The following is a 72,089-nucleotide window of genomic DNA, read 5'->3' as shown; positions in this document are numbered from 1 at the left end:
TTTGATCAGAGAATGAGAAACAATGATAGACACGCAAATTATTCTTCTATGTGGTTTTCTTCTCTCAAGGATCATAAGGACAAACCTGCCTCTGATAATATGTTGCTTAGATATGGCACTTTTCATTAGAGAACGTCAAAGTGTTTTGCAAACATTCATTAAGACTTGCACCTTCCCTGTGAAGTGAATATGATTGTTTTCCTGGTACATAGAGCAGTACACTGAGACAGAGAACCCTTTAGAAGCGACCCAAGATTACCCTGCTGAACAGTGCTGTGAAGAACTGGAGGGACTGTTTATAAGTTGCTTGCTCTAATCTGCAACACAGTAACAATATGGCTACTTGGTGGAGGTCAAGAGATTAAGAAACTTTTGAAAGAAGGCCAGTCAGCCTTAGTGCCACTGGCTAAAGGTCTCAGACACATGGGAACGCTTGTCTTCTATGTAGAAATGAAGGCAACCCCATCTAAGTGAGGGAGGGAAAGTTACCATGAGACTGACTGTCTCCATCTTCTATTCTGGAGTTGCAGGCTTCGTTCCCACCTGCGATGTTGGGTAGGTTCTACGGTGTTAGGTGGAGTTTGTAAAAGCAGGGTTTCTGAGGAATGGGGATACTCCCCAAGGTATTACTGTGGGTTCCACTGGGGGTTTCAGAATCTAAGCGGAGCAGGCTATGGGTTAGATAAATGGTCCCTCTGCGTCCTAATTTCACCTTTCACAACAGCACAAAAAATCTGAATCACCCCAGAGACTGCTGGAGTAATCTCTGAATGCCTTAATAGGATTATTAAACCCTATTTTTATAGGTTCTTAACATGGGAAGATTTTCTCTCATGAGTGTTCACTTGGTGGCCATGTGGAGAAGTGTCTGACAGACAAAAAAAGAGTAGTTATGGTGGATTTTACTTTTTCCTTCCTCTTCTCTCATTACCTCACTCCTGGACTGATGAGTTCTGTCATGTTTAGTTGTCCCTTCTGCAGTCTCACCTGTGCCCCACTGCTAGATGAGTTTAAAGCACTGCTTTCACGGTACATCTCTTCTTAGAAATCTCCCATGGCTCTTCATTGCGCAACATCAACAATAATAGCAACAAATATAAGCCAAGTCATTAATTATGAGTAAACATTGTGCTAAGGGCTTTACATTCTTTATTTTTATTTAATTCCAAGTATTTCTGTATAATTTTGAAGACCCCTCCAAAACTGAATCCTACCCTCCTTTTCCAATTGTATTTTTTCCTATTTTAACATGAACTCTCTGCCCTGGTGAGACCGTGTCTCCTTTCTGTCTCCACCCTACTGCTGCCTGGAATGCCATTCTCATCACCCTTGGTTCCTTCTGTTTCCCACTCACTGAATGGGCCCACTTTCCTCTGCCCATTCAACTCATCTTTCAAGGAGCAGCTTGAGTCTCACTTCAGGGCTTCTATCAACAGTTCTATTTTCCTTCTATATACTGTCCACTGTTGTTGCATTATATAATTATCATTCAATTACTGGCCAATCTATTTTCTTTTTTTTTTAATTGATGTCATGATAGTTTATAACATTGTGAAATTTTAGTTGTACATTACTGTTTGTCAATCACCATATGAATGTGTCCCTTCACCCCTTGTGCCCACCTTCCAACGCTCTTGCCCCTGGTAACCACCAGACAGTTCTATCTGTCCGTGGGTTAGTTTATCTTCCACTTATGAGTGAAATCATGCGGTGTTTGTCCTTCTCTCTCTGGCTTGTTTCGCTTAACATAATACACTCCAGGTCCATCCATGTTACTGAAAATGGGACGATTCTGTCTTTTTTTAATGGCTGAGTATTATTCCATTGTACATATATGTGTACCACATCTTCTTTATCCAATTGTCAGTCAAGGGACACGGGGGTTTTTTCTGCTTCTTGGCTATGGTGAATAATGCTGCAATGAACATAGGGGTGCATAAGCCTCTTTGGATTGTTGATTTCAGGTTCATTGGATAGGTACCCAGTAGTGGGATAGCTGGATCATAAGTTATTTCTATTTTTAATTTTTTGAAGATTCTCCATACTGTTTTCCATAGAGGCTGCACCAGTTTGTGTTCCCACCAGTGGCGAATTAGGGTTCCGTTTTCTCCACAACCTCTCCAACATTTCTTGTTTTTTGTCTTGGTGATTATAGCCATTCTAACGGGTGTAAGGTGATATCTTAGTATAGTTTTGATTTGCATTCCCTGATGATTAGTGATGTTGAGCATCTTTTCATGTGTCTATTGGCCATCTGTATATCTTCCTCGGAAAAATGTCCATATCATCTGCCCATTTTTTGATTGGGTTGTTTGTTTTTTTGTTGTTCAGTTGTGTGAGTTCTATATATACTATGGAGATTAACCCCTTGTAGGATATATGCTTTGCAAATACATTCTCCCAGCTGGTGGATTGTCTTTTCATTTTGATCCTGGTTTCAATTGCCTTGTAGAAGCTCTTTAGTCAGATGAAGTCCCACTTGTTTATTTTTGTTTGTTTGTTTCCCTTGTCCGAGTAGACATGGAATTCGAAAAGATCCCTTTATGGGGCCGGCCCGGTGGCGCAAGCGGTTAAGTGCGCGCGCTCCGCTACGGCGGCCCGGGGTTCGCTGGTTTGGATCCCGGGTGCGCACCGACGCACTGCTTGGTAAGCCATGCTGTGGCGGCGTCCCATATAAAGAGGAGGAAGATAGGCACAGATGTTAGCCCAGGGCCGTCTTCCTCAGCAAAAAAAGAGGAGGATTGGCGGATGTTAGCTCAGGGCTGATCTCCTCACACACACACAAAAAAAGATCCCTTATGACTGATGTCAAATAGGGTACTGCCTATATTTTCTTCCAGGAGTTTTATAGTTTCAGGTCTCACCTTCAGTTCTTTGATCCATTTTGAGTTAATTTTTGTGTACGGCGAAAGAAACTGGTCTACTTTCAGTCTTTGCATGTGGCTGTCCAGTTTTCCCAGCACCATTTATTGTATGTTCTTAGCTCCTTTGATGAAGATTAGCTGTCCGTAGATGTGTGGTTTTATTTCTGTACTTTCAATTCTGTTCCATTTATCTGTGTCTGTTTTTGTCCCAGTACCATGCTATTTTGATTACTATAGCTTTGTAGTATATTTTGAAGTCAGGGATTGTGATGCCTCCAGCTTTGTTCTTTTTCCTCAGGATTGCTTTAGCTATTCGGGGTCTTTTTTTGCCCCATATGAATCTTAGGATTCTTTGTTCTATTTCCGTGAAGAACGTCATTGGGATTCCAATTGGGATTGCATTGAATCTGTAGATTGCTTTAGGTAGTATGAACATTTTAACTATGTTTATCCTTCCAATCCATGTGCATGTGATATTTTTCCATTTCTTTATGTCATCATCAATTTCTTTCAATAATATCTTATTATTGTATGATATTATTATTGTATATCTTATTCATTGTATAGGTCTTTCACCCCCTTAGTTAAATTTATTCCTAGATATTTTATTCTTTTTGTTGTGATTGTAAATGGGATTGTCTTTTTGAGTTCTCTTTCTGTTAGTTCATTATTAGCATAAAGAAATGCAACTGATTTTTGTAAGTTGATTTTGTGCCCTGCAACTTTGCTGTAGTTGTTGATTATTTGTAATAGTTTTCCAATGGATTCTATAGGGTTTCCTGTATATAAAGTCATGTCATCTGTGGGGCCAGCCTGGTGGCATAGTGGTTAAGTTCACGCGCTCCGCTTTGGCAGCCCGGGGTTCGAGGGTTCAGATCCCATGCGTGGACCTACACATCGCTCATCATGCCATGCTGTGATGGCGTCCCATATACAAAATAGAGGATGATTGGCACGGATGTTAGCTCAGGGCCAATCTTCCTCACCAAAAACAAAACAAAACAAAACAAAACAAAACATGTCGTCTGCAAACAGTGAGAATTTCACTTCTTTGTTGACTATTTGGATTCTTTTTATTCCATTTTCTTGCCTAATTGCTCTGGCCAAAACCTCCAGTACCATGTTTAACAAGAGCAGTGAGAATGGGAACCCTTGTCTTATTCCTGTTCTCAGAGGAATGGCTTGCAGTTTTTCCCCTTTGAGTATGATGTTGGCTGTGGGTTTGTCATATATGGTCTCTATTATATTGAAGTACTTTCGTTCCATACTCATTTTGTTGAGAGTTTTTAGCATAAATGGATGTTGCATCTTGTCAAATGCCTTCTCTGCATCTAATGAGACGATCATGTGGTTTTTAGTCTTCGTTTTGTTAATGTGGTATATCACATTGATTCATTTGTGGATGTTGAACCATCCCTGTGTCCCTAGTATAAATCTCACTTGAGCATGGTGTATGATCTTTTTAATGTATTGCTGTATTTGGTTTGCTGGTATTTTGTTGAGGATTTTTGCATCTATGTTCATCAGCAATATTGGCCTGTAGTTTTCCTTCTTTGTATTGTCCTTGTCTGGCTTTGGTATCAGAGTGATGTTGGCCTCGTAGAATGTGTTAGGAAGTGTTCCATCTTCCTCTATTTTTTGGAATAGTTTGAGAAGGATAGGTATTAAATCTTCTTTGAATGTTTGGCAAATTCTCCAGAGAAGCCATCTGGTCCTGGACTTTAATTTTTTGGGGACGTTTTTGATTACTGTTTCTATCTCTTTACTTGTGATTGGTCTGTTCAGATTCTCTATTTCTTCTTGGTTCAGTTTTGGGAGGTTGTATGAGTCTAAGAATTTATACATTTCTTCTAGATTGTCCAATTTGTTGGCATATAGTTTTTCATAGTATTCTCTTATAATCCTTTGTATTTCTGTGATATCCATTGTAATTTCTCTTCTTTCATTTCTAATTTTATTGATTTGAGCCTTCTCTCTTTTTTTCTCGGTGAGTCTGGCTAAGGGTTTTTCAATTTTGTTTATCTTCTCAAAGAACCAGCTCTTTGTTTCATTGATCCTTTCTACTGTTTTTTTGGTTTCAACTTCATTTATTTCTGCTCTAATTTTTATTATTTCCCTCCTTCTGCTGACTTTGGGCTTTGTTTGTTCTTCTTTTCCTAATTCTGTTAGGTGTATTTTAAGGTTGCTTATTTGGGATTTTTCATGTTTGTTAAGGTGGGCTTGTATTGTTATGAGTTTCCCTCTCAGGACAGCTTTTGCTGCATCCCATATGAGTTGGCATGGTGTATTTTCATTTTCATTTGTCTCCAGATATTTTTTGATTTCTCCTTTAATTTCATCAATGATTAATTGGTTGTTCACTATCATGTTGTTTAGTCTCCACATCTTTGTCACTTTCCCAGGTTTTTTCATGTAGTTGTTTCTAGTTTCATAGCATTATGGTCAGAAAAGATGCATGTTATGATTTCAGTCTTCTTAAATTTATGGAAGCTTGCCTTGTTTCCAACATATCATCTATCCTTGAGAATGTTCCATGCATGCTTGAGAAGAATGTGTAATCTGCTGTGTTTGGGTGGAGTGCTCTATATATATCTATTAAGTTCATCTTGTCTGGTTTTTTGTTTACATCCACTATTTCCTTATTGACTTTCTGTCTGGATGATCTATCTGGTGGCGTAAGTGGGGTATTAAGATCCCCTACTATTATTTTGTTGTTGTTAATATCTCCTTTTAGGTTTGTTAATAGTTGCTTTATATACTTTGGTGCTCCTGTGTTGGGTGCATATATATTTATAAGTGATATGTCTTCTTGGTGGAGTGTCCCTTTTATCATTACATATTGCCCTTCTTTGTCTCTCATTACCTGTTTTATCTTGAAATCTACTTTGTCTGATATAAGTATGGCAGCACCTGCTTTCTTTTGTTTGCCATTAGCTTGGAGTATTGTCTTCCATCCTTTCACTCTGAGCCTGTGTTTGTCTTTAGAGCTGAGATGTGTTTACTGGAGGCAGCATATTGTTGGGTCTTGTTTTTTAATCCATCCTGCCACTCTGTATCTTTTGGTTGGAGAAATCAGTCAATTTACATTTAGGGTGATTATTGATATATAAGGGCTTAATGTTGCTATTTTATCACTCCGGTTTTTTGCATTTCCTTTGTTTCTTGTCCCGTGTGTTTTGGACTACCAATTCAGTTTGGTAGTTCTATATGGTGATTCTCTTAGTTTTCTCTTCATTTATTGTGTGTGACTCTGTTCTGATTATTTTTTTAGTGGTTACTGTGAGGTTCGTATAAAAAAATCTCATGCATGAGATAGTCCATTTTCTGATGGCCTCATATTTCCTTAGACTAAGTCAATTCGATCCCTTTCCTCTTCTCCTTCTAAGTTATTATTGTCACAACTTATCCCATCTTGTGTTGTGAGTTTGCATTTAAAGTGATGAGGTTATATTTATTTTTTATGTTTTCCTACCCTTAATGTTTGATTTTATAATTAAGTGTTTGCTAACCCAGTCTGATAGAGAGCTGCAAGTTTTCTGGTTTTGTTTACATATTTTTCTCCTTGCTCAAAGCTTTGTATCCCCTTTCTCTCTTTTTTTTTTTTTCGGGCATGAGGGCCTTCTTGAGCATTTCTTATAGTGGAGGTCTTGTGGCAATGAACTCCCTTGCTTTTGTTTATTTGGGAAAGTTATTATTTCTCCATCATATCTGAAGGATATTTTTGCTGGATAGAATATTCTTGGCTGAAAGCTTTTGTCTTTCAGAATTTTGAATATATCATTCCACTCTCTCCTAGCCTGTAAAGTTCTCTGTTGAGAAATCAGCTGAGAACTTGATAGGAATTCCCTTGTACGTTATTTTTTTTTTGTCTAGCTGCCCTTAATGTTTTTTCTTTGTCATTGACTTTTGCCAGCTTTACTACTATATGCCTTGGAGAGGGTCTTTTCATGTTGACATATTTAGGAGATCTATTGATTTCATTCACTGGTATTTCTAGCTCCTTCTCCAAGTTTGGGAATTTCTTAGCTATTATTTCTTTGAACAAGCTCTCTGCTCCTTTTTCCCTCTCTTCCCCCTCTGGGATACCTATAATCCTTATGTTGCATTTCCTAATTGAGTTGGATATTTCTTGGAAAATTTCTTCATTTCTTTTTAGTCTTAGTTCTCTTTCCTCCTCCATCTGGAGCATTTCTGCATTCCTATCCTCAATATTGCTAATTCTTTCCTCCATATGGTCAACTCTGTTCTTTAAGGATTCCAGATTTTTCTTTATCTCCTCCATTGTGTTTTTCATCTCCAATATTTCTGATTGGTTTTTCTTTATAGTTTCAATCTCTTTTGTGAAGAAATTCCTGATTTCATTGAATTTTCTATCTGTATTTTCTTGTAATTTGTTGAGCTTTTTTATGATAGCTATTTTTTTTTATTTTTTATTTTCTTTTGTGAGGAAGATCATCCCTGAGCTAACATCTGTCGCCAATCTTCCTCTTCTTGCTGAGGAAGACTGGCCCTGGGCTAACATCCATGCCCATCTTCCCCCACTTTATATGGGACACTGCCACGGCATGGCTTGATAAGCGGTGCATCGATGCATGCCTGGTTTCCGAACCCCAGGCCACCACAGTGGAGCGTGTGCACTTAACCACTACACCACTGGGCCGGCCCCTATGATAGCTATTTTGAATTCTCTGTCATTTAGGTTACAGATTTCTGTGCCTTCATGATTGATTTCTGAGTGCTTGTCATCTTCCTTCTGGTCTGGAAATTTAATAAATTTTTGCATAATGCCTGACAGCATTGGCTTATTTTTCCTCATACTGAAAATATCTGGTCACGGTTTCCACCTGCCACCACTGGGTAGGGGTCAAGAGCTATGTATTCCGAGCCTGCTGCAATCCGTGCGTGTTCTGGCTGACTGGCTGAGCTGAAGTGCGGCTGAGCTGAAGTGTGGCTGGGCTGAAGCACAGGAAAATGGATCTTTGGCCCAGCAACTAGCCCCTCCTGAAGCACTTGGAGGAGGCCCTCTGCTCTCTCCCTTACTAGCTTGAAGGTCAGGGAAGGTTAACCTTACTGTTGGCTCTCTCCTGGCTTTGGAGGTCAAGAAGACCAGCATACTCACATATAGGGTCAAGATTGGCTATCTCCAGGAGCCACAATTTACTGAATGCCAATCTCTTCCCAGTATCCACTGCCTCTGGTCCTCACCCTTGAGTCTGTTTCACAGGGAAGGAAGCCCCATACTCCACTGGAAGCCTGCATGGTTATGACCTCATCTGTACCCAGCTGCCTGAAGGTCCCATCAGCCCTATGACTCAGGAAAGGCAGAGAACTTGTGGGAATGAACAGGAAGGAGCTGCCTTTAGGAGGTCCTCTTCTGGGATCCAGATAGCGAATTGTCTCCCTAATTACCTCCTTATTGATCTCTTTCATTTAGCCAATCTTCTCAAAAAATAAACTATACCTGTTTTCTCCCTTTCCTATCTCACACTTGCTTTCGAATCCACTGCAATGAAACATGAGTCCCACCACTTCCCTGAAACTGCTCTGGCAAAGACAACCATTGACCCCCTAATTGCCACATCCATTGGAATCATCATGCTTCTCAGGTCTTTCCTGGCCTCTCAGCTGCATTTACTCTTGATGACCACTCCCACTAACCTTTTGAGTCTTTCTTTGGCTTCCATGACTCTCTTATAGTTCTTCCCTTATTTCTCTGGTTCTTCTCAGTCTCCTCTTCTAGCTTTTCCATCTCCCCTATGCTCTTACTTTGGTATCACCATAGTTCTGTTCTCTTCTTTTCTCACTCTACTTGCTGTCCCCTAGATAATCTCATCTAAGCTTTTAACTTCTATATTTAGCCGCCTGTATGTGAATGATTCCCAAATTCAGGTCTCTAGCCCAGATCTCTCTTCCAAACTCCAGATCCACTTATGCAACTGCCAATAGGACATTTCTGCTTGGACATTCCGTTGGCATTCCGAACACAGCATTCCCCAACAGAAAGCCATCTTCCTCAGAAGTAGTACTATAGAGCTCAGGGGTTGGCACACTAAGGACCATGGGCCAAATCTGGGCTGCTGCCTGTTTTGTGCATGGCCTGAGAACTAAGAATGGTTTTTACTTTTTTAAATGTTGGAAAAAAATCAGAAAAATATTTCATAACACATGAAAATTATATGAAATTCAAATTTCAGTGTTTATAAGGAAAGTTTTATTGTAACAAAGTCCCACCCATTTGTTTACGTTATTGTTATGTTTATAGCTTTCCACCACAATGGCAGAGATGAGTAGTCACAACAGAGATCATATAGTCCACAAGGCCTAAAATATTTACTGCTTGGCCCTTTACAAAGACCTTTGCTGACCCCTGGTGTAGCTAAGTGGACCTGGCTTTGAATCCCAGCTTTACCACTTATTCTCCATGTAACCTGGGCAAATTCTCTCTCAGTCTTAGTTCCCTCATCTGAAAATGAAAACAATCATACTACTGCTCAAGGTCTTTTGTAGATTAAATGAGATAAAGCATGTAAGACACTTGGCACAGTGCTTGACATATATTACCCTGTAAATGTTAACTATTGTTATTTCTTCGCAAACTCACTCTTCCTCTTGTTTTTTCTATCTTTGTGACAGCTGCATGGTCTACCAGTCACCCAGGCCCGAAACTTGGGAGTCATTCTAGGCCTTACCTCTTGTTTGTTGATTTTACATCCACAAAATCTAAGATGTCCACCCTTTTTACTTCACATTCACTGCTACTGCCTTAGTTCACACTCTTATCTTCTCTTGCCTGGACTGTGTCTTAACTTGTCTCCCTGAGTCAGATCTTGTCCCCATTTCTCTGTTTTCTGTACTACAACTTGAGCGAGTATTTTAAAATAAAAATCTTATGTTACTCTCCATCTTAAAACCACGCAAGGACTCTCCATTGTCTGCACAATAAAGGCAAAGATCCTTTCACTATCCTCTGTGAACAGTTCTCCACTCAGACTTAATTCTCACCGTGCCTACCTTGGACACCATGCACCAGCCTTTTTATGGCTTGAAATTTCCAAGGGAGTCTGTAATGTCCTTTCCCACTCTGTCTGTCAATACAGATAGCTTCTACTTCATTTGCAACATTCCACACAAGCATCACTGCCACTATGAAGTAAATCTTTTCATTACTTCTAACCTCTCCCTATTCTCCTGCAGAGCTGAGCACTTCCTTCTTTGGGTTCTCGTGGACTCTTCTGTTCTTTAGGCACAGCATGTAATTTTGATTCTAGGTTATAAGCTCCTTGAGAGCAGGATACATATTCAAATCCCAGAGTCTGCTACAGCGTTTGACACATTGTGGAACCTTATGAATGTTTACCAAAAGCAAGAATGAACAAATTCCTACAAATATATAATATAGACACATACGTAGATACTCAGATGACCAATTATCTACCTGTCTTTTCCCTCTGTGGTTTTTCAAAAAAAATTCTCAAAGTTTTGATTCTCAAAATGTGGTCTCTGTGGACCAGCATCACCTGGGAATTTGCTGGAAATGCAGATTCTTAGGCCCCAGCCCATGCTTCCTGAATCAGAAACCCTGGAGGTGGGGCCCAGCAAACTGTTTCAATAAGCCCTTCAGGTAATTTTGATGCATACTAAAGTTTGAGAATCACTGCTCCAAACTAGTTTTCCTCAAATTGTGACTGTGGACCACCTGTATGAGAATCACCTAGGTGGATTGTTGAAGCTAAAGATGCCAGGCCCCAGGCCAGAGTCTCCAGGTGCATGAAATTGCTGTGGTTTCAACCCTGACTGCACATTAGAAGTACCTGGGCAAGACTGAAAAAACTAACCAGTGCTCTGACTCTATTCCCAGAAACTCTGATTCTGTGGGACCCAGTACAGGTTTTTTTTGAAGCTCCCCAGTTGATACAAGTGCACAGCCAGGGTAGGGAATGCTGCCCTATGCTCCATAAGCAGAGGCTCTGGGCCAGATGACTCACCTTCTAGTCCTAGCAGTGTGACTTTGGGCAAGTTAATTCTCTTTTGGTTTCTTGTCTGTCATGAGGATTAAGTGAGTTAATACGTATACAGTGCTTAACACAGGGTCTAGCCCACAGCAAGCTCTTAATAGATGTTAATTATATTTTCATTAATGAATATAAGCCCCTATGGGTCTTTCTGCACACTAACACTTAGGAACCATGGAGCTAGAGAATATCCTAATTCCCTGAAACCATTGAGTGCTGGTGGAATTACTTCGCTCTTCAAATGGTTTGATCAGGAACCACGTAAATACGTCAACTTTCAGGTGTGCTATTTCATCCAGACAATCAGTCCTGTCTAATACTGATGGTGGCGACAAAGTGCAGGCGTCCCTGCAGACACACACAATGAAGTACTTAAAAAATGTCTATAGCATGACCTCTTGTTCACAAATGTTTCACTGCGTATCTTTCTTTCCCAATTAGGTTCCGATTCTTGTGGGCAGGGGTTGAATCTTATATTTTATCTTCATATCACAGTGCCTAGCAGAGTGCTAGATATATAAGAGACCCTAAACTTAACTAAAATGCAAGCTCCACACATGCCAATCTCAGTCCCGCCTAGTGTGATCCTGATTAAGTTTTCTGAATTTCTTGCATCTTGATTTCCTTATCTGGGAAAGGGAGGGAGTTATTTCAATTTACTTCCCTGGGCTGCTATGAAAAAAAAAATGTCCACATAGCACCTCAGTATTTCTAGCATGCCTTTAATTTGCAAAAATGCAAAGAAAACAGACACACAGTTTCCCCACAGCTGGTGTTGGAGCTCTGGGTATTTACTTCAGGTTGACATTGCTGGTCTCACCAAGTATCTTGGTGCAGTCTTCCTTCACTGTGGTATCTCATTGTGAATGATCATTTTAATATGAATTGTAGAAATACCCAATTACAAAAAGAATTACATTTTCAGAGACAGCTGCTTTTTTTTTTTTTTTTTTTTGGTGAGGAAGATCAGCCCTGAGCTAACAACTATGCCAACTCTCCTCTTTTTGCTGAGGAAGACTGGCCCTGGGCTAACATCTGTGCCCATCTTCCTCCACTTTATATGGGATGCCGCCACAGCGTGGCCTGTCAAGCGGTGTCCCGGTGCGCGCCCGGGATCCGGGCCCGGGCCGCCAGCAGTGGAGCATGTGCACTTACCCACTGCACCATGGAGCCGACCCCTGGAGACAGTTGCTTTTTAAGCCTCATTGCTGTCCTTTTATTTTCCTCCTCCTGAAATTCCAAAAGGCCTCTGTTCTCTAAGACATAAATCTCATATACTCTGTGGACTAAGAGTATGTTAAACAGACGAAGATTCTGATTCCCATCCATGATGACATACATAAATCTTGTTTCTAGGACATTGGTGTATTTTCAGCAATCAGGGTTTTGTAATGATGCCATCTATATGATTTTTATCATCGACTGCCATTAGGAATGATTGTCACCTTTGAAGGTTTTTTGTCAGAAATCAGTATATCAGAGAATATTCCCTTTGAACTGTTGTTAAAGCAGAACTTTGAGAGTCAGAAGCGGGCTGGAGTTATCTTCAAACTCACGTCTTCTCACTGCAATTATGTTCTGTACCTTTCTCTGTCCTTACTGAAATCACAGAGCGTTGTTCTTGCATTTTTATATATAGATACTATAGTGTTTTTGGCAGCTGGTTTTTATTTTAGTTAGAATTAGTCACACTGTTCTCTGGCCTTGGAATTTGTAAGGGTTTTGGATGGGGAGACTGTTCTTGGAAGCTGAGGCCTGTGTAATTTTGTTAGTTTTTTTGGCCTCCTGAATTCACTGCTGTGGTTCTCAACAGATGAAGGGTGTGTGTGAATTGGCTGTAGTTTCTTTGTTGAGGAAGGCAACACTTTCTCCTGGGTGACTTTTAATAAATCAGTTTTATTTACTTTCTGACTGCTACAGAATTACATAGGACCCCCAGAAAGAAGGAGGGGAGTTACGAGTGCTCTTGGATTGTTTGTCACTGTAAGATACCCCAAAATACCTCTCACTGTGTGCAGATATAACATATGAGATGTAATTTAGGTTTATGAGCATTTGTAGGATGATTCTGGTATATGTGTTTGAGTGTTAAGGCTTGGATTACCTATTTAAGAAATTCTCATCTATATCATAATTTATTTTTCAGATAAATCAAGTAGGAATCGATTTTCCACCACTGAAATTTCCAGTCACGTCAATGTACCTTTGTATTTCAAAGTTGGTTTAATTTCTTATATTGGATCAAATTCTAATGGTAAGTTTTGCAATTCAACCTGTAGAGCTAATTGGCGGAAAATATTTAGTATTGATTTTATGGCTGATTTGTTTTCCCATCTAAAAATTCCAGTGAGTCTGTTCATTTGTCAGACCTTTGTTGAGTCTCTGCCACATGCCAACCCCTGTGCTAAAGGCTGGGATGCCCTGAGAATGCAGAGATGGACAACAGTCTCTTCTCTCAGGAGCTTACACGTCAGGTGAGTAAACAAATAGTCCAATTCAATGTGCTAAGAGCCGTGCTGGAGACTGTGCTCACAGCAAATTCCCTGGAACGGCTGTTTCCTTCTTGCCAGAAGAAGTCAGGGATGGTCTTTCTGGTATTTCTCCACCTGTAGCCTCTCCTGGAAACTAGTGAAGACTCCATGATCCAGAGCACATAGGGATGTAGGCTTCCAGTTGGTTCTTGAAACAAAAAGATTTTGCTCACGAGGTGGTGCTGCTGCTCTGTAGCAAGAACTGGCCATCACTCTTTGATGCTCTGGGAGTCTCCTGTCATCTTTTGGCTTGTGCTGAAAAGCTGAGTTCTTAGACTCTACCCTCTTCGGCCTTGTAGAGCTTTTAATTCCGAAGTGCATTTACTTTCTGAATGAAAAGACCTACTACATCTCTGAAGTGCTAGTCATCTCCCATCTTATGAGGGAATGCTTTTGCTTTCACTAAAAGTTATCAAGGCTTTCCTGGGAGTGTTCTTGAGAAATATGGTATTTACTACCCAAATGTGCTGGGTTTTTGTTTTGTTTTGTGATTTTGGTTGGCCTGACAAACTTTTGGAATGGCCTTAGCTGTTGAACTTTTCTGGAACGGTGGAATGGAGGAGGAGAGGGAGGCCCCAAAGCACTGAATTGCATTAGAGTCTTTTACAATTGCTGCAGTATTTCTGGTAAGAAAAGTTATTAGGTGTTTATGGGTGTTTCAAAAGACCAAGGGAAAAAAAGCAGATTCCATGGTAAAATACCCACTTGGGGACCCTTAACACTCAGAACAGAACCTAAGTTGGGAATGCTAAGCGGTGTGATCAGTGTAAAGCAGCAGTTGTTTCTAACATGGGGGCATTAGCTGGATGTCGTCCAAGAGAAAGGGGTTGCCAGAGCATTCCCAGGGGAGGATGGGTTGGCTTGGCCAGGTGGATCAGGAATACAGGGTTTTGTCCCACTGAGTCACACCCAACTTTTTCCCATCAGGCAAAACCCAGCTCAGTCAATGGAGGCTCTCTCCTTGTCTGCCTCCTCCAGGAAGTGTGGTGGGAAGCAGGCTTATGGGAAGAGGTGAAAAGTCAGAGTTCCACAAGGGGCACAAGGAGGATGTATTCTAGGCTAATAATTTTGGGTTGCCATTTTAGAGTAAAATGATTTTTCCCCCATTGGAGGTCTCTTTGAATTGGTTTTTGCAGGGCAGGTGAGGGAGTGGCCTTAATGCCGTCTACTCTCTTATCCGATCCACTTTGGATCCACAGGCCACATTTGCTATTCAGAATCTAGCACTTGGCCATGGGGTCCTTTAGTATTCAAGTTCTGGAATATTCTGGGGGGAAATGCTATAAGATATGTTCAAAAGGTAATGAAAATTTTATCAGATATTCTTTTCAAAATATTGTTTTGAATAAGTGGTATGAACAAGGGGACCCAATGTCCATATCCTTCTAATCTCTTCAGTGGTAAAAACAGAGTGTACTGTCACATAACATCTCATGATCCTGTCTGTTCCTAAATTGATATATATAATTTTAAGTATATATACATTATAGTATATTATATAATGTACATGTAATATATACATATTATATGAGACAATTATATAATACGTTGTGCATGCGTGATGCATGCAACATTAATATAGATATATAACGCATACTTTAATTATACATTAATGTATGCAACTGCTTTTTATTGTATATTGTGGGACACAGCAGGCAATAAAAAGACTACCACTTCGTAAGACTATGGGCTATGTAAATCAGTAATTATATATTCTAAAGTTCAAATCAAATTAAATATTAATTTGGCAACTACTCTCTGTAAAACTCTTTCCTAGTCACTATTTGAGAGACCCATAGGTTCAGGACAAAATTATGAAAAATTAAATGAATCAGCCAATACGCAACTTATAAATGGATTGTGTTCCAAAAGTTTCTTTTAAATCTTTGTTTGTAAATCAGAACACGTTCCTATTAAAAGGATCATGTATAGTGATTAGTTTCTTTGGGTACCCAACAAAAGCTCAGTTAAACCATAATAACTTTTTATAATAATAACTCCAACCTGATTTCTGGGGCTTGGAGGGAAAGAGCCATGTGGTATAGAGATGAGAAGGAAGTAGAGTTTTTTTTGCTTTTACGAGGCAGAGCCAACCCTAGGCAAAATATTTTAAAACAAGAAAAATTTATATTCGGCCAGTGTCAACTTCCCTTTCTGCACCTTTCTCCCAAGGATCTAGGACCCCCACGCTATCCAAATGCTTCCCACCTTATGCCTCCCCACTCAAGTCCAATACACTCCTAATATGCTCCATGTTCTAGAATTACCCACCCCACCCACTATATCTGTGATTTGGGAAATTTGGTCTTTGCGCCACCTGCATCAGAATCACCTGGTGTGCTTGTTAAAATCATTTCTGGATCCTACTCCAGACCTACTATGAATCAGAATATCCAAGGTTGGGGCCTGGAAATCTATCTGGATTTATAACAACCTCCTTAATCAGATTTAGATTGGGCACCTGTGAAATGAAATCTCTTATTTCATCACAAGAGCCAATAGTGTACAATATCATTCAGCCTTAAAAAAGGAGATTCTGCCATTTGCAACAATATGGATGAATCTGGGGCAGGGAGGTGGGGGAAATGGGGGGGGGTGTTGGTCAGAGGGTACAAAGTTGCAGCTATGTCAGATGAATAAGTCTAGAGATTGAACGCACAGCATGATGACTGTAGTTAATAACACTGCATTGAAACTGGAAATTGGCTAAGACAGTAGATTTCAGGTACTCTCACCACACACACAGAAAAATGGAAACCATATGAGGAGATGAATATGTTAATTAACTTGACTGTAGTAATCATTTTACTATGTATATCAAAACATCATGTTGTACACCTTAAATATATCCAATTTTTCTTATAAATAAATAAATAAATAAATAAATAAATATCATGAGGAAAAAAAGAGCCAATAGTGTAAAGCCGTGTTTCTCAAGCTTTGACATGCATCAGAATCCCCTGGTGGGCTCGTTAAAACACAGATCACTGGGCCCTCACCCCCAGAGTTTCGGATTCAGTAGGTCTGGGGTGGGCCCTAGAATTTTCATTTCTAGCAAGTCCCCAGGTGACCTTCATGCTGCTGGTTTGAGGATCACACTTTGAGAACCATTGACTTCTTATGTAGACTCTGTGGAATCCAGAAATATTTGCATTTTAAAAAGGGGGTGCTTACTAACCCAATGGATCTCAAGCAGTGAAGCATTGCAAAATGAAGATGGAAAGGAGTAGAGAGTTAGGACTGTCAGGTAGAGGCAGAGATGTGTGCGTGTGCACGTGCATGTGCGTGTGTGTGTGTGTGTGTGTGTGTGTGTGTGCATGTGTTGGGGGTGAGTGGGCATCTTGAGATCTAACTAGGAATCTGGCTGGATTTTTTTCCCTAAATTAGTCCCTGTTTTTCACCGCTTCTTCTCTCTAACTTCTCTCTAATCTAATCCCAGATCTTCCCCTGGTAGTTCCAACAGCAGTGATAATAAGAGGATAAGCTGAGTTATGACAGGTACGGCATGGAAGCTTTGCCTCTTCTAGAAATGTTCATTTCTGGGAACTTCCATTGAGCTCCATTTATTTAAATTTGCCAAATTTCCAATTTTACTTTGGCCACCAGAGGGCTCTCCTAACATTCTATAAACAGATACTCCTGTAGTGAAAGATAGAAATGGACTGAATTGTTTGACAAAATTTGCAGTTAGGGAGTTTCTATACTATTTTGATTATTGGGTTTTCCTTGAAATTACAATAATATTTAAAAATTACTAATTGGTAAACAGAAGAGAACAATAATTGATAAGAACAATAAGTAAATGGTGGCTTGGAAGTTTGAGTCTTGACTATGGATGTTGGCTAACAAAATTTGTAGTGTGGTAATTGCCAGATGTGTGAGGCAGGGCTGTGAGAATTAGTGAGTTTTTAAAAGAGACTAACTATTCCAGACTCAGGGTTGTTTTGTTTTGTTTTGCTTTCTAGACCAAGAAGCCCTCGTTCAGAATTAATATTTCATAGGTAAGATGTTTTTTCTATTGTGGATAGGGATATGAAGTGCAAGTCCCAAAGGTCTCTACACTTTGGTTCTGTAGTTCAGGCTTTTATTAATCTTGACAAAGTGAGGGAGCTTTCAAGGCAAATCAGGTTGTTTAGACAATAATATTGTTTGAGATTAGTTATTTGTGGGATCTTAGAGACACAATGAACACCACATTGAGAAAAGATGACATTTTCTAACTATTCCAAAGAGGCTTATTCCTAAAAAATAAAGTAAAATAGTTTGGTTTAGTAAAGGGTGGACTCAAGGCTGGTTTCATAGGTGGTGTGTGACCAGTACAGTCACACAGAGCCCTGCACTTAGAAGGACCCCACAGTTGGTTTAGTGCTCTTCTGTTGTCATCGTGAAATCTTAATAACTTTTGAACAAAGGGCCCCACATTTTCATTTTGCATTGGACCCTGAAAATTATGTAGCTGATCCTGAATGGAATAGATGATTGTCTTCCATCCTCTTGTTTGGCTTTTTTTTTTTTTTTTTTAGAAAGGTAGTTCTTGTCCTTGGTTGCACTTTAGAGTCACGTGGGGAGTTTTTGAAAGTCCCAGTGCCCAGGCTGTTCCCTGATGGGTTGCATCACAGTCTTCACAGGTGGGTTCCAGGCACTGGTATTTAAATAAATTCCTCAGGTGATTGCAATGTGCAGCCCAGGTTGAGAACCACTCTAAGTTTGGAGCCTAATTTCCAGAACCTTCCTTCCCTACCAATCTCCCCTTCTTGGATTGCTCTTGCATTTAATGGACTTGTAAAATTTTAGGTTCTGCACACAGGCTTTATGTGTTAGAAGAACAAAAGTGTATGAAATTTCAGTTCTTTATATGATATGTTTTATTTTTATTATTCTTACTTTAAAGATTGTGGAGTTAGAAAGAGAACTATCCTTTTAAAATATAGGTCTAATCACCCTTGTATTCCCTTTAAAGTAGCAAATTAACGTCCTCTGGAAAGAAAAACCTCAGATATTTAGTGAGATTAAAACTGAAGAGGGAAATACATAGACTTTCCTCTCCTTTGCTAAGGGCTGAATATGCCCTGAGCACCTTGCCCCGGCTGGGCCTGCATCAGGTTTCATTAGATGCCTCTTTTCTATCTGAAGGGTTTTTGGGGACACTAATTGTTTTTTCCTTATGAGTCACCTGTGGGCTTTGGCAATAATCTAGAAGCGTCTGGTCCCAATCCTTCTGGATTACAGGAATTGCAGGTCCCAATTAGAGACCTGGGGTCCTGCAAGGGCAAATCCTTTTAACCTTAATTCACTGGGGGCCTCGTCTGAACAGAGCTGTTTTGCTGCTTTCCACCTCCTTGTCCCTTACAAAACAGCACATAAGGAATTGCTTTCTCCTTAGCCTGTCTTCTTAAAGTTCTGTCTACATACAGGTAGTTACGGATTAATTCCAACCCTAGATATTTTACTTTAATTTTCTATTAAATCTTTCCACTTGTTTAGCTTTGAATTGAGCATTGAACAGAGAAAGCGTCACTTAATGGCAAAGTAATTAAATGTTTGATGAAAATATGAGTAAGCCAAAACCCAAAGGGAGACAAGAAACAGAATAATCCTTTGACTCTCGGAGCTCAGAGATGCAGACCCACAGGGAGGCAGCGTTTTACTGCTATGGTTTACGGTCAAATTAGAAATAAGAAATGACGATGAAGCTCAAGTTTGGAGTAAAATATTTTGGTATTAAACAGTTTCTCCTTAGAAAATAGTCATTGGTAAGAATAATCCAAATAGGGCCGGCCCCGTGGCTTCGTGGTTGGGTGTGCGCGCTCCGCTGCTGGCGGCCCGGGGTTCGGATCCCAGGCGTGCACCGGACCCACCGCTTCTCTGGCCACGCTGAGGCCGCGTCCCACATACAGCAACTAGAGGATGTGCAACTATGACCTACAGCTATCTACTGGGGCTTTGAGGGGAAAAATAAATAAATAAAATCTTTAAAAAAAAAAAAAAGAATAATCCAAATAATTTAAATATATAACTTCAAATTCTGAAAAGTGAATTTTTTCTTCACATACATCATTCTCTGAATTGAAATGTGTATTTTTTTAGGTTTATAAAAATATCATTTAATGAGCACCCACTCAATATCAGATACGATGCCAGGTGCTCTACATACGATGCCAGGTGCTCTACACACATTATCTCTAAACCTCAGAACAACCATACAAGGGAGGGATTATTGTCACATTTTAGAGATGAGGAAACTGAGACTTGGAGAGGCTAAATGACTTTCCCTAGGTCACACAGCTGTAAATGTCAGAACTAGAACCCTCAACTACCTTTTATCTCCAAACTCTGCCTCTTTCTGAGATACTACTCACTCTCTAGAAGTTGTAGATATAGATTTTTTTTTTTCTGTGAGGAAGATCAGCCCTGTGCTAACATCTGCCAATCCTCCTCTTTTTTTGTTGAGAAAGACTGGCCCTGGGCTAACATCCATGCCCATCTTCCTCCACTTTATATGGGACGCTGCCACAGCATGGCTTGCCAAGCGGTTTGTCGGTGCGCACCCGGATCCCAACCGGTGAACCCCGGGGCCGCCGCAGCGGAGCGCTGGCACTGAATCACTTGCGCCACTGGGCTGGCCCCGGTATAGATTTTTTTTAAAAAATTGCGGTAAAATACACACAACATGAAATTTACCATTTAAACCATTTTATTTTATTTATTTATTTTTTTAAACAGTTATTTTAATTTTATTTGTTTATTTTTCCCCCAAAGCCCCAGTAGATAGTTGTATGTCATAGATGCACATCCTTCTAGTTGCTATATGTGGGACACGGCCTCAGCATGGCCGGAGAAGCGGTGCGTCTGTGTGCGCCGGGTATCCGAACCCGGGCCGCCAGCAGCGGAGTGCACGCACTTAACCGCTAAGCCACGGGGTTGGCCCCCATTTAAACCATTTTAAATGGTATGATTCAGTGGCATTAACTACACTCACATTGTTGTGCAATCCTTGCCACTGTCCATCTCAAGAATTTTTTGTTTATCCCAGACTGAAATTCTGTACCTGTTAAACAGTAACTCTCCATTTTCCCCTCCCCTCAGCTCCTGGTCATCACTATTATACTTTCTGTCTCCATGAACTTGACTACTCTAGGTGCTTCATATAAGTAAAATCATACAACATTTATAATTTGAGTCTGGCTTTTTTACTTAGCATAATGTTTTCAAGATTCATCCATGTTGTGGCATGTATCAGAATTTTATCTCTTTTTAAGGCTGAATAATATTCCATTATAAGTATATACCATATCTTATCCATTTCATTGTTTGTTCATCCATTGATGGACACTTGGGTTGTTTCCACCTTTTGGCTATTGTGAATAATACTGCTTTGAACATTGATGTTCAAATATCTGTTCAAGATCCTGCTTTCAATTCTTTTGTATATACACCTAGAAGTGGAATTTCTGGATCATGTAGTAATTCTATGCTTAATTTTTTTTTTTGAGGAACCACCATACTGTCTTGAAGGCAGAGAATTTTACATCAGGGCATTTGATTAAAAAAACAAATCCTCTATATCAAACGCTGAGGTGAAATTCAACTACTGATGGACCAACAGGACCAGGTCCTTGGTTTGTGGGCTCTGATCCAGGCATAGAGTTAAGGGAGCAAGAAAAGTTGTTGAAGGAGGATGTGATGGGAAGAGATCTTCCTCCCCTCGCTGTGGGTCCTTTACCAGCAAGTGGCCATCCACAGCTGTCTGGCTCTTGCCCTGGGTATTCCAGCAAGAAGGAAGTTCTTTTGAAAGTATGCGCTTGTACGGTAGGGTTATCTTTCTCAATAAAACTAAACCCAAGCATCTCTTTTTCTGGACTCTGGAGGGAGCAAAGTCTAATCTCTGATCATTTTATTGTTCAAATTACAGACACACAGAACCACCTGGCAACCACAGATATTGAATAACCCCGTTTATAAACCAGTTGTCATGTTTTCATAGCATAGTAATGCTAATAGACACAGCTGCTGCCAGGCTTCTTTTTCTGTGGGGCCAGGTCAAGTAAGAACATGGAGAAAAAATAAAAAAATAAAACCCTGCATTTGGCAGGGTGGATGTTGGTCAACTAATAATGACTTATTAACAGATTTCGGCTGTGCCTCCAATGCCTTCTGCATTAATGGACATTTAATGGCATCCTATGAATTTGCCTTGGCAATAATTATTGTGTGCCCATGTTCAATTCCACAAACATTTATCACATGTCTGCTCCGTCCTAGTATTAGGCGTAGAGGAACAAAGAACTAAAGGGCACACATATGATTACCCATATACTCCATCCCAGACTTTCTTCCCCATTTATACAACTATAATGCTGGAAGAGGATCATAGAATTTATCCAGCCCACTCCCTCTCTCTCTCCCTCTCTATTCCACTTCCTCAATGTGTTATAGATGAAGAAACTGAGGCACACAAAGATGGAGTTGTTATGAACACAGTTAGACATCTGGGTTTGAACCCCTACCTATGTGTGTGTATCTTTGGGTAACTTACTTAAGCTTTCTTAATCTCAGTTTCTTCATCTGTGAAGATGAGCTTCAGACACACCTTTTGTTCTGAAATATTCTCTCCACTTGGCTTGTGTGATACCATACCTTTCAGATTTTATTTCTTTTTCTCTGGCTATTTCTTCTCTCCTTTCCTAGTCCCTCCTCCTCTACTTGTCTCTTAAATATTGGAACTCTTGGAACTCTGCCTTGGGCCCTCTTCTCTTCTTACTCTATACTCTTTTCTTGAGCAATCTCGTCCATCCCCATCTATGGCTCCTGCATACAGATATTTATAGCAGCTTTATTTGTAATTACCAAAACTTGGAAGCATCCAAGATGTCTTTCAATAGGCGCAGGGATAAACAAACTATGATACATCGATACTATAGAATATTATTCAGTGATAAAAAGAAATGAGCTATCAAACCACGAAAAGACATAGAAGAAACTTAAATACATATTACTAAGTGAAAGAAGCCAGTCTGACTGGCTTCTGACTCCAACTATATGACATTCTGGAGAAGGTAAAACTATGGAGACACTAAAAAGGTCAGGGGTTGCCAGGAGTTTGGGGGCAAGGAGAGATGAATAGGTAGAGCACAGAGATTTTTTACGGCAGTGAAACTATTCTGAATGATATTGTAATGGCGGATATATATCATACACTTGTTAAAGCTCATAGAATATACAACACAGCCTAATGTAAACTATGGACTTCAGTTAATAATAATGTGTCAATATAGGTTCATCAGTTACAACAAATGTACCACACCAACGCAAGATGTTAACGAGAGGAAGCTGAAACTGGAAGTGGGAGTGGGGCAGAGAGATTATGTGGGAATCCTTTGTATTTCTGTTCAACTTTTATGTTGACATAAAATGGCTCTAGGAAATAAAATCTATTAATTTTTTTTACATCACTTAAAAAAAAGCACATGCAAGATCCAGCACGGGGAAATGGAAAGGCCAACATACTTGGGAGCTTTTATTTAAGCTCTTTCCACCCGGAGGTCCTGAGGTTGATCATGATGACCTGGAAGATATTAAAGAGGAAGCGGGTATCAAGGGACACCACTTGCCCACTTTGTGAACATAGATAACAATTTTGTATCCAAAATATCTGGGAGAAGTGTTTCAAACCAAAAGCTGCCAACGTCTGGGGGATTCCTTTAGAGGGGAGGAACAGGTAGGTGTCTGAAGTCAGGTGATTGAGAATCAAATCTGTGGACCTAAGCCAGCATCCCTTGAGGTATATGAAGATATAATGATAAAGGAATGAGAAAGTCCCCAAGACTCCAACTATATCTGATAAAAAAATGATGGGATGATAAGAGATTATCAAATCCGTGGAGGCCATTCTGCCACTTCCCAGTGACTGATATTCATTTTCAGAGCCAGAGGATTCTGCAAAGGAACAGGAGGTTTGTGGCAACTAAAATCCGCTCTTCTCCTCTTAGAATTGGTTCTCATTTCAAAATACTTTTAAAATACATGTTGATTTAATAACTGATTTTTTAAGTTTGCACATATATATTATCCTGTATGTAGCACCTAGAGAAAAATTAACTGGTTTTATGCTTTATTAATAGTAACTGATTAAATCTTCAACTCTCAATAAAACCCCACCCACCTGTGATTATAAAGATACACATCAAGCACTTTAGAATGATTACCTATTGTCAGAGAGGGGAATGAGAGTGAGGGATGGGAATAAAAGGTCTAAATAAATAAACCCAGAGATGACCTTGCACAGACCAATGATAATGGTGTGTCCTGAACAGAGGATGATTCCCTTAACCCCTTACAATGGTTTTAAAAGATTATTAGTAATTCTCATTTGGGGTGGAGAGTGGCATATCAGAATCTCTCAGGTATGTTAGAGTGGATCAAAGGCTGAGGAAGAATGAATTAGATGGTCTTTCCGACTACACGCTTGTTGAAAGTAGTGTGAAGTAGTGAAAAGAATGTTGGATTGAGAATCAGAAGGAGTTCTGCTTAGGCTACTGCAACAGCACAGGCAAGAGATGAAAGCCTGGAACAGGCAAGTGACAGCAGGGGTGGGTGCAAGAGAAGCTTTGGAGGTAGAATCATTAAAGTAGGAGGTATTATTGAGTGTGAGGGGTGAAGAAGAGGAAGAAATCAGGGATGACTGCATAATCTCTGTTTTGGATGAGAAGCAAAGTCGGGAATACAGGCAGAGAGGGAGGCTTGGGAGCACGGTAAGATGAATTCAGTTTGGGTGTGTTGAGACTGATGTGTGTGGAGGTCAGGAAAATGCACCTTGCAGAAGCTGCTGACTAGGGGTAGCATGCCTGACAAGGGCTCCAGGTACCGCTACGCTCTGACATCCATTAGGTCAATCCATTACGTCAATCGGGCCCAGGTCACGCCTCGGGGTGGGGGGGTGGTCCTAGCCAACGACTGGGCGCGGCAGGAATACTGAACAGGCCCTCCGGTAGATTTAGCCTTTAATCAGCGACGTTGGCTTGAGGACTCTGCATGAGCCTTGCCGAAATTTCTTAAAGCTGCATAGCAGTCCAAGGCTCTTCCACTCAACCTGCCCCTCTTCCTTCTCCCCTCACAAAGGCATGGACTAGTCTGACGGCTTCCTCCCGATTTTCCCTCACCAGTATTTCCCACAGTTCATCTCTTGCACGTCTAATCCCGTTTTGGCATCTGCTTCTCAGACAACTCAAACTAACACAAGCTGTTATTGGGACATCCATTTGGAGACACCTAGCTGACAGTTACAAATATAGGTTGAGAGCTTTCTAGAGGTTATATCAATTAGAATGCAAGTAATAGAAAAACCGGCTCAAATTGGCTTAAACAATAAGAAAATTCATACTCTCACTCAACAGGGAGTCCATACGTAGAATAGTTTCTAGGCATGGTGTGGTCAGGGCTCTGGCTCCATTTCTCTGAGACTCTTTTAATTCTTCCCAACTGTGTGTGTGGACTTGATCTTCAGGCAATTCTGTCAATCAAAAGTCTGCTCTTCTTCCATCCTCAGCTCAACTGTCTCAAACTCTGTGGAGGCTTACTCAGTCAACCCAGGTAGAAGCCATTTCTCTTTCTTTCAAACTTGACTGTCTTAGTTCAGGTTTTTATTACAAAAATACTGTAGACTAGGTGGTTTCAGCAACAAACATTTATTTCTCACAGTTCTGAAGTCTGGAAAGCCCAAGATCAAGGCGCTGGAAGATCCAGCATCTGGCAAGAGCCTGCTTCCTGGCTTATAGACAGCTGCTTTCTTGCTGTGTCCTCACTTGGCCTAGAGAGAGACCAACTCTCTCATGTCTCTTCTTATAAGGGCACTAATCCCTTTCATGAGGGCTCCATTCTAATGACCTAATTATCTCCCAAAGGCCCCAGATACCATCACACCTCCAAATATTTTCACATTGGGGATTAGAACTTCAACATATGAATTTAGGGGGACACAAATATTCAGTTCAACACTTGAATCTATTTGGTACTATTTTATTCTGCTTGTCAAGGTTAACGGCTTACATGTCTGCCTCCTCTAGATTGGAAGGGAAAGTAGAGACCATATTATATTAACTTTTATCCTTATTTAATGCTTTGTATATAGTTGGCATTTTTTGTGTGTGTGTGAGGAAAATTAGCCATGAGCTAACATTCACTGCCAATCCTCCTCTTTTTTGCTGAGGAAGATTTGCCCTGGGCTAACATCCGTGCCCATCTTCCTCTACTTTATATGGGACACTGCCACAGCATGGCTTGACAAGTGGTGCATCGGTCTGTGCCCAGGATCCGAGCCCAAGAACCCCAGGCAGCCAAAGTGGAGTGTGTGAACTTAACCACTGCGCCACCAGGCTGGCCCGCCTATAGTTGGCATTTAACAAGTACTTATCTAATTAAATTTACTGTCATTTCTATGGATAGAGAAATGGAAACGGAATCTGTGCTCGAATTCATTTAACATTTCAAAATAATTTAGAAAAGCAGGTACAAAGAAAAAATTTGAAGTTAATACGTGGCATTTAGTGTCATTACATAATACAACACCACACTGATGTTGATAAACTGCAGGAAGATATAATGAGGATGCAGGCAGATGGGTCAAGTATAAGACTTGAAATTTGGGAATGATGCACATGGCTAACGAGTTCCAAGCTATGACTTCCAACATAGGGACAGGATTTAGGAGTCCATCTGGATTATTTCCTGAAGGTTTTGACCTAATATCTTGCCTCAGCCAAGAAAAACAAACAAAAGTAAAAAGAAATAAAATCATAAATACAGAGGTGAAAAATAGTAACACATCCTCATACTCAAAATGAGAAATAAAACAGAAAACATTATCCTACCTGTGTACAAACACCTATCCATTTGAATCTCAAAAGGTGAATCTCAAATAATTACTAGAAAAGATTGTAAAGGCTGTAAGATGATTAAGAGAATAATAGAATTGCTGAGCGAAGATAGATCGACAACACAGATCTTGGTCGTAGAAATACAATCTGAGAGAAAATATAATAAAAAAAGAGGCACTATATAAGATGAAAACAGAGCATTTCTATCAAATTCAAAAATTTGGGGGCACATTTCAGTATTTGACAAAGCAATTTTAAAACAAGTAAGAAGAAACAACTTTTTCCAATAGGCAGTTATTAAGCTCAGTAATCCAAGAGGTGACATGGACAAAGAGTTGTCTTCAATTCAGAGCTGTCCACTTCATGCCAAGGTATAAAACTTGGGCTGGTTTAGAAATAGACAGAAACATTCTGAGGGTGATGCCAGGGGGAACCATCATGCCCTTCTGCCAAATAACTTTTATGCCATGGATGGACCTGTTAGCCAAGATAAGTATTTTTCAGTGATCTGTAGCCACATGCTTCTCTTGGTGAACTGTGAATGGATCCAAAATTACAAGTCCATTGGCTTTCGGTTTTATACCTGAGTAAGGGACAATTTACACATAACCCACTATTATGGACTAAATTGTGTCCCCACCCCCAAACTCGTATGTTAAAACCCTAATCCCCAATGTGACTGAATTCCGAGATAGGGCCTTTACGGAGGTAATTAAGGTTAGATGAGGTTAAAGATAGGGCCCTAATCTGATAGGACTGGTGTCCTTATAAGAAAAGGAAGAGACCCCAGACTGCCATGTGACTACACATTGAAAAGGCGCTGTCTGTGGGCCGGCCCTGTGGCTTAGCAGTTAAGTGCGTGCACTCTGCTACTGGTGGCCCAGGTTCGGATCCCCAGCACGCACCGATGCACCACTTCTCTGGCCATGCTGAGGCCGGGTCCCACATATAGCTACTAGAAGGATGTGCAACTATGACATACAGCTATCTACTGGGGCTTTGGGGGAAACAAAAAGAGGAGGATTGGCAATAGATGTTAGCTCAGAGCTGGTCTTCCTCAGCAAAAAAAAAGAGGAAGATTAGCACGGATGTTAGCTCAGGGCTGATCTTCCTCACAATAAAAAAAAAAAAAAAAGGCACTGTTTGTAAGCTGAAGACAGAGACCTCACCAGAAACCAACCCTGCTGGTACCTTGATCTTGGACTTCTACCCTCCAGAACTGTGAGAAATAAATTTCTGTTGTTTAAGCCACCCAATTGTGTTATGTTGTGATGGTAGCCTGAGCTAATACACCCACAATGTGGGTCACTAAAATTAGGTGAAATAATAAAATTTGGAGTCTGTAAAAAAAAGTAGTGTATTACCAGGGAGATTTATATATATATACATACATATATTAACTCCATTTACGGATGATGAAACTGAGACCCCCCCCCAAAATGAATAATTTGCCTAACATCACAGAACTGGGTTTCAAAATGACTCCAGACTGTGCTCCTAATCACTGGACATAGTATAAAACAGTGCTGTTCAATAGAAATACGATGTGAACCATGTATGTAATTTAAATTTTCCTAGGAGCCACATTTTAAAAAGTAATGAGAAACAGGTAAAATTAATTTTAGTAATATCTTTCATTTAACACAATATACCCAAAATATTATCATTTCAATGTGTATTTAATATAAACAATTACTGAGATATTTTAATTCTTTCTTTAGTACTGAGTCTTCAAAATCCAGTGTGTATTTTAAACTTACAGCACATCTCAAGCAAATTTGTATTATATTTCCAGTGCTCAATAGCCACATGTAGCTGTGCCTACTGTACGGGACAGCACAGGTATATAAGGCGGTATAGCTTAGTGAGAAGCCCAGGCAAGCTACTGCAAAGCTCCTACTTTTTATGTGCACACGTAGTTGGAATTCTTCCAGTTTTTCAGAAGGATGTTTTACTATCACAGTACATCACTAGTGTTATCTTGAGTTGGTTGTGGTTTTAAATTGCTCCTATTGGTATATTAATGAAAATATTTATGGAATTGCTGTTATTTTTGCTTGTGAATTTATGTGTGTTTGACATTTTGTTATTATCAAGTCCTTTTTTTCCCTAGACAGTGGGAACATGTAGAGTAGGAGGACTTTCTGCTTTTTCCCCATCTAAATAGGTTATATAGTGAGAAAAAAAGGGAAAGAAAACCACTGGGGTAGATAGATCATTGGCCTGAACTAGACGAGCACTGTTTGTTGTGTTTTTTTTGTTTTGTAACAAGTAGGGTACAATTGTGAAACAAGCTAAGGGAGCTTCTGTGACCACAAAATAGAGTGATGCTAGCCAGTTTACATAAGTCCATTATGTTGAATGCAGTGGAACTGTTGGTCCTCTCATGACCTTACTATATTGGTTTGGTTTGGAAGTGTTTCTGAAGGGGTCTCTTCTCTAACATAAGCCTAACTCCACTGCTATAGAGAAGTGGTTATTTTAAACCAAGTCAAAAAGAACTTCATTATGTTATAATGGCTACATTCCTTCAAGATTTAAAAAAAAAAAAAGATTGTAGATAATCTCCGTCTGTTTCACTATATATATATTTATTGTCTCTATTAAGTGGATAAATGTGATGGTTCACATTTGCCCTATTACTAGTTAGAATTGGTTCTTTAAGGCAAATATTTCTACTCCTTTGCTTTAGCTTTACCAAATGATCTGAGCTGAAGCAATCTTTTCAAATGGCTGTGATGCACTCAGTGTTTTTGAAAGCAAAGCATCATGACTGTTTAGATCCTTCATCATTATTACAAGCATCCAGTGGCTCTTCTTGTAGAATTAATGCATGGAGCTTCCATTAAGTGTTCTCTGAATCCACTCATAAATAGGCCAATCTCTTGTCCTCTCTACTAAGTATTCATATATAAGACTTGAAAAATATTCAGAAACATCACCAATCAGGGAGGGAAAAAAACACCCACGTCAGCTTTGATAAGAAAGAGGGGCTCTCTAGAGCTTCAGAGGGGTTCCCAAGGGAGGTAGAATAAACAGACCAGCAGGAAAAACAGCTAGGAGTTTGGAGATCCGATAGTAGCCCTCCAAAATTCCCAAATGGTTGTCTGTTTAGAAAAATCTATGGGAAAAAAGATTAAGAAAAATAAGCTGACTAGACTAATGAAAAAGAAGAAGAAGAAATAACATTGCAACCTTCAAATATATGAACTGTATTAGTCAAGAAGCCTAGGTGCAAGTGAAAGAAGTCTAATTCAAAGTAGTTTAAGCTCCAAAGGAAGAGAGAAAACTCTCCCTTCACCTCCACTTTGGAAAATTTCATGAATATTGATTGCTTTGGGTTGGATTACTTGCCAAACTGGCCACTCGGACCAGTCACTGTTTCCAGGGGAATGTAGGCCTGTGTCAGCTCAGCCTGGCTCACAGGCCTGCCCCCAAGTGGTGGTGATGGGGAGGGGAGGTAGGACACTGTGATTAACAGCTCCACCAGCTCCATACAGAATGGGAGTGAGGTGGTGCCTCAAGTTGGAATGATGCAAACATGAAAATAGTTACATGTTTTCCAAAGCTGTTGAAGACACAAGTAGTTAAGGATTCTAAGAGTTCTAGAAGAGTGCTTTTCAAATTTGGAGAATTTGTTAAAGTAGTTTCCAGTTCAGTAGGTTTGGGGTGGGGGCCTGAGATTCTGTATTCTAGCAAGCCTCACGGATCACCCTTGAGTAACAATATTCTAGAAGACATTTGTAGATTGGGTATATTTTTATAGTGTCTGGTCAGCAGAAAACTGAAGAAGGTTACCTATGTGAGATTGAGTTTCAAAAGTTTTAGATTTAATTATTTGAATTATTCTTCATCTGGAGAACTCTCATACAAATTTTGATGTTCTTTTGAGTCATACTGTTTTATGATCTGTTAAGTGCTCTTGACTAGAAGGAGAGCAATGATTAGCATACTTCCCTGGAACATAGTTTTGAGAAATACTAAAGTAGGATACATCTGGAGTATGTTGTTCTTAAGACATGATATAATATGAGAAAGAAAAGGGTCTGGGACTGTGGTCTGCAGTGGGATGACACACTCAGACGGCAAGGCTGGGGCTGAAGAGGACACCTTGCTGTGGGCAGTGGGAAGAAGTTCAGGTAGGCAGAGCATGTCTTCTAGGTGCTCAGGCGGCCAGTAAGAGGGCTCCACATCGAGGACTGGGGTTTAGGGACAGTATTCACGTGACGCGTGTGGGGATGGGGGATGAGAATAGAGACTGGCATGAGCAAGGTAAAGACCAAGGTAAAGTTCAGAAACTGGGAGAGGGGAAGATTATCAAGACAAATGTTTAAGGTATTAGAACTAGGAAAAAAGCAAGGGTTTAGTTTTAGAAGCACAGTTGAACTCCAGGTACCAAATCTGAGGTCTGAGCTGGAAGACAGGCTGGTTTGATGTCCATTCCGTTAGTGCTGAACTAAAGCCCTTCACATCCCATATGGGGGGGAGCAGAAGTCTTGGAGTTTGAGAGAGTGGGAGGAGTAAGGCCACAGGTCTCGATTAAAAGGGGCCAGGTACGAAGGAGGGATGTATGGGTAGGAAATCAGGCAAGTTTACAGTTGGAGAAAGTTCCATGGCTTTATGGGTAACTCTTTATTGCAATTTTACAATTACTGACTCTAGTCATTGTTGATTAATTCACCAGTTGAGAAAGAAATGTGGTCTCTCCTCCAGAGTGGTAGTGATAGTAAGCAGAAACAGGTTTGTAACCCAAAGTCTGTATAATTGCCCAGAGATTCTGCAAATAGGAGTCAGTCTAATCAGTCTATTGATTCTGAGATACTTACTTTAAACTATAGTATTTCCTCTTGGCCTTTGGTAGGTGCAAAGGAATCTACCTAAGACACAAATTGAAAGCCTTACTAGTTTTTACTTCTTTGGATTTATTTCTTAAAATAGATGTGGGATCAAAAGGAGAAATCTGATTGCTTATCTACCCAGAGTGTAATACAAGTAACCAGAAATGTAATGCATTTGTCTTCAAAATTCAAGAATTTCTACACCACAAATTTACAGAGCAAGGAAATTCTTTATCAATATGTAGGAAAGCATGAGGACTTTAGACTCCAAAGGGACCCTTGTTTTCTTCTCTAATTCCACCTTCAAAATATCTGCCATTGCTTTCACTCTACACCTGTTCACCCCTCTCTCTAGTTTGTACTGACTGTGGCAGTGAGCTCCCTTTGGAACTTGCTCTGAGATTCAGGACTTCCCTCAAATTCTGACTCTACCTAATGAGGGGAGAAAAGGATCAGGAATAGTCTTTATTGACACATCTTACTCGAGATATAAAATAGCCATGGATCTTTGATTTCCTTGGGATTACTACTAACCCCTTTTGTAGAAGGGGGAGAGCAAAAGAATCTATGCAAAAGACAATAGCAGTCATTTAAGGTTAAGAAGAAATTCAGAGGCAACAACATGTGTTTTGTGGCAGTGATTCAAGAGTAAGAAACTACATTTTAAAGGATTCTAAAAAATATTGATTAGGGAATGCCACATTAACGAGTAAATACAAATTAAAGAACAATATGCCCGTGGTGATTGATGGTGACTCAGCTAAGGTAATTTGATAATCTTAACACAGAATGTTCTTTGATGTTCCCCTCAGTTTTTTTGTGGTTTTTTTTTTGTTTTTGCTTTTTTTTTTTTTTTTGATGAGGGGAGGAAGAGGGAGAGAGGAAATCAATTTAATGTTTTTCATTTAGGTGAATTAAAATTATGCAAAATGACTTTCCTTGGTTTTTGCAGTTTGATTTAACAATGAATAAGCACATGTCTATTTGACACTCCACCACTCGCACCTGGAAGCACAAACATGCGGGAGCCTTCCTATCACAAAGAATGTATTGACTCCAAAACAGGTGATGACGTGTTTTTCACTTTTTATTTTGTAATAATTTTAGACACAGAAAATTTGCAAAAATAGTACAAAGATTTCATAAATATGCTTCACTCAGCTTCCTCTAATGTTAACTATATACATAACCATTGTACAATGGAAAAACCAGGAAATTAACATTAGTACATTACTGTTATCTAAATTACGAATCTTGTTGAAAGTTCACCAGTTTTTCCCAATGTCTTTCTTTTCTCTTTTAGGATCCCACGTTGCATTTAGTTGTGTGTCTCTTTAGTCTCTGCTGATCTGTGACATTCTTTAGTCTTTCCTTGTCTTTCATAATCTTGACACTTGAAGAATACTAGTTAGTTTGCAGAATGTCCCTCAACTTGGGTTTGTCTGGTGTATCCCCATGAGGGGGTTATACATTTTTGGCAAGAATACCATACCAGTCATCTTGTGTCCTTCTCAGGACATCATAACAGAGCTAACTGATATTAATATGTCTTATTACTGGTGATGCTAACCTTGACCACTTGGTTAAGTTTGTCGTGTCCAGTTTCTTCACTGTAAAGTTACTATTTTCCCTTTTGTAATTGATAACTGTCTTGAGATACTTTGCGAGTAGGTTAATATCCTTTTTCTCCTCAAACTTTGCCCACTGAGTTTTGCATCCATAGGTGGATCTTGTCTGCAACAATTATTATTGCAGTATTTGCCTAATAATGACTTTGTATTTCTTATTCTCTCTACATTTATTTCTTTATTTTTTAATTTTTTGTTTATTGCAGTAACATTGGTTTATAACATTGTAAAAATTTCAGGTGTATATCATTGTACTTCTATTTCTGCATAGATTACATCATGTTCACCACCAAAATACTAATTACAACCCATCACCACACACATGTGCCGAATTATCCCTTTCACCCTCCTCCCTCCCCCCTTCCCCTCTGGTAACCACCAATCCAATCTCTGTCCCTATGTGTTTGTTTATTGTTGTTATTATCTACTACTTAATGAAGGAAATCATACGGTATTTGACCTTCTCCCTCTGACTTATTTCACTTTGCATTATACCCTCAATGTCCATCCATGTTGTCACAAATGGCTGGATTTCATCGTTTCTTATGGTTGAGTAGTATTCCATTGTGTATATATACCACAGCTTCTTTATCCATTCATCCCTTGATGGGCACTTAGGTTACTTCCAAGTCTTGGCTGTTGTGTATAACGCTGCAATGAACACAGGGGTGCATGTACCTTTACAAATTGGTGTTTTCAAGTTTTTTGGATAAATACCCAACAGTGGAATAGCTGGATCATATGGTAGTTCTATCCTTGATTTTTTGAGGAATCTCCATACTGTTTCCCATAGTGGCTGCACCAGTTTGCACTCCCACCAGCAGTGTATGAGAGTTCCCTTCTCTCCACATCCTCTCCAACACTTGTTGTTTCCTGTCTTGTTAATTATAGCCATTCTGACGGGTGTGAGGTGATATCTCATTGTAGTTTTGATTTGCATTTCCCTGATAGTTAGTGATTTTGAACATCTCTTCATGTGTCTGTTGGCCATCTGTATATCTTCTTTGGAGAAATGTCTGTTCAGGTCTTTTGCCCATTTTTTAATTGGGTTGGTAGTTTTTTTGTTGTTGAGATGCATGAGTTCTTTATATATTTTGGAGATTAAGCCCTTATCAGAAGTATGGTTTGCAAATATCTTCTCCCAATTGTTAGGTTGTCTTTTCGTTTTCTTGATGGTTTCCTTTGCTGTGCAGAAGCTTTTTAGTTTGATGTAGTCCCATTTGTTTATTTTTTCTATTGTTTGTCTTACCCGGTCAGACGTGGTGTTTGAAAAGATGTTGCTAAGACCAATGTCGAAGAGCGTACTGCCTATGTTTTCTTCTAGAAGTTTCACAGTTTCAGATCTTACATTCAAGTCTTTAATCCATGTGGAGTTAATTTTTGTGTATGGTGTAAGGTAAGGGTCTACTTTCATTTTTTTGCATATGGCTATCCAGTTTTCCCAACACCATTTGTTGAAGAGACTTTCTTTTCCCCATTGTATGTTCTTGGCTCCTTTGTCAAAGATTAGCTGTCCATAGATGTGTGGGTTTATTTCTGGGCTTTCGATTCTATTCCATTGATCTGTGTGTCTGTTTTTGTGCCAGTACCATGCTGTTTTGGTTACTATAGCTTTGTAGTATATTTTGAAATCAGGGAGTGTGATACCTCCAGCTTTGTTCTTTTTTCTCAGGATTCCTTTAGCTATTCCGGGTCTTTCGTTGTTCCATATAAATTTTAGGATTCTTTGTTCTATTTCTGTGAAAAATGTTGTTGGAACTTTGGTAGGGATTGCATTGAATCTATAGATGGTTTTAGGAAGTATGGACATCTTAACTATGCTAATTCTTCTAATCCAAGAGCACGGAATATCTTTCCACTTCTTTGTGTCTTCTTCAGTTTCTTTCAGAAATGTTTCATAGTTTTCAGTGTACAGATCTTTCACCTCTTTGGTTAAGTTTATTCCTACATATTTTATTCGTTTTGTTGCAATTGTAAATGGGATGGTATTCTTAATTTCCCTTTCTGCTACTTCGCTGTTAGTGTACAGAAATGCAACTGATTTTTGTATGTTGATTTTGTATCCTGCAACTTTACCATATTCGTTTATTACTTCTCAAAGTTTTCTGGTGGATTCTTTAGGGTTTTCTATATATAAAATCATGTCATCTGCAAATAGTGACAGTTTCACTTCTTCCTTTCCACTTTGGATCCCTTTTATTTCTTTCTCTTGCCTGATTGCTCTGGCTAGGACTTCCAGTACTATGTCAAATAGGAGTGGTGACAGTGGGCATCCTTGTCTGGTTCCTGTTCTTAGAGGGATAGCTTTCAGTTTTTCACCATTGAGGATGATATTAGCTGTGGGTTTCTCATATATGGTCTTTATTATGTTGAGGTACTTTCCTCCTATACCCATTTTATTCAGAGTTTTTATCATAAATGGATGCTGTAGCTTGTCAAATGCTTTCTCTGCATCTATTGAGATGATCATGTGATTTTTATTCTTCATTTTATTAATGTGGTGTATTACGTTGATTGATTTGCGAATGTTAAACCATCCCTGCATCCCTGGAATAAAGCCCACTTGATCATGGTGTATAATCTTTTTAACGTATTGTTGTATGTGATTTGCTAGTATTTTGTTGAGGATTTTTGCATCGATGTTCATCAGTGATATTGGCCTGTAATTTTCTTTTTTTGTGTTGTCCTTGTCTGGTTTTGGTATCAGGGTAATGGCATCTTCGTAGAATGAGTTAGGGAGCTTCCCCCACTCCTCAATTTTTTGGAAGAGTTTGAGAAGGATAGGTATTAAGTCTTCTTTGAATGTTTGGTAGAATTCACCAGGGAAGCCGTCTGGTCCTGGACTTTTATTTTTGGGGAGGTTTGTGATTACTGTTTTGATCTCCTTACTGGTGATTGGTCTATTCAAATTCTCTACTTCTTCTTGATCCAGTTTTGGAAGTTTGTATGATTCTAAGAATTTATCCATTTCTTCCAGATTGTCGAATTGGTTGGCATATAGCTTTTCATAGTATTCTCTTATAATCTTTTGTATTTCTGAGGTGTCTGTTGTAACCTCTCCTCTTTCATTTCTGATTTTACTTATTTGTGCCTTCTCTCTTTTTTTCTTGGTGAGTCTAGCTAAAGGTTTGTCAATTTTGTTGATCTTTTCAAAGAACCAGCTCTTGGTTTTATTAATTTTTTCTATTGTTTTTTTGGTCTCTATTTCATTTATTTCTGCTCTGATTTTTATTATTTCCCTTCTTCTACTGATTTTGGGCTTGGTTTGTTCTTCTTTTTCCAGTTCCTTCAGGTGCATTGTTAGATTGTTTATTTGAGATTTTTCTCGTTTGTTGAGATAGGCCTGTATCGCTATAAACTTCCCTCTTAGAACTGCTTTTGCTGTATCCCATAAATTCTGGCATGTCGTATTTTCATTTTCATTTGTCTCTAGGTATTTTTTTATTTCTTCTTTGATTTCTTCATTAACCCAGTCGTTGTTCAGTAGCATTTTGTTTAATCTCCACGTATTTGTGGCTTTTCTGATTTTCTTCCTATAGTTGATTTCTAGTTTCATACCCTTGTGGTCAGAAAAGATGCTTGGTATTATTTCAATCTTCTTAATTTATGGAGACTTGTTTTGTGGCCTAATATGTGATCAATCCTGGAGAATGTTCCATGTGCATTTGAAAAGAACGTGTATTCTTCGGTTTTTGGATGGAATGCTCTCTATATATCTACTAGGTCCATCTGTTCTAGTGTGTCATTTAAGGCCAATGTTTCCTTATTGATCTTCTGTTTGGATGATCTATCCGTTGGTGTAAGGGGAGTGTTAAAGTCCCCTACTATTATTGTGTTACTGTCTATTTCTGTTTTTATGTCTGTTAATAATTGCTTTATATATTTAGGTGCACCTACATTGGGTGCGTAGATATTTACAAGTGTTATATCCTCTTGTTGGATTGTTCCCTTGATCATTATGTAATGCCCTTCTTTGTCTCTTTTTACAGTTTTTGTTTTAAAGTCTATTTTGTCTGCTATGAGTACTGCTACCCCAGCTTTCTTTTCATTGCCATTTGCGTGGAGTATCTTTTCCATCCCTTCACTTTCAGTTTATGAGTGTCTTTAGGTCTGAAGTGTGTCTCTTGTATGCAGCATATATATGGGTCTTGTTTTTTTATCCAGTCAGCCACCCTATGCCTTTTAATTGGAGCATTTAGTCCATTGACGTTTAAAGTAGCTATTGATAAGTATGTACTTATGGCTATTTTTAAACTTTTTTTTTCTCAGTGTTTTAGTAGTCCTTCTCTGTTCCTTTCTTCTTCTATACGGAATTGATGGTCACTTTAGTTTGACCTCTGTCTGAAAGCTGTACTCTTTAACTCCCCTCCTCCCTCCTTTTATGTTTTTGATATCATATCTAACCTCTTTTTTGTGCATTTGTATCCATTACGTTCTAATCATGGAAATAGATAATTTTTCCTATTTGTGGTCTTCTCTTTTCCCCTTAAATCAGTCCCTTTAACATTTCTTGTAGAACTGGTTTCTTGGTGACAAACTCCTTTAATTTTTGCTTATCTGGGAAAATTTTGATCTCTCCTTCCATTTTGAATGATAACTGTGCTGGGTAGAGTATTCTTGGCTGTAAGTTTTTTCCTTTTAGCACTTTAAATATATCGTGCCACTCTCTTCTAGCCTGTAAGGTTTCTGCTGAGAAGTCAGCTGATAGCCTTATGGGGTTTCCTTTGTATGTAACTTGACATTGTCTTGTGGCTTTTAGGATTCTCTCTTTATCTTCAATTCTGGACATTTTGATTATGATGTGCCTTGGTGTGGGCCTCTTTGGGTTTACCTTGTTTGGGGCTCTCTGTGCTTCCTGTACCTGGTTGTCTGTTTCCTTCCTTAGATTAGGGAAGTTTTCATCTATTATTTCTTGAAATAGATTCTCTGCCCCCTTGTCTCGCTCTTCTCCTTCCGGGACACCTATAACACGGATGTTAGTGTGCTTGATGTTGTCCCAGAGGTCCCTTAGACTGTCCTCAGTCTTTTTAATTCTTTTCTCTTTTACCTGTTCACCTTGGGTAATTTCTTCTATCTTTCGTCCAGCTCACAGATCCGTTCTTCTGTATCCTCTACTCTGCTTTTGAGTCCCTCTAATGAATTTTTCATTTCCAGTATTGTATTCCTCATTTCTGATTGGTTCTTTTTTATATCTTCCATTTCTTTGTTGACATTCTCACTGAGTTCATCTATTCTTCTCCCCAGATCAGTGAGCATCCTTAACACTCTTAGTTTGAACTCTCTGTCGGGTCGGTTGCTCATTTCTGTTTCACTTAGTTCCTTTTCTGGGATTTTGTCCTGTTCCCTTACTTGGAATGTATTCTTTTGCCTCCTCATTTTGCCTCTTTCCCTGTGCTTGTGTCTACGTATTAGGTAGGTCAGCTACGTCTCCTGCTCTTGGATAGGTGACCTTATGTAAGTGATGCCTTAGGAGGCTTCCAGTGTGCTTCCCTCAGTTCTCAATGTTCCAGGGTTGACCCCTATGTGGGCTACGTGAGTCCTTCTGTTGTGGCCTGTTTGCTCTCTCTGTAGGCGCCCAGGGAGGCTGAGTTATGCTCCTGGCCAGCTGTTGTAATGCTCAGCTGCTTGTAGTTGTTGTGGGCCCTTCAGTCTCTTTATGAGGTGTGGGGAGCCGCAGCACAGTTGGCTGCAAGTTCTAATACCACGTTTGTGTTGCAGTATTTCTTTTAAGTGAGTAGGCCCCCACTGTGGCAGGTTGTTAGGCTCAGGGCCTTACAATTGCTGTAAGCCTCTAGCCTATTAGGTCTCTTGTCAGCTCTCTGAGGATTGTAGCTGGGTGGGGCTGGCATCAGGCACAGGAGTACCCAATTGTTTCAGGCTTTGGAAGCTGGGGCAAACCCCCTATGTGGGTCTTTGAGAAGCACAAGTCTTCTGCAGCTGACAAGCCCTGCCGCCCACAGGTCCACACACACAGTCAACACAGTCCTGCCCCGTGTGAGTGCCCCGACCTCCCCAAGCAGACCCAGTCTCTCCACGGCGGGAGCCCCACACACTCCGCCACCACCCCACACTCTCCACCTGCTCCTTGTGCACACCCTGCCCCGCTCAAGTTGGCTCAGTTGCCAGGCTGCAGAGAATACAGTCACCAATCTGTGCAGGCCCACAAGTTGCCTGAGGGCTTGTTGTTGGGTGGGGCCAGTCTCTAGGGTGGGCTGCCTGTCCTGGCTGAGCTGGATTAAATCGGTGCTCTAGCGGGTGGGGCAGACCCTGGGCTAGCAGGCCTCAGGGAGAACTCCAATGGCATCTGTGTCAGCACGCCCACACCAGGCCACAACAATGGCCGCCGCCAATGTCCCAGTCCCTGGAGAGGTCTCACCCCTCACCGAGATGCGCTCGGGGCCTATTACGTGAGTCTCTTGTCACCAAAGCACCGTGTACCTTTCTTTCTGGTGATTTTAAGATGCTGTCTGAAACGGGTGAGTTTGCGCGCGGGCCCTTTAAGAGCCAGTTTTAGTTTCTTTGTGAACCGGGTTTTCTGGGGGTACTCCCCAGTGTTTTAGTAGCAGGGAAAGTCAGATATTATGCCGCTGGTCTCGATTGTACTGGGTCCACAAAATGCCCACAGCGGGGGGTGCTCCCGGCTCAGGGCCCCGCGCCTCCAGGGAGGCTGCATACCTGTGAGCTGCTCCCGGCGGCCCTGAAGCTGGCGGCTTGTGAAGGCAGCGTTTTTCCTCTCCAGAAGGGAGTCTCTGCCTCTTCCACCTCAGTTAGGATTGTCCGTTGTTGCAGGAGTTCCTTTATCCAGTTTTCAGTTCTGTCTCAGGGGTAATTTTTCCACGAGTAGTTGTAAATTGGCTGTGTCCACGGGAGGAGGTGAGTTCAGAGTCTGCTTACGCCGCCATCTTGACTCCGCCTCCTCCTACATTTATTAATTAGAATTCTTCTGTAAGGAAAAGCTGCCCTTTCTTCCCCATTTGCTTATTCATTCATTAATTTATACTAGTATGGACTCATGGATATTTATTTCATACTATGGATTATAACCCAATACTATCATTATTTATTTAGTTGCTGAAATTGATCCAAATTTGGCCATTGCAGGGCTCCTTTGGGTTGGCCTTTATCCTTTTGACTTGCCCCATCCTTTTTTGAGAACTTCCTTGTTTTCTGGTACCACGAGATCATCCAGGCTAATTCTGCCCCAGCCCTAGAATCAACCACTTCTCTAAGGAGCCCTGATTCCTTTTATTGGCTTTTGCCCTGAGGTCCTGCACTGTTCTCTGTCCTGCTGAGCAGCATTTTGGTGTGATGTCCTCCTATATTCAGTTTTTTTCTCTGACTTTGGCCTTGGAAGATCAATCCTCAGACACAAACTGTCCTGAGAAATAGCTAATCAACTTCTCTTGGTGCTTTCATTGTGCCCCAAGTTCCTCTCTGAACTAAGGATTTTTTTTCCTTTGGCTTTTGGTGTCACCTAGGGACCTTTTGCTACCGTCTTGTCTGGCCTGGGACCCATGGGTCCCAATACTGGAGCTTACTCTTTTATTTACTGTATCGACTGACCCTGACGCCTCCGGGCTCAGTTTCTGCCCAGCCCACATCTCACTAGGTGGCATAGTTGAATGCTGTGGAGGACTAAACTTTCCAGCTACCTTTAACTGCTGATTAGACTGAAAGGTGGGGTAGGGTGAACTTGTTTCTCTCTCTGGGCCTTGGGCAGAGTGTAGCTTGAACTGGTAGGGGTAGAGATGTTAAAGCACTGTCCGTGAGTGGATGGTCCTGGGAGGTAGAGCCAGGCCAGGAGCCCTAGAAAGGACTGGGCAAGGGCTCAGTCCATGGGCTCTGACAATAGTCACTTCTACTAGTAGCAGTAGTATTTCCTGCTTTATGCTTCCTTTCTGTTATCCTCTAACCCTTAAGTAAAATTTTATTCAGAACTTGTGGCTTCTTCACGTTAGCTGTACTTCTGGGATTTTAGTGGAGGGTCTGCCCATGTGGATGGAGGTGAAAAGGGGAGAACAGAATCTTCTTCCTTGAGGCCAGAGAGGAAGTTACAGTGGGGGGATCATAAGCAGAGACAGCTGTGCCCGGTGGCGTGGCAGTCTCATGCAGTAGCAGGAGTGTGGTATCATGACAAAGTGGTCATAGCAGACCAACATAAGCACACTGTAACACAATCTGGGGAACTCTCAGGTGGTTTGCTTCAATCAAACAGGAGTGTCTATTGTAATTTTAAAATTTAGTGGAATTGTGACTTGTGACCTTATTTTGTAGTCACAGGTTTTTAAAGCCTGGAAATTTGGGCAAGACTTATTAAAGTTTATCTTGCTAGTTTTGGCCCAATATTCCAGTATAGTAAGATCATCCTGAATTTTATTTTTATCATCCATCATATTAATTATTCTTTTGGGTTATAATTCTGTTCATTTCAAAAGATGACTTTTTTTTTAACCGTCCTCCAGAATAAAAATGTTGACTTAGGATGGTGACTTGTGGCACTGCACTGTGGTCCTCACTGCAGTTGTAGAACGATGGCTCATTCTACGGTTTCTAGAATCTACCCTTTTTCCTTTTTCTGAACTAAGGAGATTATCTTCTTGTTCCAAGATTCTGGCATCTCTCTTATTGTCCATTGATTAAGCTTTCTGGTAGTGACTCAGAGACTACCTCAGCAAGTTCCTTCTGGGTCTGAGAATGTAATTTAGCTGAGTTTAGAAATTTGAACTCATTTCACATGGCTAAATGCTCCTTTCTGATCTCTGCCTATTGGACAGTTGTTTACTGTTAATTACTTAAACTGTTAAAAGGTGAAGAGATTTTTAGTGTGGGTAGAAAGGTGAAAGAGCCTTGCACATATTACCTGCCCAACACATGTTGAAAGAATGAATGAATGAATGGATGATTATAGGATGATTGAATGAGTGAGTGGATTTCTGACCAGTTTGAGTATCTATAATAGTTTTAGTGATACCATTGGGTGTTGACAGTGAAAGTACTTCTTCACGAGAATTAGATTTCTGATTTATACAAGTTAAGATACTATAGGTTTATTAGTTAAGATGTTATAAATCAAACACCAAGCTGCTTCCTTTAGGTAATAGGAATGCTATTTTAGCTAATTACAAGTTAGTACCTAAGTAGATTGTGTCAAAAGACCTTTCAACTTTTAAACTACCAGAATGAAGTTAAGACTTTTTTTGGTCTGTAAACCTACTTAATTCTATTGCTTATTAGCATTATCCATCACAGTGGTTTATATGATTTTATTTAGGTCATAAAATCTTTCAAGATATGGGAGTCCATAATTGAAAACAAAATAAAAGGAGTTTTTGGATAAAAGATTGGAAATGACTAGACAAAATCTCTAAGGTCTCTTTCAATCTAACATTTTACGTTTTTAAAAGCAGATTTATTGAGATATAATTTGCATACAACAGAATTCACCCGTCTGAAAGTATAAATTTCAATAATTTCTAAGAAAATGATTTCTTTTTTTACTGGAAAGAAAAACAGTAATTAGTAGATGAAGAATTCTGGGTTCTCTGTTACCCTTTTCTTAATGTATAAAACAATTTTATTTGAACACTTTGCATTTAGCTTCAACATTACTGTCCTTCTCATCACCAGGGGTGTTTGCTCCATTTATTGAGAACTCTAACAGAATTTTCCAGGGCATGTCATTTTCATTTCTAAATAAATTATTTGAGCTCTCACACTCTTAAAACCAGAGCATGGTGCTATCACTGCATGCATATTACGTTAGGAAAGTAGGTTTTTCCTCTCATCTTGTAGGTAAATGATCTCTACAACAAAACCACTTTATTTAGTTATTATTTTATTCATTTAGTTTTAATTTAACTTTTGAATAGGCAATGATTTACCTGGTTAAAAAAATTAAAATATACAAAGTATGCAGTGAAATGTCTCCCTCTCTTCTCTGTCCCCCATCTGCTCAGTTGTTTCCCCAAACTTGAAACCACTGTTTATAGTTTCCTGTATATCATTCCAGAGTTTATTTATTTAGATATGAGTAAATATAAACATGAGGTCTCATTTTCCCACTTTTTAAAAAACTCTAGAACCCTTTAACATTCACCATCTTTCCCTAGCCATCAGTGGGCCATTCCTTCTTTGTTTTTCTTTTGGAAAAAAAATACTTTTTTTTTTTAGAACTTCAGATTATTCAGACTAAAATTTCCTGAAATGAAACATACTGATTCCAGATATCTTTTAGTTACGTTCGTTCATCCATTTAATTCATTCATTCAGCAAAAATGATTTTCTACTGTGTCAAAGATCCTGCACTCAGTTCTTAGAGGATAACAAAGATTATGGATCTTACCCTTGAAGAACATATAGTACAGTAGGAAATATAAGACATGAAGCTAAATAACTATGAGAGATGTATAAAATGCCACAGCAGTTCAGAGAAGGGAGAGATCATTTAAATCCTATGGAAGAAGGAAGTCTCTGGCAGCAATGGCCTTTGAGCTAAGCCTTGCAAGTTGGGTCTATGTACCTGTGGAGATGGGGTGAGAGAAAAGGAAGAACTTACATGTTCTATCTCAGCACTCCTGTTTGCCAGTGACAGTAATTCAAAATAGCTTAAACTGAGAAAGAAAAAGTAGGAGGGTAATATATTAGCTCCTGTAACCAAGACCAGAAAAGACAAGGCTGGAGCTAGCTTCACTGTCAACAGCATACAAAGACTTAATCAGCTTTAGCTTTTTCTGTCTCTCCTTCCTCCATCCTGCTTCTTCTCCTCAAGGCTCCTTCTTGTAGAAGGTGATATGGCTGCCAATAACTCTGGCATCATATTCTTACTGCTCTCAATCCAAGAGTAAAGAGAGTTGCCCCTCTGCTTCCAATTCACAAATTCTTGGAAAGGACTGGCTCAGCTTGGTGGTTATACTTGCTAGGAGTTGGGGAGGGAGATACTGTGTTTGGCAGCCCCACCAGAAAACACTGAATTGGGTAGGAGCAATTTCCTAAGGGTGCTGCTACCAGAAGAAGGTAGGAAAGGGTGCAGGGCAGGCACAAAGCATGGAGATCCACTTACACCTGCAGCATGAGCAAAGGCATGAAAGCAGCAAATTGTAGGCCATGCTCTGAATGTGGTGAGAAGCTCAGTTATGTTTCAGAGGCAGGTCTGGGACTAGTGTGAGGGAAGCAAGGCATCTATGGTGCAAAATTTTAGGAGGTACTCACTCTCAGGTGCCAACCCTGAACTTGTAGGACTTTTAGAGAGAGAGTGCCTCCTTAAATTTTGTACCTTATGCACCTTGCTTGCCTCAACCTAATCCTGCCCCTGGTTAGAAGGAAGGGATGCTCAACAGTATTGAAGATCAACAGGTTGAGGAGTTTGAGGACCATATAGGGCCTCTGAGGGAACAGTTTTGATGGAATGATGCAAGTGAAAGCCAGGCTGCAGGAGGTTAAGGAGTGAGTATATAGTGAAGAAATGGAGGCACAGAATGCAGGCTATTCTCTCACGAAGTTTGCTGGTGAAGGGAATGATAGAGAAGGAATTGCAACTTGAGGGGAAAGCTGAGGGCCCAGCAAGTTTATTTTACTTTATTTTATTTTTAATATTGGTGCTATCTGACCCAAAAAGCAGTCATCTACTTCCCTAGAATGACTTGATGGATTCCTGGCTCCCTTCCAACCAAAAATAATTTACAACCAGCCTACTAGTGATGTCTGAATTGCTACCCTTAGTGGTTTGGGGTTATTAAATTAAAGGATTATCTCCTAGCTGTTAGTAAGTACCCTCCCAGGCCCCCATCTGTAGGTAATTTATTAAGCTTTTAGTAGCTATTTGTATGTTAATGTGAATTGGTTTATCTGATTTTTTGGTGACAACTGAGAATGGATTTTGATGAAGGGAGGGTGAAGTGCACTGAAGGGTTTTTGACAGTTTGGGTGGCGGCACCTGTAAGGAGGCAAGGGGAAGATCCCCCAGAAGGAAAGGTAACCAGGTTCTAAGGGGTAATCTGTCTATCTCGTAGTTCTACCCAAAGCCAACTCTCCATTTGCCATCTTAAACTCCCTCCCTCCATCAATGAACCATTTTTTAAAACAGCTTTTGAGTCAAACCTTGTCAAAACTGTCCAGGAAAATATATGATGTCCCAGATAATAGAAAAGAGTACTGAACTTGGAGTCAGAAAACCTGTTCTCATCAATAGTCACTGGGCCAGTGCAAAGGCAGAATTACCTTGAAGCAAGTGATGCTTAGGTTTCAAGACACCTCACTTGCACAGGCCCCTTCCAAGGCCCTGGGAGGGATCCTAGCAATATGTTCACACGATCATGCATTTTTGTAAAATTTCCAATATAAGATAATTTAACTGCAATAGACCACTGTCTCTTTCCACTCCTTTTTCACTTTGTCACATTTTCCCTAGCGCTGGATGGCACTGGAGTAACCACAGTCATTTTTGTGATCCAGTAGCTAAGGGGAACTTGAGTTGGAGATACAGTTAGTTTGGGTTTAGTGGTGTATATTTTTATGGTTTGCTGTTACTTCTGTGTATTGTTAGGTTATTGCTAGCTGTTTCCATGTAGGGATGTCTTGCAGGAATATTCCTACTGCCCACTCACTGATTTATGTATCACAACATGAATGGGTAAGCTTCTTAATCACAAACTGGTTAATGAGTGTGGTCAATGCAAAGATTATTTAAGATGGATCACTGTTCAAGAAAACTTGAAATGTCCTGAAATCTTACTGCTCATATATGAAAGGAATTTCATATAGGCTTTCCCTAATTTGATACCAATCCTAAAAATTACATTACCCGTAATGAGCTATGAAACTGAAAGAAGCTTTCCTAAACTATGAATAAAAAATATTGAAATCAACCCATACTAGAGGAAAGACTGAATTATCTTTCTATTTGAGATTGTACTATAAAATTGTTGCCGTATAAAGAAGTAATCAAAGAACATACAGCAAAAAAAAAAAAAAAAAAAAGTAGGGAAAAATCTATTCTAGAGGTGCATTCAACAGTTAATAAAGTGATTTTGTTATTGTTTGGATTTTGTGATATTTGTTGTATTTTCCAGGTTTTAAAATTTTGTAATTGTTGTGATTTATTTTCTTATACCCAATTTTGTACTTATAATTTTGTATCCTTTATCTTAAAAAGTATCCTCCCCTCCAAACTGTGTTAATTTCAAGTCCTACAAAATCTAGATTCTTCCCTGGTCCTGTGACTTTGAGCAAGTAATGTGAGCCCCCAGTTTTCTTACCTGGAAGGTGGGAATCACCATACCTGCTGACTTGCCTCATAGGGTTCTTGTGAAGAAGCCAGATAGTGCAGATGAAAGGACTTCTTAGCAGTCAAGAGCCATAGAAATGTCAGTAAAGTGGGATCACTGCTTCCTGCTCAAAGAAACAGATTGTTGGGGAAAAGAGCATTTTCCCCAAGAGGTTATGTTGTCTTTTCAGTGATCATACTTTATATTTGGGGTGATTCTGACTTGCGGGATGTGCCAGGATCTCTTTGGAGAGCTTCACATAGATGACAAGCAGCTCCAGGCAGAGTAAAAACCCGAGGAAAGAATGAGGGTGCATTAGCGCAAGCCCATCCATTACCACTGTGGGGAAACCAACACACTGGGTCTTCCCTACTGGGAGTGGTGAGCAGAGCAGCTTCTCGTACTAAGGATAGCATTTAGCATTTAAATTCAATAATATTCCAAATATGTAGATGACATCTATTAAAAACTTTTTAAAAGGGAGTTGTACAGTCTATTTGTTTGCTCTAGCATTTAACTAAGAAAAATGGGAAAACGGAAGTTTCATTCACGGAACAGCTATTATATGGGAGGGTCTGTGCTAGGTGCTTTATCCCAAAGACTCACAATATCCCTGGATATTATCAACCCCACTTTGCAGAAGTAAAAACTAAGGCTCAAAGAGTTGAGTGATTTGCCCAAATTCACAGTGATTAGGTATTTTAAGTAAGGTGTGTTTGATCTCACTCTCTCAGGTACCAATCCATTGCTACATGCTGCTTACAATAAACGTAGTTTTCCTTTTCTTATTTGCTTGTCTGTTTTAAATTGATGAATCCAGCTCATACAGTCACAATTGGCGGCAAAAAAAAAGAAATTTGTACATCAGCTGTCTAGTATACATGCATAGGTCTTTAGTTGAAATGCATACTTTATCATGAATTTATGGAAAGTCAGGAGTATATCCAATGCAATAAAATATGCTTTAAATGGTGCTTAATTTAAATGGACAAATCTTTAACAGGAATTTTGAATATCTGAAAATGTTTGAAATGCAAAATAAACTAGTTTACCATCAACTAGACTGTTCATGTATCAAATTAATATGCACCACCTGAACTTAGATATGTAATTTCATGCTAGAAAATTCAAGACTAATCTCTTCAGTCAGAAAATCGAATAGTAAATCAACATTCTCAGGTTGCAGATTGACAGTGCCAGGCTAAAATGACTTTCCAAGAAGTAGCTTTATATATATTTTACGAGAATTCAAAATTACAGTTCACTTGCTTCTGTCTAGTAAATTTTTAACATTGAGATGAGTTTGGTAGCCAGTAGATTTTTCACTTTTGTGACTTAAGATTTTAATGAATACTCTGTTTTTTTCCCCCTGGATTAGCCTAAGCATGGAGGTGCAATGCCAATCCACTGTCTTAAAATTGGATACCTTGTCTGAGTTTGTGATATTTCTGTGTGTTTACTTTTTAATTTGTAAGTCAAGACTAAAGTGGAGGAGGGGAGAAGAAGGGAAAGAGTATCTTGGAAGGGGAAACCACTATCATTCTATAACAGACAAAAATATTAGGAATTATATTTTATAGGGTTCAGAGAATGTAATAGCCAGAATTTTTGAAACCTAAGGGGATAACTCACCTTACTGTTTGGGAAAATGTGTGAGAAGATAATTTTCATCTTATGAACCCAAAGCCACAGGATTCTAGAAAACCATATACCTAGAGGGAGAATCATCCCAGAGAACCTGACAAGTACGTGAGAGCCAGTAACCTGAGCTGGGAGGATTTTAATGAACTTTGGGTTCAGCCAATGTTAGCCATCTTTGTTGTTGAAATGAGCTCAGAGCTAGCAGCGCTCCTCCACTAATTCAGAACAGACAGGCTCCAAGGAAGATCCATTAATTCATTCAGGTTTAAAATATTTATTGAGCACCTACTACTCAGGCTAGGTGCTGGGAATATAAAGATAAGATTCAGTCCTTGCCCTTAAGGAGCTTACACTCTAGCGAGTGAAGTCAAACATATAGACAAATAACTGCACAAATGTATTACAGACTTTAAAGCAGACGCTTAGATAAGGTACGGTGGGAGCATTAAAAAGGAAGTGGAAAAATCTCTGTCGGGAGCCCACTGAATCAAGGAAGATTCCTTTGAGGTGGGGTAGGCTTCATGGGTTGACGGGTTAGCAGTCGAGGCAGGGGCGGTGGCGCCGGGCCGGCGGAAACAGTGCGAGGAGAGCACGGAGGCGTGCCACCGCTGCTCGGCCCTGGGGTCGCCCTCACATCCCTTTGTCTCCAGACCAGGAGGCGAAAAGGGGAAGAAAACCAGTTCGCTCCCTCACGGTAGGGTAGGTCTAAAGATGTTTGGGCATATAAATCCTAGCAAAGAGAGCTGCAAGGCAGGATCTAGCCTGAGGAGACTTGTAAGAGCTCGACTGCGAGCGGGCAAGTGTCCGAAAGAAGAGGGCTGCGGCGGCGGCGGGGCCCTGCCACAGGGTACCGGCGCGGTAGCGGACACGGCTCCCGAGGGCGCCTGCTCCCGGTCCCCGCGCCGACGGCTGACCGCGCGCATCTGCCGGGCGCGCAAAGACTTCCCGAGCCTCAGCGCCTGCAAATCCCGCTCCCTGAGTCTGGAGCCTCCCTGCTCGAGTGACTCGCTCGGCGCCGCCGACAGTCGGCGGTGAGACCGCGTTCTCCGTCCTGGCGCGGCCGAGCTGCTCCCGGCGCCCGGCCCCGGCCCGGCGCGCGCGGCCCGCCCGGCGCGGGCCCCTCACGCGCGGGCCCGACGCGCGCGGCGGCACCTCGCGCAGGCCCAGACCCGCGCCGCGCGCCGCAGCCTCCCGCTCGAGGATCCGGCAGCGCCGCGCCGTCAGGCTCGAGGGCGAGCGCGCCGTGGTGTTTGTCCCCTCGCCGTGGGTTTTCTCTAATTTCCCCCTGGTTTTGAGAGGTTGCCCTCCTCGAGCCCTTTGAGTCAGGCAGTCTAACGATAGGAGTGGCTCGAGGCCTGCACGTCTGAGAGCTCCCAGGGCGCTGGACGGAAAGGTGGGTGTGTGGAGTTGTCACCTCGCAGAGTCGCGATCCGGGCCCTGCAGAAGGCCCCACCTTCCCGGGCCCTGTGGGCCCACTCTGGGCTTCTCCCGGGAACAAAGTTCGGGCCCGACCTCCTCGCAGGGCCGCCTCCCCCGGGGCACCCCCGCGCCCGCCGCTCCGGCCGCCATTTCCCAGCAGGCCTCCAGGGGGCTCCCCGCGGCCTTCCTGTCGCCGCGCCGGCCCGGGGGCGGCCGCGCGGCGGAGGGACGCGTCTCGGCGCCCGGGCCGTGCGCGGACAATGACCCCTTCTCCCCTCGCCGCCGCCTCCTCCCGACACCGCCCCCCTCAGCCCCCAGGCAAACCTATTAGCCTTTCAGGCCGACAAAGCCCCGCGGCCCCGCGCATTGTCCCGCCGAGCGCCGGGCCGCCGTCATTAGCCCTGATTACGCTGAGCCGCCTGACAGCCCCGCGGGCCGCCCGGCGGACCCCCCGCTCGCCGCAGCCCCCGGCCCCGCCTCACAATGGGAGCGGAAATCGTCCGCGCTCCCGCGGCCCGGCTGAATAGAGCGAAAGCTGCTTCTCTCCTCCTGCCGCCCCATTCACGTTCCCTTTGGATACAATATTTTTTTCCTTTTTGTTAAAATTAGGGAGAGAGAACGAGGTCAAGGAAGATTTTGCTTGAGCTCTTTGCCTGTCATTTGTTTAATGTAAACAAAGAGCAAGTCCTCCTCCATCCCCGGCCTCCCATCTCCTCCCTCCCAGATTTTCATAAACTGGTGAAGGGAGCGGCGGCGGGGCGGGGGCGGGTCGTTCAAGTGGAGGAGAGAGAAACTGCGGCGTTTGGGCGCAGGAGCCGTCGCGCTGTGGGGGGAACTGGCGGGTGGTTGGAGTATTTCTAACCGGTGAAGGAGCCTGAGCTGGGGCTGGGGTTAAATCCTCGCATTGGTCAGTTCCGTCGAAATGTAAAAATGCAGCTTCTTTCCACTCTGCTGGAGTAACTGCTTTTTGGGAAATTGTTACAGGAAACGAATTTCAAGAAAGGAAAGGAAGGAAACCCATCATATGGAGATTTCTCCAAATTCAGAAACCTTCGGCATTGCTACTACCTGGAATAAAAATAAAATAAAATAAAACCCTTTCTAGACCAGGATAAAACTGGTACGGAAAAAAAAAATCTTAAAAAGAAAACGAAAACCTTTACAATACCTGTCCATGGGAAGATTTGGACCAATTAAAATAAAATAAATCTCTGTGTTAAGATTTGGACCAATTTCCAACATGTGATCATCAAAGAACTGAATATTCACGAAAGCGCTTAGGTGCCACCTAACTGATAAACATTCAAAACATTTAAAAAAATCTTTTAAGGGACAGGCCGGTGGTGTGGCGGTTAAGTTTGAGCGTTCGACTTGCCTGGCCCGTGGTTCGTGGCTTAGCATCCTGGGCGCGGACCTACACACCACTCATCAAGCCGAGCTGTGGCGGCGTCCCACATACAAAATAGAGGAAAGATTGCTACAGATGTTAGCTCAGGGCCAATCTTCCTCACCAAAAAAAAAAAAAATCTTTTAAATAATATGTCCGCCCTTAAAATTCTAAAGTGAAATTAGATAAATCTACAGATTGGTGAAACAGAATAGCTACTTTATAATATAATCCTTCCGCAGCATGTTACTTTAAGTAAATTAGATGTACTTTAAAGGCTTTCACCAAAGTAGGAAGAAAAATCCTCCATGACTGTTTGGCCTCCTCTTTTCTGCCAAGCAATTAACCATTATTTAAAAATTATTTGTAAAAAGAAAGTTTAGTTCTTAGCAGTTACCCTTTTTCTTGAGAATGCAGAATGGACATTTCCTTCTGCCTTTAGGCATCATTTGAACTGGTGAGTGGGGTAGGATTTTTTAAATCTCAAATTCCTTTACCTCATTCCACTAATTAGTCCTTTCCCTTCCCTCTTGGACCTGGAAGCATCAGCTTAAGAGATAAAATTTGCTAACTATCTTCTCCAAATGCTGATTCTGGAGAGCTCCATAGTTAGGATGGGGTGGAGTTGGGGGACAAGACTGGAAATCTCTTGATTTTTCATTGAAGTACCATACTCCTTGGCAGATTCAGGACCATGGTGAGGCAAGGGAGACGCCTACGGTGCAAAATTTAGGGAAGCACTCACTCCCAGATGCCTTGCACTTGCTGCACTTGCTTGACCTTGAGAGTGAATGCCTCCTTAAATTTTCTACTCTAGGTACCTCCCTTGTCTCATCTGAGTCCTGGCCCTGCTCCTTGGCATTCTAGGAACTACCAAGGGCTCTAAGAACCAAAATAGAGTCTTGAGGAAGATCCAGCATCCTAGCCTTTCAGGACCCACAGAAGGGCATTTGCTTCCTTTCTGGAAGAACACCAGCTTGATCACAATGACTTCTCCACTCCTTCCATCTAGAGCTCTTGTGCAAAAGAGTTTTGATTGTCAGCAATTCTCTGGATAAGGGCTGCTGAATACAGTGACAAGCATTTATAAAGTGCAAATGAGGCCAAATCTGTTTAAGCAATTTAGAAACAAAAAATGAACCCTTAATCCTGTCCTGTGGCTTCCCCCATATATCTTGCCATTTGACTGCTTTTTGTCTTCCATGACTTCATTTATTTTTGTTTAGTTTGCATGTCGACACTTCTACCCAAATAAGTTAGGAGGCTTCTGAACCAAGGACCGTCTGCTAAGGACAGAGAGACAAATTGAAAGAGTCTGATGGGGGTGGGGAGAGCTTGAGGAGGGAAGTTCAGCTCAAGTGATTTAAAGATCAATGTCAAATTTTATAATAGGCAATCCATTTCACTAGGAAAAAAGCTTGGAGACTCTGGAGAGCATTTCCTTTTTTAGTGCAAGGACAGTAGGTGTTTTTTTTTTTTTTTTTTTTTTTTTTTTTTTGGTGTATGTGTGTCTGTGTGCCTGCATGCCCCTGCATACTTTGGGAGGACAAGTTAAATCCTAAAAATATTTGAAATTTTTAATTGAGGCTATTACAGGACAATGAGGCTCTGAACCACTTGTTTCATGTTTAATACAGAGATCAGACTTTTTAAATGCCAGTCATTTCTCTGCAGTCTTCTATTTCACCTCAGTATGTGACACGATTACATCCTTTCCACCATCTCAGTATCCCTTTCATTGAAAATCATGCGTTTGATTAAAAACTGCTTCTGCAGCTAGACTAGCAGTTGCTAGTCTAGTTATTACAACCTCTCCTGTCTTCTTTTGTCTTGTTTTAACATGAGTTCTATTCTAAATGTAGCGTATGCTCGTTTTAGCATGATCATGGGTACCTCCTGCTTTTCTACAGGAGGGGGCCTCAAAGGAGATGGAAAGCCTTTCTCATTGCAGACTCTGTGTCAGAATAGTCTTGCATTTTTGTAAAATTGAACTTGCTATTGAGTCCCGGAGTTTGGCTTCCTAAATTATTCCTTTCAGGAACAATTCCTTCATAAAAGTGAGTGTCAGGTGGACAAGCCATAGTTACCTGTGCTAGGGATGTGGGGAGTTGCCTTATAGGGGATGCTCATGTTACCAATTTCTAGGTTTAAATACAGCATACATACACATATATGTACATACATACATACACACAAAGAATGTGAGGAGGAGGTGGGTATGGACCTACTATGGGCTGTTTTAAAAATATACCAGGAGACATCAGAGAAGGCAAAAGATATAGAGAAGACTCAGTGAGACCATTTGCACAAGGGCCCCTGCCTGCCTTGGTAAGGGACGATTTTTTTTTTGGAATCTGAGAGCAGCTCCCTTAATTAAGAAAGGTTGCTCACCAGGTTTTTATTGTTTGGTTTCTTCACACAAAACCCATGGTCTCCACCCTGCCGCTTTAGAAACAGCAAGTTTCCAACATACAGAGAAACCTACCACGGCAGTCTCTTAAATAAGTAAATAAACAGCATATATATGTTTTTTTTAAAAAAAAAAAACTTTAAAGCAAAAGTTATACATATATAACAGCGTCCTTTCGACGTGAAATACCCACGGGAGATTCAGGGCAGGCGCTCAGCATGCAGTTCGGGTTCCGGAGGTATCTTTGCAGCAAAATCCTTGGGATGAAGCAAAGCAAGGAGAACGTGGCGCTGGGTCGGGCCTCACCGTGGACCCCTGTAGTAGCGGCCGGAGGGCGCCAGTGGAGCCGAGCCGCGGGGCGGACACCGCAACCCGAGCCCCCGGGTCCCTGGGCCCGGGTCCCTGGCCACCTGGCTTCACAAGCGCTTGGTTTGCTTGGTCTCATCCTCCCTCCCTCCTTCATTTTGTCTGTCTTGTTTTTTTACTCCGGATTCTGTTTCCGAGCGTGTTGGATGGGCAGCTCAGATGTCGCACTCGCTGTCGCTGGACGTGATGGAGATGGCGGAAGTGGCTGCCTTGCTGGATAGGCTGGCGGCCGGACTGGCGGCGGCGCCCAGGACCTCGGGCGCGCCCTCTTCCTCGGCCCTTAGCGCCCGCCCCGAGCCCTGCGACAGGACCTGCTGCTGGAGTCTATGGGGAAGGAAAGGGACAGAGTCACAGCGCCTGTGTACCACAGCCGCCCGTGCCCCACCCCCCGACTCCGGGTCCCTTAAGCCCGGCTGTCAGCGGCTGTCCCTCAGACTCGGGCAGTTAAAGCGGGTAAGGTGAGGCACCAGAGGCCGGGCAGGAGTCCGCGGCCGCCTCCCCGCGGAGCCTTGCAGTTGTCCCATTCTCCTTCCGAGTCCTGTCTCGGCTCCCCGTCTCCTCGGTCTTTGGGATGTTGGGCTTGCAGGGTCATTCCCGGTTGTAGGTCACCTTTGGGAGATTTACAGTACTGTCAGTATAAATGAGATGTGGGTGACAAGTACAGATCAGGCTCCGAAACAGGGGAACTCCTTCCCAGCGTGCGTCTGCCTAGGGCGCAAGCCTGTGTCAGTGCTCCCGAGGTCCAGGCGGCCCAAAGCTAAAGCCAAAAAGGGCTGCCTGAGGGTTGCATGGGGAGTTTGGGCCTGGGGGCAGAGGCTGGCTTCTTACCCAAAATGTTTGGCTAATTGAGACCCACACGCTGGGGAATGAAAAGCCTCAGCCGACTGACTAGTTTGTTGTTTGGAGACAGGACTGCCCATGCGTGGGAAGAGGAAAACTCGACTTGCCACTTCTTAGAAACAGAAGTTCACCGAAAACTGTTTCCAACGCATTACAGAAGGATGCATCTGGGATTTAAAAATGACAACACTAAACTGCCACATTACTAATAAGCCAGGCTTAATAATAGGAGCCTGGGCCCAGGCTGACAAGAACTGGCTTTGGGCCTTGGGGTCCTTGTTATTTTCGGGATTTTAATTTTTATTTCTTTCCCCCTCCTAATACAGCCTTGGTTTGGTGACTGGAACCTGCTGCTGGAGTGACCCCAGGCGCAGAGAAAGAGAGAGGGGGTGGTGGTGGGGGACCAAGAGCCCGAAAGGAAACCCCCGCCCAGGATCCCAGAACTCAGTGGGCACATAACCGGAGACAGACCACGCTCCCAACCCTGCGGAATCCAAGTCGCCAGGCCCTGGGTAAGAGTGCCCGCGGTGCCGTCGCCTTCCCCCTCCCCGGTGAGCGCAAGGCGCTGGAAGCCTCCAGGTACCGACCTGTTCTTGGCTGCAGCCGCCCGGTCCCTTTGTCGGCGGTTTTTGAACCAGTTGCCCACCTGCGTAGGGGTAAGTCCGGTCGCCTGGGCGAGCTCACGCTTTTTGCTGGGGTTCGGGTATGGGTCCTGCAGGTACCATTCCCGTAGCAGGTGCCGCGTGCGCTCCTTGAAGCAGTGTGTCTTCTGTTCACCGTCCCAAATGGTGCGCGGCAGCGGGAACTTCTTCCTCACGCGGTACTTGTCCACCGGCCCCAGGGGCCGTCCACGCAGCTTCTCAGCCTCCTGGTAATGCGCTTCGAGCCACAGCGCCTGCAGCTTGGCGTGCGACTCCTTGGTGAACTTGTGGTTTTCCAGGATGTGGTAGAGCTCGCGGTAGTTGCCACCGTGAAAGGCCACGATGGCTCGCGCGCGCAGCACCGATTCATTCTTGTTGAGGGCCTCGCAGGCCGCAGGGGCCACGGGCAGCGACCAGAGGAAGCGACCCAGGCGCTCCACGTCGCCGCTCTCCTCCAGAGTCTCGCATACCCCTGCCACTTGCTGGGGACTGAAATTCAAGATAGGCAGCTGGAACATCGAGGCAGCCCCGGCGGCAGCGGGGACGCTGAGCCCGGAGCGGGACACGCAGCAGACGCCCGCGGGCCCGGCCGGGTGCGCCAGGCTCTCCTCGGTGAAGCAGCTCGGGGCAGCCGGGACGTGCGGCCCGGGCGGCGGCTGCGGCGCAGCGGCGGGAGTGAGCGAGCAGGAGCGATAGGAAGAGGTGCCGGCTCTGGCGCTCGGGTTCGGCTGGACTCCGTGAGGGCTCGCAGGCGGGCGAGAGGGCGCCGCTACTGGGGCGGGCGGATTGGCGGCGCGGGCGCCATGGAGACCCCCTGTCAGTCACTGGCTGGCTCTGCCAATCAAGACTGCCCCCAGCTTGCCCCGGCCATTTCAGCACCTCCCCGCTCTCGACAGCGCCCGCCGTTCACCCGCGGACTTTTCCGCAGTATTTTGCAGAACCTGGAGGAGGAAAAGATGAGCGAGTGGCTGGAAGAAAAAGAAAGGCGAGAGCAGCAGCATTTCGACACCCGCCCTCCTCCAGCCTTTTTCCTCCCTCCTCCTCCTCCGCCTTCCCCCCCCAAAAGAGGCCATGATGCTACAGGAACCCACTTTGGGGCGATGCGCTGCCTGGGTCAAGAGGTCTCCAGAGGACAAAGAGAACTGGGCCAAATCGAAATCCTCCGAGAATTCCTCAAGTTTAGTTGTAACGAAACAGAAAACCTAACGGGACAGAAAACCTTGCAGGGAGCGCACGAATGGGGCGGGAGGGAAAGTGGATCAGTTCATTTCTCCCCAGCACTCATCCCCGCATGCCCTTCCCCCTTTTCCAGCGGCCAAAGCAGCCGAAAGGGAAGTGAATCTGAAGCGGAAGAAACGGGACCGGGGCTCTGTAGAAGAGGTCAGTTTGAACTCTATCACCACCGCCTTCAAAAGCCTCCTGAAATCATTTTAAATATGAGCTAGGACACTCACACCTGATAGCACAGGTGCTGGCCATGAAGGCAAACACTCGCAAGAAAAGGGGCATCGCACCCCCAAAAAGTTTATGCTTTTCGTTTTTTCCCTCCAGTTTAACGGACTTGGACAAATGTGCGGCATAGCCACATCTAGAGTGAGAAGTCACTGGTAGGTCAGGACAGCAACTTAAAAGCTTGTTCCAAAGACCTTTTTTAACATATCGATTTGCTCTTCCTCTTGCAGGCTAATTTTGCCCGACCCTGTGTTAGAACATTTAACTCTTGAGCTGGGGATAAAAACCTCTAACCTTGGCCTTTTAGCCCAAAAGTAGTTCAGTAAAAGTAAAATATAAAGGGGGGAACCACAGCAACTGGGGGGCGGGGGTTGCGGTACGGAGGGCAGAAAGCGCTTCCTAAGCCGCTGAGCACTGACGCTCCTGTAGAGAGGAAGGGCCTGCTTGGCGGCTCGCCTTGGGGCCAGCAGATTGATTGGCAACTTTTATTGATTCCCAATTGACGTCTACATCATGCCATTTTCTGAGGCCTCCGTCAAAAGAAACCACTGTCTCTCCTGGGCCTTCGAGAAGAGTTTGTTTAGTTTGAAGAAAATAATTGGGAGAGGGGAGTCCAACGAAAACGCCAGGAAAACCGTCTTTGGAGGTCCATCCCTAGAAAGGAATCAGAGAGGAATATTCACCGCCGAACTGGGCCGGGCCGGCGTCTTTCCTTTAGTATCAAGTACAGTCTGTATGCGGCTTGTGCAGCCCTGGTAAATCAGAAGACAGACAGGGCAGATGGTCGGAGGTGTCGGGTCAGATCACGCTACGCCTGAGTGCAGGGCAAAGCTCGTTCTGACGGAAAACCCTGATATTATTTTCACAGATCTTCACAGTTCACTCGAAAAAAACAGCGGAAGATAAAAGCCCTGCAACCATTTACATCATTTCTGTGAGATTGCCAGCCGCCTCAACGGAGAGGCTTTCTTTTCTAAAAGCTCATTTTCTTGAAATGAGACGGGGCGGGGGCAAAATAGAGAGGGCGGTGAGGATAATATCAAAGCACAAACCTTTCCTAGCTTGGGGCGACTTTCGAATCCGCCGGAAGGGCAACTTTTAGTGAGAAACATCGAATGCAAGGGCCCAGGACACGCAGTGTAGGAAACGCGGCGGCCGTGGGGCCGGGCAGGGGTGGGCGGGACCGGGAGGGCCGCGAGGGAAGAAGGCAGTTCCTGCTCCAGTTTGCAGAGGTTTCCTAATTTTCCTTCCGGGAGGTCTCCACTGCCGGCTCTCCCTAGCAGAGTCGCTCCACGCTGGTCCTCCCGCGCAGGATCCGCGGTGGGTCGCAAGACCTCACAGCCCACGGGCTCAGCGGGCCCACCCCTGCGCCCAGCCGCCCCAGGTGAGAAGGTGCCGGTGCCCCCGGGGACCGCGCCTCCCCGCACCCCTTTGCTGCACAGTTTGAAAGCGGCGAATTCGGGGGAAACTGGCTTCTTACTCTTAGTCTTTGTGAACAAGTGTTAATTTTCCGAGTCTAGGTGCCCTATCCAGGAAATGGGAATATTTATCCCATTTCTTGGACAATAGTTCTGCAAATATTAGATGAGAGGGCACTTTGGCTTCTGCGTGTCTGGGGCTCTCAGGCGACTGGGACCGAAAGCCTGAGTTGGCCGCTCTGGAGCCGCGGGAACAGGGCGCTGGCTGCGGGAGGCCGAGTCCGAGCCCTGCCGCGGCGCCGGGCGGGCAGGCGGGGTCCGAGAAGCGTCCGGAGGCCGGGGTCTACTGCCAGGAGATCCTGTCTTCGCCAGCGCAGGGGACTTGGTGTAATTTTATTAACTCAAAGGAAATACATTGCCCCGGGGCACCGTGGGGTCATGTATTCGTTCATTAGCTTCACGCGGGAAGGGACAAACGGAAGAAATATGTGAACCCGTCATCCCTGGAAAGGAGAGAAGCTCCGCCGGGTTCCTTAGAAATAACCCCATTGTGAGAAGGCCGTGACTCCCACTCCACCCTTAAAGCACGCTTCTCGCGGGTTTGCCAGGCAAAAACTGGACCTTCAGGTTTACTTTTCTTAAGTTTTACGGAAGGATAGATTTTCACCAATTTTGAAACTTTGCGCCAACCCTCCAGGCAACCTCCTGCTCTCTTCCTGCGACTTCATTTTTCTTTTGCGCTTGACCGGGAAACCTGGAAGGCGCCGCGCAGCCCTTGGCCCCGGGCCTATCTGGGCAGATTTGTAACTTTCTGTGGTTGGTTTGCAGGTAGTAGATTTGGGAGGCCTTGGGCAAATGCTGCATTCTCGCCGGGAATCCATAGATGTCTGTTTCTGCTTTTTGCAGACTCAAAGTTTTACTTTATAGAGAAAAAAAGCTTATAGAAGACGCCCTCGGGCAGATTCTGTCTAATTGTTCAGTGCAGCGGTAGCAGGGCAAAGTGCCCCCAGCGAGTTGCCAGGTTCCTACCCGAAATCTTCAGAGTTCAGTCTGGGACTCCATATCGGTCTCCCTTTCTTTTGCCCCTTCTGATTTTCCTCTCTAGACTAGAGGGACACGTGGAGCCCTGCTTACACCCTGCTGAATGATTTGCCAGTGGAGAGCAGTGCTTAGAGGTCAATACATTCTCATCTTTAGGTTCCAATCTCTTGTCTTGTCCTCTTGTCGTGTCTTATGTTTCCTTTGACTTTTCCCAAATCAAACGCCTGTACTATAAAGGATGTGTCTTTGCTTTCTTTCCTACACAATTTCACATAGTCAGGGATTTTAAGAATGTAGTAATTGAGTGCATCTGAGTTCCTTTATAAAGACATTTGTGCTGATGTGAGAGTCACAGACTGGAAGACAATGAGGTCCCAGTCTTTTGTGTATGTCCATTTTGACTTTTAGGGGAGAAATCTTGGTTTCCCTTTCCTGGGCCTCGAAGCTGTGTGTTGCTGTGCATGAGAATAATGTAAAAAAAAATCTAGAAATTTTAAAGACATTTTACTGTCTTTGAAATTAGAGTATTAAAATTTCACACTCTCAAGTATTTATTCATGAATCTAGTATTCTGATTTTCAGATGATACCATATGTGTAAATATAGCTATACATTTGCATATATATTTGGTGGTCTAGATCTTCAGATTGTGGAATTAATTCAATATCCTAGTTTTAAAGTACTAACTATCCTAATAAGCTCCCAAGGTAGATTGTGCTATTTCATGCATTCCTCCCCTGCAAGTGTGCACCTTGTAACAAAGAACAGAGATGCCTCTTTGTTGTATATTCCTGGGAACAAACACCATTTGAGACATGTTTTGTAGATTTCCTGGCACTGTAAAATTAACTGGCAAAAAAGTATTACAATTAAAATATTATAATTTTAAGAGATTAGGATATTTTTGTTGTTTGAAAAATTATTCACTAGCTATTTTTTAAATGATGCAAAATTGCTTATGTTGTTAAGCGGAGGAAATTTTTATGAGTTTAAATGTGGGAAAATGTACCATTTGAAGGTAATGATTAATTAGCAGTAATGATTTTTAAAAATATTAGCCTGACTATGCAACTCTGTTTTGACCTCTAGTTTTTGGTTGTTCCTAGGCATTTGGATGAGAATTTGTATTTAAGCCAAAAAGTATATTACAAGTCATACTTCTTGTTTAAACTACGGTCTTAAATTCACTTTTCTCTCTCTCTTCTGCTTCTGTGGGGTAAGCCTGAATCTGCACAGGGCTAACATAGTTGCTTAGGGCTATGTATCAATGGGTTCTTGTGTGAAGGATTAATGCTTAAAAATGTAACCAGAGTGTCAATTATAAACACTTTATTGTCAGTAATGAAACATTAGTTGAATGACTGAAAGAATGATTAATTTCTAGTTCTCTACTGGAACTTTGTTTTTTTCCACCAGCAGGTTACTTTTGACCATTTTCAAATTCAAGATCAAAGTATCTTTCTAAAAAATACATAGAAACCTTAAAATTCAATGAAGTAAAAGAATGTAAATTTGTTTATGTCCTCTGGAATGAGCCAAACATTATTTACATTAAATCATATGTGTGTCATATATATGTATTAATTACATATGTTGTATGTGTAGTAAATAATAATTCCCTTCTAAATACTGTAAAATCAAATAGAGGCATTAGCCTTAAATTCTCTGAGTTGATCCAGTTGCTTAGTAGAAAATACGTTTTAAAAAATGCATTATAAAAAATACATTTACATGGCGTCTTACCCTGCGAAGCAGCAAATCTCAATGGAGGGCAATTTTATTCCTCCCTTCCAGGGTACGTTTGGCAATGTCTAAAGACATTTTTGGTTGTCACAACTGGCATGTAATGGGTGGAGGCCAGAGATGCTGCTGAACAATGAATGGGACAGCCCCCTACAATAAAACGTCAATAGCACCACTGTTAAGAAACCCTGCTTCAAAGGGTCTCAAAATAATCCACAAGGCACAGACGTACAAAACCTGCTCAAATTCTGTTTATTCTGGAGTTGAAGCACTTTCAAAGGAATCAGTGCCCTTTAATTTCACCTTAGGTCTAGACCAAACCAACAAAATCTGTTCCTAAGAACGTACTCTAATTTTGTTTCCTCTTAAACTTTACTGTAAATGATACTTATGGTGACTGAATATTTATAAATTTAGAAATATCTCTGGGAAAAGTGGAGTTTTGTTTCTATCATATTGGAATCTATGTTCTTTGAATAATTGGTGGGACAGACAACAATGGCTGAAAGTTATTGTTCGGTCCCTCTCCATTTTACAAATGAATAAAATATGAAGACCAAAGAGGTTAAATGATTGCTCATATTACACAATTACTAGTTAGTGGTAGAGATGGGTTTAAAACACAGATTCAAACCTCTATCCATTATATACCTTGCTTTCCCTACCCAAGTAAGATGGCATAATTCCAGCTCAGTTTGAGGGCAGAGGATCTGAATCACACATGAATATGTATTGGTGGCTGCCAAGTGTAAGGTCCTATGCTGTTTCCTGTTGCTGTGACTTTTAGAGTTTGGTGCACTCTAGTTCATGGATCTCAGAGAGATTTAAACTATTCTGGTGTACCCTTGCAAAGTCCTTGAATCTCAACTGTGGCTCTGGGACTTCGATTACCTTTTTCAGGGGGTGGGAATATTGGAGTCTGGGTTTATTGAAGACCTTTTTCTGAGTCATCACACTGTATACTAGCAGGAAAATAGAACTGAATCCAGCCAGTTGGAGAGGAGAGGATTGGATTTGAGGTGCTGTAAGGCTTGGTTTAAGTAAAAAAAGGCCTCCGAACTCTTTTGTCGAGTCTTTCAAAAGAATAACAGTGATGCCCACTAGCATTTCTATAATTAACAAGCTGTCAACATTTCTGTTACGACCACAGAAGTAAGTCTATTACAGACCATAGAATTGTGATAAATGTTTCTTTAGGTCTGAACTGTTAGCCTTCATCTTCTTTTCAGCCTAAGGGCAATTTTTGAAACCAATTTTGTTTCAATCATTTTGGATCAGTTGTGTGGTAATTTTGGAAGTGCAGATGCTCCAGGCCCACCTATTGAAATAAAGATTTTTAAATGGAAACACAGAGAGGAGTCTGCTTAAGCCCCAGTGGGGACCAGCTGCAGAGCTCTGGCAGGGAATTATACAGGCAGACAGTGGGAGTAGATTTGGAAGAAATTAAGGGACAGAGAAATGTGTGTATGTTTCCTTTAACAGCAAATTTTTCTTTCTCAGATCCTTCAAACTATGGAATTTTAATCCTTCCTTTTTTCTGCTTTGTATTTTGTCTGTTATTACTTTTTCTATTATTCCTAGGTTTTGGTGAAATTAATGTAAGAATTTGTCATAACAACTACTAAAATTTGGAGCTGAATTTATTTTTTTGAATTTTAATTTTTACGCTTCATTAAAGGATTAAATTTTCTTTCTACTTCTCTCATCTCTTTTCTGCTTGTCTACCTTTTTATCCTCGTCAGTCCTTTTTGTAAACTTTGAAAGTTCGTATTTCCCAATGATTGTAGTTCTCTGTATTGTAATAATTTGTATTTATTTTCTCTCTTTTCTGTTTGTTCTGACTCCATGACTCCTTCCTTCTGCTTCCCATTCTCCATTGCCAAATACCTCCTCACTAAACTAAGCCTTGTTAAAATTGTGGGGTAGACAAAGACAAACTGCTCACTCCTGAAAGTAGATGGGGATGAGAGTGGTTCTCAGAGAAGAGGGGTATGGTGTCACTATAATGATGTTTTAGAGCAATAATGCTTCTCAAACTAAACTTTATGGAAGCAGATAAAATACTAAAACAGCAAGGACTCTAGATAATTTAAGTTTAAATTACACTAACTACATGATTTTAGGCCCCAGTTTCCTTATCTGATAAATACTACTATAATACTTATCATACAGAGTAATATAGGGATTAAATGAGATTATGAATGACTATTCCTTGCATAGTGCCTGGCTCGTAGTAAATTCTCAAGAAGTATTAGTTCCTCTCTTGTGGAAAACCATCCAGTTAATCTATTAGTTCCATGGTCTGTATTAGTGATGTCTCACTTTCCGTCTTGTCCTTGGTCTTATAATCCTTTGGTGTTCTGCTTACGTCTCTTGAAACTTTCCAAGCAATGGTTCTTTTGAAGTAGGCCTTCCTGTTCTGTGGACCACTGTTTTTGCAATAAGTTAGTCTAAAGAAGTCAATTGATAGCTTACATGAAATTCCCCAAATGGTTACTGTATTAGTTTCCTGTGGCTGCAGTAACAAATTACCACAAATTGGGTGGCTTAAAACAACAGAAATCTATTCTCTCATAGTTCTGGAGGCCACAAGTCTGAATCAAGGTGCAGTGCTCCTTCCAGAGGCCCCCAAGGGGGAATCCGTTTCTTGCCTCTTTCAGCTTCTGGTGGCTGCCAGCATTTCTCAGTTTCTCAGGCCATCTCTCCCATCTCTGTCTTCTTCTTCACATCACCCTCCTTCTCTTCTCTTCTCTTCTTTTCTCTTCTTCTCTCTTGCTCTTACTCTCACTCTCTCTGTGAAAACTCCCTCTGCTTATATTTTATAAATGTGTGTGATTGCATTTAGGGCCTACCTGTATAATCCAGGATAAGATCCTCCTCTCAAGATCCTTAACTTAATCATATTTTTTGCCATATAGGGTGATAGTCACAGATTCTAGGGGTTAGGGAGTGAATATATCTTTGGGGGGGTGCTTTCGTTTCCACCATTAAATTGCAAATGTACTAGTCTCAAATGTTTCTTGGAAGTAAATTGAAAGAATAGAACATTATAAGTGGTCAGTCTACAAGTTGGAAAATAATTCTTTTGGCTTTGTTTTTATAAATTATAGACTTTTCACCTCAACATTATTTAGTGTCAAGATTGGCAAGATCTCAAACAAAGGAAAATTTTCATTAATTTCTTCATTTTCATATTCAGCTTTGCTTTTAAAGCTTCTCTTAGAATATTAACTGAAATGAACAGCTAAAATAGTAGATTTACCTCATGGGATAAGATAAAAGTGAAGATTTCATCCCTTCTGCATGTGTTTAGTATAGAGTGAAAACATATTATGGTATTGTATTGAAGTACAATTCACAGATAGAAGAAATTTGCAGTTTATTTGTATTTTTCTTTATTTCAATGAGTTAAAATAATAATTTGGAAGTTCTGCAGTATTTTCTAGTCCATCAATGGTTATCTTTCCTTTCCCTGCTCTCCTGTTTTTTTTTTTAAATAATTTTATTTATTTTTTTCGCCCAAAGCCCCAGTAGATAGTTGTATGTCATAGCTGCACATCCTTCTAGTTGCTGTATGTGGGACGTGGCCTCAGCATGGCCAGAGAAGCCGTGCATCGGTGCGCGCCCGGGATCCGAACCCCAGGCCGCCAGCAGCAGAGCGCACGCACTTAACCGCTAAGCCACAGGGCCGGCCCTCTCTTAATTGTTAGATATGACTCTACTATTGTTTATAAATAAGACACTTAATATTTCCCCCATCAAGATGAACTTTTTTTCCTGCCATGACACTACTTTCCCCAACAAAATAGGACTTTTAGAGTATTTTCATTTCACCACTTTCCTTCTCCTCTGTTACCCCAATACCAAAGTTTTCTGAAATGGTGTAGTACTTAGAGTTTTTCTTGTAGTGTGTTCCTTCTATTTCAAGAATACTTGTTTAACGATATGTCACACGGTTCTAGACAGTCTGTTCTCATTACACACACACATACAGACACACACATACCTCTCCATTCTTCCCTCTGCTCTGGTTCATTTGTTGGTATTTAGAGTCTTTTCTCATGTATTTTCCTCATTTGTAGTGTCAGGTTTTTTTTCCTGGTGGAAATACCTTTTATGTTTTACTCCTTATAAAAGCGATACATGCTCATTGCAGTAAATATCTATATACTAAGGTTATATGGAGTCAAAAGTGAAAGTTTTTTGTAATGCCATTATTCCATAGATAATCACTGTTAGTGCTAGGTGCGTATCTTTATAGACCTTTTTCCCTACATACACAAATACACGTTTTTTTTCCTTGTGACAGAAATGCCGTCATATTATCCATACTATTTTATAACTTTCTTTTTTTCTTGATAACATTTTGTGAACATTTTTCCTGATAATAAATATATGTTATCATTTTGAATGGCTGCATTGTATTCCATAGCATACATAACATAACTTTTTTCACCAGTCTCTACTGATGTTTGTTTAAATTGATTCCAGTTTTTCACCATTGTAAACAGTGAAACAATAAATATCTTTATGCGTTGTCCAATGTTTTCCTTCAAATTCTTGGAAGTTAAATGAATGGGTTTCAGGGTTAAAAAATCAACACATTAAAAAAATTGATACATATTTCCAAATTACTATCCCAAAGGATTTTTGCCAATTTTTGTTTCTACCCAAATTGTATAAGAATACCATTTCGCCCCACACCCTGGCCATTATTCTTCTTTTACATCTTTGCCAGCTTAGTAGGTGCAAAATGGTTTCTCATTTTTAGAAATAGGCAGTTCTTTGATTATTAATAAGGTTATGCATTTTCATATCTTTATTTGTCATTGTGTTTCTTCTTGTGAGAATTTCCCAATCATAATTGGGATCTTTGTGCTTTTTATTCATTTGTAATATCTCTTCAAATATTAAGGATTCATTTGTTCCTGTCATATATTGCAAATATTTCTTCCTAGTTTTTCACTTGCCTTTTAACTTTATGGTGTCGTTTGCCCTATAGGTTTATAATTTTACATATATCTATAAAATTTCGTTCTGTCTTGGGTATCATACTTAGTACAGCCTCCTTCCAACTTATAGAAATAATCTGTATTTTCTTCTCCTATTATTGCTAGATAAAAACGTTTTAAAAACTTTTTAATCCATCTTGAATTCATTTTTGGGTTTCATGTAAATTTAGAATCTAACAGGTTTTTTTCCCCTTCAAATCATTTTTTAATTCTCCTGCCATTATTCATTGATTGATACATTCTTTTCTCATGGATTTAAAATGCCAGTTTTATCACATACTAAAATTCTATATATACGTAGATATTCTTCTGGACCTTCTATTGTCTTCATTGATATGTCTATTTATTCCTGTGGTTTCACTACTGTAGTTCAAATACATTTTAATATATGATAGAGCAAATTATTCTTCAGTATTTTTTAGGAAAATTCTTTGGCTGTTCTGTGAATATTTTCTTCCAAATAAACTTTAAGGTCACCTTTCTCAAGTGTCTTTTTCACCACCCCAAAGAGTCCAGTGGGAATTTTCATGGAATTGTGTTGGTTTGCAAACTAGCCCTGTACATGAGGGCAGAGAGAGACTGAAGAAAGAGGCAGACCACTCCAGATTGGTAGGTGGCAGGTGTAATAAGCAAAGGAACTTGCTTATGAGGCTTGTCTTGGGTGGCTGCAAGATGAATAGATCTCTGCACCTGCCCACCAAATCTTAAACTTTATGTAGAGGCCTTAACTAGATTCAGTCACATATTCAGTCTAGATGGGCTCAACAACACCTTAATCTTTCAAGGCTACATCCTTGAAAATGGCTCCCACTGTGAGTATGGTAGGCAGAGTGTACATTCCAAGGACAAGGGAGGGCGTGAGGAGCCTCTGATTGCCCATGTCCAGCTTGCAGGTCAACTAGTGGTCAGGTCCTCTCAATGACCTCCTTCAACATTCCACCCCTGTGACCAGCTCATACAATCTTACACACCCCTCTCTTCTGCAGTGTGCCCTGAGTGGTCAGCGAGGGGTTTCACTAGCATGGAGGTGGCTTGTTTGGTGGCTATTTGGCTATCCCACTGGGACATCCCATTGCAAATTCCAGTAGATGATGCCTTTCCCCGGCGTGATGGGGCTTTGGTGTTCTCAGCAGCATAGCACATTGATCCATAGTGAGAGTCGGGGCAATGGCTGTTTCCTGAAACTTCCATATTTTTAGGGTATTGGATGTCTTGGTAGGGGTCTCCAGTCTGGCATATGGGGCAACAGACCCTACTGGTTGATCATTCAAATGTGTTAAAGCCTGGGACAGTACCTTAGTCCACCTGACCAAAGTGGTTTTACCTGTTAGTAATTTAATCTGCTACTTTAATATTCTATTTTTCCTTTTGACCAATCCTGCTGCTTGCAGGTTATAAGGGGAGATTGAACCTCCATTCAATGTTATGTTCTTTTGCCCAGTCTTGCATATCATGACCTTTGAAATGTGACCCTCAATTACTATCTATTTGATGAGGGTATCTGTACATGGTACTTGGCTTCTCTAATCCCCTAATGGTGACAGCCTGGTTTGCACGGTGACAGGAGAAATCTTGGGTTAGGACTGATGCAGTGTCCACACAAACCAAGGCATATTTAGAATCCTCTCTTGGAGGGAGGGGGCCAATATAATCAATTTGCCAATCCTTCACCAGTTGGGAACTCCAGTGGATGGCCCCATACTCCTTTGACAATTGCCTTGGGTGTTGTTTAGAACACACAGAAATGCTGTTACTGCATTAACCAAGTTATTGTATTTCAAGGGCAATCTAGCATCCTTGGCAATATGCCATCCCACCTGGGTGCTACAGTAGCCGCTCTTTCTATGCACCCACTGTGCTGTAGCTGCTAAAGGGTCAGTTGCTAGGGCTTGTACCCAAGCTAGGACATCAGCTTCCTGGTTGCCAGGGAGTGTCAGCACCTTATGAGCTGGGACTGGAAGACAGTGAGGACTACCTCAGGCTTTTGCAGGTGAACCCAAATGTCTTTCCACATATCCTGACCCCAAAAGGGCTTATTCATGACCATCCACCCCTCAGCTTCTCATTGTCCAAGCTGTAGGGTTAATCCCTTTAGAACAGCACAACTGTCAGTGCAAAGGGTTAATGGCCAGGGCTCTTGAGTGATGACCAGCCAAACTGCTCTGAGTTCAGCCCACTGGTTGCTGTGGTTTGTTCCTGCTTCTAGACACCTGTAACCAGGTATCAGCAGGAGTTTCTCCCACTCCCTCTTTATGGACTGCAGAGGCCACCACAGTAATAGAGGCAGGGGCATTTGGAGGACCTACATACTCTAGAGGACTTAGTAGCACCCGCATTTCTAGAGACAGTGGGATGGCAGACAGGGTGCTCCTCTGCTGCAAATAGGCATGCCACTTAGTCAAGGTGGGAGTTTGAGCCATGGCAGAAGTGGGTCAATGGAACATATTCTTCATACAACCCTTAACAGAAAGGGAAGTTCTCACCATGATATGCTGTTCCTTCGTGAGAGGCTTTACCTGGAGGAGCACTGTGTACACTGCCAGGAGCTGTTGCTCTATGGGGGGTATATTGGGTTTCTGCCCCCTTCCACAATGAAAGGTACTGTGGTCCCTCAGAGCTAGGACCACAATCATAGGGATACTTTCTCCTTCTGTTGTCTCTGCCACAGTGCCCCCCCCATACCTTCTGGAGCCACACATCCATCTAACTCAAATGGTAGCCCTGCTTGGGTGATACCCAGAGCTTTAATCTGCTTCACTAGTATTTTTGCCTTTTCAAAGGTAGCTTGTTGTTCTGACCCCCAGGCCCATCTGTGCCCTTTCTTCATCAGGTGATATAAGGGACAGAAGCACTGTGCCAGGTGGGAATAAAAGTCCTCCAGAACCCCAAAATCTCTGCAAAAGCTTGCGCCTCTTTCACATTCTTAGGTGTTGGATAGGCTTGCACCTCATCAATCACAGCTTTTGGGACAATGTGCATCTTACCCGACCAAACAACTCCCCAAAACTTTATGGCAGTGCCTGGGCCTTGAATTTTCTATGGGTTCACCACCCATCCTCTCTCTTGCAGATGTTCCAGCAAAGTCTGCAGAGTGTCCTGCAGCAGAGACAAGTCTTCACATGTTAACATATCATCAGTGTAATGGGCCCATTTACTGATGTGGGGAAGAAGAACAGGGACAGGTATCAGGCTATCATTCCATAACATATTATGGGGCTGTGCAGGTAGCCTTGGGGAAGCATTTGAAAGGTCTACTATTGGCCCTCCCACATGAAGGCAAATTGATCTTAGCTATCAGAAACCTGTACTTGTTAGAGTCTTTTCCGTGAATCTCCTTGAATATGAAGCAGTTTTGCAGGAACACTTATATTAATAAAATATATTTATACAAAATAATACAAGTAACCTAAGGAAAGTTATCTTCTCTTCTTATTTGATAATGAGTCCCATGTAATTTAACAAATCAAATAAGCCTAATTAGTTTAATATCCGTCTTTATAAGGAGAGATAACATATCTTTTGAGATATTCCAGGGGCCCTCCGGAAAATCCCCAAGTTAGTTCAAGGTCAACAAGACTTCATTTAGAATTTGATTTTTGGGAATTTTGTCAAAAATATCAAAATGTTTAAAACACTTGATTAAATAGGATCATAGGTCACTAAGAAACAATACTTAGTTATCCAGTCAACCAAAGTGACAGTTGAAGACTTCAAAGGAAAATTCAAAATTTACATGGTTGGAAAAACAACTTAGCTCTTTTTTTTTTTTTGTGAGGAAGATTAGCCCTGAGCTAACATCTGTTGCCAATCCTCCTCCTTTTACTGAGGGAGATTTGCCCTGGGCTAACATCCGTGCCCATCTTCCTCCACTTTATATGTGGAACACCTGCCACAGCGTGGCTTGATAAGCGGTGTGTAGGTCCACACCCGGGATCCAAACCCATGAACCCTGGGCCACGGAAGCAGAGCGCACAAACTTAACCACTACGCCACTGGGCTGGCCCCAAAAACGTAGCTCTTAATAGAGAAGACTTAGTTTTCTTAAGTAATCAAAGACCTGATAAAGACAACATGAAGCACAGGAAATTATTTTGATATAAGATAGAATCTTTGTTTTCTAGGCAGGTTACTTAAAAGGTAAAGAAAAACCTTTCACAATCCCATCAAGAACAGACCAATAGTCCAAGAAAATTTTTTCCTTTTATGAGATGAAAGAAAATTAAGTTTCAGTTTTATGTAAGCGCACTTTTGCTAGTAAAGCTTATTTTTCTTTAAGCCAATTAAATAGAGCTCTTTTACAAATTAATTTTGCCAATACCCTCTGGAGGTAGAAAAATATCACATATACATAACATATATTTTATGGACATATAAACATACAGACAGACACAAACATAGACCTCATAGCTTTCATTCCAAAACTTTAGCCATGAATCAGGCACAACAACATAAAACTCACTGCAGTCGTGTGCCGCGTAACGTTTCAGTCAAAGATGGATCTCATATATGACGGTGGTCCTATAACAGTACAGCTTTACCCTGGGTGGGATGAGGATGACGTGGAGGAGCTCCTAGAGGTGGTTACTGAGGAACTGACTAAGAGGACTTGTTGGAACTGGAACAGGAATGCATAGCTGAAGAAGAAGAAAGAGAAAAGGAAACTGCAGGAGAAGAAAAAGAAGAGCCTCCAAGAAAATTCACAGTGAAAGGTTTAGCAGAAGCTTTTGCAGACCTCAACAAGCTCCTTAAAAAGTTTGGAAACATCGACCCCAGCACCAAAAGGCTTTCATTAGTAGAGAGGAATGTTCATGGTGTATCATCTGCTTTCAAGCCAATCTATGATGAAAACAAAACAGAACAAAGAAACCAAGCAAACCACCATGGACATATTTCTGGAAAGAGTGACACCTCTTTAAGAAGAGCCTCGGGTAGGTCCTTCAGGAGGTACTCCTGAATAAGGAATTGTTATCATAGGAGGTGACATCGCTGTGTGTGTCATTGCCCCTGGAGACCTTCCAGTGGGACAAGATGTGGAGGTAGAAGACAATGATGTTGATGATCCTGACCCTGTGTAGGCCTAGGCTAATATGTGTGTGTCTTAGTTTTTAACAAAAAGTTTCAAAAGTAAAAAAACCAAAAATTTTAAAAATAGAAAAAAGCTTACGGAATAAGGATATAAAAGAAAGAAAATATTTTCATACAGCTGTACAATGGGTTTGTGTTTTAAGCTGTGTTATTACAAAAGAGTCAAAAGTTAAAAAAAATTAAAGAGTTTATAAGTAAAAAAGTTACAGTAAGCTAAGGTTAATTTATTGAGGAAAGAAAAATATTTTTGAATAAATTTAGTGTAGCCTAAGTGCACAGTGTTTATAAAGTCTACAGTAGTGTACAGTAATGTCCTAGGCTTTCACATTCACTCAGCACTCACTCACTGACTCACCCAGAGCAACTTTCAGTCCTGCAAGCTCCATTCATGGTACACACCCTATACAGGGGTACCATTTTGTATCTTTTATACCATATTTTTACTGTACATTTTGTATGTTTAGATATGTTTAGATAAACAAATACCATTATGTTACAATTGCCTACAGTATTCAGTACAGTAAGATGCTTTACAGGTTTGTAGCCTAGGAGCAATAAGTACATTCTATGATGTTCACACAACAACAAAATCACCTAACAATGCATTTCTCAGAATGTATCACTGTCATTAAGCGATGCAAGACTGTGGTTTATAAAACAGTTGAATCCAAATGTGTCTCTGGCAGACAGAACAGGTTAAGATTACCCATTCACATGGCTAAAGCTTTTTACTAATATTTATGGAGAAGACTTTTAAGATTTGTATTTGCCCTTTACCTGTAATCTTACGGAGGCTGTGGACTAGATTTTGGGCAAGGGAGCTTGTATAGCAGTCTGTGTTTTAAAAGTCCTCTTTTCCCTTTTTTTCCTTCAGTCTCAGGCAGTCACCAGCAGTGTTGTAGTTATCTCCTGGGGTGTTTACATTTCAGACATGATGAGAGTTACAACTTCAAGGGACAGAGAAAGAATGCAAGTTTTCTCCTATATTTTGGGGTATATTTCTTTATTACCAGAAGTCTAGGGTAATTACTATTTAAAATTTTCCTTCCTATTAGAGATCAGACAGCACGGGGCATTCCGTCCATTTCATTGTCAATCACCACTCCATCTCCCCTTTGCTCTCCTCACTTTTCCAGGGATTCCACCTCTTAGCATCCGAATCAGGCTTTGTCACAAGCACTCAGACTTTAATCCATGGCCACTTGTGACCTCCTAGCTTTGCAAAATGGCACGCTAAGGATCCCAACTTATTATTCTGTTCTTCCACTTTGTCTGCCCAAATCTAGCAGAGTAGTGGGCAACTGCACATCCTTCTCTAACTTCAGCTCTTCTTCCAACTTTCTAACTGGAGCTTCAGCTTCTAGTTGGGCATCAGTGGCCAGCCAAACTTTTATGAGGTCCACAGTAGAGGTCAGACCACTGTGGCAGCCATTCGTTTCCCTTCTTTGCTGCAGTGCGCTGTGCAGCAATTTCTCAAACAAACTCATTAAAGCAGCCAGTGCTTTGGGGGCATCCACTTGCTCACATGGTGGTCCACAAGCATCTGACATAGAGGCCACCCCTCCCTACATAGAGGTCGATGGCCAACTCAGGACCTCCCTTGCTGATGTCTCTTTTCTAAGGCCAT

General features: G+C 41.6%; 1 protein-coding gene across 1 annotated transcript; it reads right to left on the bottom strand.

Moving 5' to 3' along the window:
• Positions 1–52,803: 52,803 nt before the first annotated feature.
• On the bottom strand, positions 52,804–55,383 carry SIX6 (SIX homeobox 6). The gene is made up of 2 exons (XM_058567929.1): positions 54,658–55,383; positions 52,804–53,554 (listed from the first exon to the last, which is right to left on the bottom strand). The coding sequence occupies exons 1-2, from the start codon at positions 55,227–55,229 to the stop codon at positions 53,386–53,388; spliced, it is 741 nt and encodes a 246-aa protein (XP_058423912.1). The 5' UTR covers positions 55,230–55,383; the 3' UTR covers positions 52,804–53,385.
• Positions 55,384–72,089: the final 16,706 nt, after the last annotated feature.

Source organism: Diceros bicornis, chromosome 24, assembly GCF_020826845.1.
Source record: "Diceros bicornis minor isolate mBicDic1 chromosome 24, mDicBic1.mat.cur, whole genome shotgun sequence".
Lineage (NCBI taxonomy): Eukaryota > Metazoa > Chordata > Mammalia > Perissodactyla > Rhinocerotidae > Diceros > Diceros bicornis.
Note: the sequence above shows the minus strand (reverse complement) of the source record. Positions and strands in the feature narration are given on the sequence as shown.

Bases quoted from the DNA above. Each gene is read 5' to 3' on its own strand.
- SIX6 (XM_058567929.1), bottom strand. From the start codon at position 55,229: ATGTTCCAGCTGCCTATCTTGAATTTCAGTCCCCAGCAAGTGGCAGGG. The intron at 53,555-54,657 runs GTCGGTACCTGG...CCTTCCCCATAG, and splicing joins GCGGCTGCAGCCAAGAACAG to ACTCCAGCAGCAGGTCCTGT.